The sequence below is a fragment of the Pollicipes pollicipes genome, unplaced genomic scaffold (genome assembly GCF_011947565.3).
Source record: "Pollicipes pollicipes isolate AB1234 unplaced genomic scaffold, Ppol_2.1 Scaffold_7261;HRSCAF=8764_pilon_pilon_pilon, whole genome shotgun sequence".
In the NCBI taxonomy this organism is placed as follows: Eukaryota; Metazoa; Arthropoda; class Thecostraca; order Pollicipedomorpha; family Pollicipedidae; genus Pollicipes; species Pollicipes pollicipes.
Window position 1 is genome coordinate 34,453,975 of NW_023597054.1, and position 71,370 is coordinate 34,525,344.

The 71,370-nt window shown below is 57.0% G+C and overlaps 1 non-coding gene and 1 pseudogene across 1 annotated transcript; one reads left to right on the forward strand and one right to left on the reverse strand.

Moving 5' to 3' along the window:
- Window positions 1–5,189: 5,189 nt before the first annotated feature.
- On the reverse strand, window positions 5,190–5,261 carry TRNAE-UUC (transfer RNA glutamic acid (anticodon UUC)). The gene has a single exon. It is a non-coding gene; the product is annotated as a tRNA-Glu (tRNA).
- A 27,880-nt stretch (window positions 5,262–33,141) lies between these two features.
- Window positions 33,142–59,683, forward strand: LOC119112754 (putative nuclear hormone receptor HR3; annotated as a pseudogene).
- The last annotated feature ends 11,687 nt before the right edge of the window (window positions 59,684–71,370 follow it).

Below are 71,370 nucleotides of genomic sequence, written 5' to 3' on the forward strand. Positions count from 1 at the left end.
TGACGCCGCGCGAAAATGGTAGATTCACTGGGGTTTTTGTTTCAGGTAAGGCCAGCTGTGCAGCGTTTAGGGGCATGCGGACGACTGATTGCTCCACAGGTGCGCCGCCTGGGTGAGTGGTGCGGGCGCGCCAAACTTCTCATTTCCGCTTGCGCTGCTTCCGCTCCTTCTCCGCCAGCTAGCCGTACAGACACGGCGGTGCTTCTCATCCACGTACCGTATTGCGGCCACGTCATCCTGGGAAGTCCCCTGTGACCCGAACGTCTTGAAATCGGGGCAAAGCGCGGTTGTAGCGAGATTTGTGGGCGATCTGTGTAGAATTCCCTAGCCCACGGCCCAGCAGCTAAGGTCACGGGGATGGTGGCCCAGGCTGCGGTGCCATCGGTTCATCGCACCGCCACCAGCTCGCTGGGCGGTGCGGTCGGTCGGATCCCGGTTCCGCCCCGATTTTTCCGTCGGGACCGGTCGGCGCCGCGACAGCCTGCGACAACGGGTCCGGGCGGCACGCCGCCTCTGAGGCCGACCGGCCGGCTGCTGCGGGGCGTGACCTCGCGCGTTTCCTCCGCCGCCGCCCGGGTCACCGTCCGCCGTCATCCAGCGGCCGCCGGTGGACGCTGCCCGCGGTTACGGCGGCCGGGTCGGCCGGAGAGCCGGCGGCTGGCGTGCGGTCGCCGGCCCGGTCAGTGAACTCGGCCCGGACGAACGCCACTCGACGCCCCGGCCCCGGAGCGACTCGAGGGGGGGGGGGGCGGCCGGCCAGGATCGCAGTAGTTTGGCTCTTGTCAGAGTCGGTAAACATCGGCGCCGTTCCGAAGAGGGCGTTTTTATTTGAATGCCAGAGTCGGAGGCGAAAGACATGTTTCTGAGCGTGTTGACAGGCGTGACATCTGTTTCCTTTATGGTAATGGATACCATCCTATTCCTTTGGGGAGGAAGAGGATAGATTATCACAAAACCTTTGTTATACTCGGGTGTAAGAGGAGGAGGTAGGCAAGAGGGGAAACAACCGCAATATGAGTGTGCCTCAGCCGTACCAGTAACGTCCTGTGTATTTTTGCATCCGCAGTGGCAGAAACGCATGCGCAGACGTGTAATGTAAGCTTGTCTTATCATATATACGGCTTATATACGGCTTGTGATGTACGTTTTGTAGGCATGCTCATTGCACATTCATGTCTGGCCACATGTGACGCCCATATATATATATATATATATATATATATATATATATATATATATATATATATATATATATTTCTATCTGTATATTATGATTTGTCACTGCAAACGTTACTGCCCGACCACGCTCTGTTACAGTGTCTGTACCGACTGGTCCATATACTTGTACCGTTTTTATATATTTTTGTCATTATTTGTCATTACATTTACACTTATCTGTACCTGTCTGGCAGGTACATTCAGAAAATGTTCTGAAAATTTAGGAGCCGTTGCGGAAAAAACCTCTAGGGGAACAAACCACGGCTTTAGGGCTACGACTCTGTTTATGTATATGTCCAAAATTTGGTTAGAACCGGTACAACATCTTTTCCAACCGCGGGACGAGTGAAGCGTTACAGAAACTTATGAACAGTTCATTTGGTGACGATAACACTATCCAGACTTGTGTTCGACTTGAGCTGAATCATGAATCGTCTCATGAGTCAATTGTTTTGGGGTGAGTCGTGAGCTGAGTTGGCTCATTAGGAAAAATACCGCTTTGATGCCTGCGCTGAATTACATGCTGCGTAAATTTCATGCCCTGAATCGTGAGCCGATCATTGCTAACAACATTACGTTAGAGAGCCATATGGCTGAAATGGAAGTGGTGACATGATGAAATAGCGCATAAGCGCATAGTGCATTTCCCTTGACAAATCAACAGTTAATTTCAGACTATTAAAATGAACAGCATGCAACATTAGTTTAAGCTTTTTGCAATGTCCGCACATGAAGTTTTATTGCGATTTCCAAGCGACAAAGACAGTGTTGTTGATCCTGAACCAAAGTATATATATATGTATATATATATATATATATATACATATATATATATATATATATGTACATATATCTATATTATATATATATATATATATAAAGCTAGAACTGAATCGGATCTTTAATTTTGCGGTCTGCGCGAAGTATAAGTCTTATGATTCAATACAAGCAATGAGTCTGAACTGAGCCGAATAAAAAAGTGGTGCGGCAATGAGCTGTGAGCTGAATCGGATCCCAAAATTTATCAGCCAGTCCTGGGCCTAGTAAAGGAAATGAATCGAACATAAGTCCGGCACTACCATCATATGTATGATGACAAAGCATCACAAGAAGGGTTTAAGTTTTGTAGAATAACCAGTTGTTTGGGATCCCAAGCAAATGAGGATTTTCAACGCATTGTGATGTTCACCTTTCAGATGTATTTTTAGCGGGCGAAGACAGGACAAGGGCTTAGTAAGATCCAAGGCATTGCTCCAAATAATGTGGCTTGAATAACGTACGTGAATCTGACCAATTGTGATTGCTTAAGACTGCCTTTGACTGCTACCAAAAATAATTTTTGCCAGATTGTTTTATAAAGGCAAATAGTTTGAGTGAGTAGTGGTTGAAGTGATCTGGCCTTGACGCCTGCGCAAGTTTCTTTCCTCGATATCTTTCTCTGTACGCCACAGCGAGAGAAATATCGGGGAGCAACTCGGAAATGCCAGAAAATGTGTGACATCTTCATCATTATTGCCAGCTCAGATCTGTGTTTTCCCATTACCTGTCTGGTTTTCGCTTTGCGACCTCTGGCCATCCTCGATGTCGCCATGTCCTTATGTTTGTAGCCTAGAGCACCGATGTTATTAAGGTATACAATGTAATCACTAAAATGATAAGGATGATACTAACTTGACTGTTTTAAGCCGTTTTTATAGGCTTTGGACAAGCCGCCAAATTTTGTGTGCAAAATGTAAATTTATGTTGCAAAACTCCATTTTAAAGTCGGTAAAATTGGTAAATTTGGTCCCAGATCGTGCGACAAATACACCATGTTTTTTAGGCCGCCAAAAATGCAACTTTTATTTATTTCAAGTTCTGAAAGTCGGCCAAAAAAACCGGAACTTTGCCTGTCATATGTGCTAAAAGCCCTGTGAACTTTTCCGTGTTTTGCGGACCTGTGGATTAAAAATGCTACCGTGTTGCATGCTTTTCAACGCTAGGGCATGAAATTGGTACTTTTGTATGGGTCCGGTAGATGGCCCTGCGCGCCACGGCCGGACCTGCATCAGCTAATTGCCACGTCATAGGCCGCCTCCTGGCGTAATGTTAAGTGAGTGCGGTACTGGAGAGCACGCGCCACCAGCCGTCATTGTCCGTCTGAGTGCGGACGCCCGGGGACCTGGGCCCCGGCGCGCGTCTCTGTATGCGAGAGCGTAACTCGTACAGACAGGAAATCGTTGAGCTATTGAACTGCGTGCGCTATGCCCTATCTGCAAGTCTTTAGCATGTTGCAAGCAAGCTGACCAACAAAGGGTCGGATTGGCAACCCAAGTGGTGCTTCGAAATGTTTATTTTAAACGGGCATGCCCCGGGTATACCAGGAGCTACGTCTGCCCTGGCTCGCATACACCCACACTTCGCACAAATCCGTGCGACTCATTTTATGTGCCAAAATCTGTGCAACGTTTGTTTAGGTTACGCGATATGATTCAATTAGCTGTTGTTCCGCGCTTTTATAAGGAATGAGAGAACTTAGTATCCCTCCCTGCTAATCGCTCCAATTTCCTACATCTCGCAACCCAAAGTCATGCAAAAGGCGGGTTCGTCCTTATTCATTATACGTACAAGCAGGTCACCTGCACCTTACTATTGCTATGTAGAACGCTTTTGCCTTCGGTGCGTCGTTTTCTTCTTTTCCGAACGGGTTACACTGGGCGATCTTGGGTCGCCCAACCCTCGAGTTTCAGTGTCAGTTCAATTTTCAGAGGTCACTCCACTTGTTGAACGTGCCGTGTATGCGTATGTAAAAGGCACGGCTCATATTTGCCTATCTTCGTAAGATGATGTGAGATTAATTGAAGGAAGTGCTCCACGTTTCTGTGGGGGTTTGAACTGAACTAGCCATATTGAAAATCATTCAGTGTAGTTCATAGTCCTGCCCTTCTTAAGACCTAAGCCCTCTAGATCCTGAGCTACACGCCCGCGAAGATGTGGAAACTAATTCGGGAAGATGATTTCAAGGTCACATTGGCATTCTGAGCGTCACAATAACGCCGTTTAGATCATGTCATTCTATAAGCCGTGCAAGGCCAAGAAAAATATAATGACCGAGTCGTTCATGTCTGACTTTCGTTCGAAATTGTGTTGCTGGAGCGGTCTTTCCCACTGAGAAATATGTCAATAGTTGTACGTGGCTTGTTTCATCATATATGATGCTTGCTTCGAAATCTTCAAATATGAAGCATTCCCTTTAACTTAATGAAACAAATTGACGCGCTTCTGGGAAACCAGAGGTACGGGGTTTCAATCCCCAGGTTGCCAGCCCTGCCTGCCAGGGTAAGAGGCAGGTGACGCCGTATAGCCGTAGCAGCTGAGTGCGTCGTAAAGCTGCAATGGCGACGAAACAAATTTACGGTGTATTTAAGCAATGTTCGGCGCGTTGAAGCCTGAAACTCTGTCGTTGAGTAAAAAAAGGCATGCAGTCCAAAAACTGTGTGACATGGCTGCCTCATGCGGCGAGGCAAGGCCTAGGTGGCCACCGTGTCTGCGGTACTGGAACATTATTGGTTGCTGTGTCCCCGCATAGCGCCTGGCCGATCGTTAACCAGCGCGGGTGGGAGGGTGATCTGTGTGGTGCGCGATGACAGCGCCCCTGGTGGCGGCCTTGTCGTCCTGTTCCTGACCGTCAAGAGGCCCCGCCTCTGTAAACGTCATGGGATACGCGAACACTTGGGTTTACAGATGTGGGGTGCCGATCACGTGTGTGCGATGCCTCTTGGCTTTTTTCCTCAGATCGTTCGATCGTTTTTTGCAATATTGAAGTATGTAGTGTGAAAGGATTCGTGAATGACAATTTAGCAATTTGTGCAGAAACAAAAGGTTGCATTGAAATCGAGTGAGGGGCTAAGGAGTGTAAGAAGGCCGTGCTTAGCGTTCAAGCTGTGTTTGGCGTCAGGTATCTTAATGCGCAAAAAGTGGACGAAAAACGTCTCCCATGCCGGGAATCGAACCCGGGCCTTCTGGGTGAAAGCCAGATATCCTAGCCACTAGACCACATGGGACTTGCGTGACGTGGCCGATTTTGTGAAATGGACTACACCACAGCGTACCTGCTCACTCTCATGACGTCACTGTCAAGGTAACTTTCACTTTTGCTGCGTATAGTGCTGGTACGGCGAGCGCGAGGCAGGGCGTATCTCTCCCGCATCGTTGTGCAGCAAACGAGACAACCCGTCTGTCCCTGTCCTAAAAAAGAGTCAATGACTGGGAGCGGGCGCCGCGCGCGAGGTTAGCCTGGCTCGAGGCCGCGCTGCCGGCCGGGCCGGTCGGCCCGCACTGGGTCGGCCCACTGCGCACCGCCACCGCTGCAGGCTTCTGAATGCACAAACGCCCGGTATGGATGTCTCGCCCGCATGGTGATTTTGAGCCCACAGGTGCCAGTGCGGAGCATTTTCAGATGCGCTCGCGAATAAGTAGGTAACGCGCTTCTGAATTGTACTAAGACCTCACATTTTTACATAAAACGATAGCGTACTAGAACGTTAAACTGCATAAACGCTGAGCGATTGGGAATAAAAGCATTGAAGCGTTTTTAACCATCACGTGAAAGTTGATGCATTTGGGCACAAGATGACAGCGTGACATGCAAGTGTGCTAGGTTGTATATTAGTTTCCTTTTACTTGGAGCGTACCAACCCGAAATTCTTGCGATAGTGAAGGAAATCATGAATGTACTATACACACAAAGATATTGAAGCTGCGAAAAGAGTCAGCGTAACGTGTTATAACCAGGCGAAATTTAGAAATGCTTACAGTATATTTACAGGTCCATGAGGCACAAAACAATGAAAATGTTGCCAATTTTGCAAATTTTTGTTCCGTTGACGGCGATGCAAGGTTTGGTCTAAGGTACGAGATGCTAGTACGTGCCACGAGGTGATAACGACCTCACATTGAAGTCATGCTTAAGTCAAAACTTTCCGGTGCTACTTCCCACAGTAGCGCCCCAGACACACAGATTCTGTTGAATGCCCAAACTTTTGGGCGAGCTTTTGAGCAATTTGCGAAATTGCATTATACTGTGTCGTGTCCGCTGGCACTTCCACGCGTTGTGGTGTCTGTTCGGGCTTTCGTCAAAATGACCTAAAGGTGAAAGGGGGTTTACATGATAGGGCTCTTCTTTCTTGGTGACCTGATGTGACCTGATCTAGTCCTATGGCATTAACGCCTGGAATAGACCTTGCGACCACACACGCCCCCATGATTTGCGTGCAGTTCAGGTGAACGTAGGTCCCAGTGTGGCTGTAATTGCCTGCCATCCCGTACCGCCACCAAACGAATAATTAAAAAAAAGGAACTGACGTACAATGACGCATTTCTAGGGAAAGAAGGTACCCACATTGAACTGCAGAAATGAATAATCGCACAATAATATTACTAACGCGTTCAACGCTCAAGATTGGTGGTGTCTGTCAGACTATGCCGTACCAGCCTACTTAGGAAGAAGAGAATTATCAGGTGGTAGGGAATGACGAACCAACGACCAACGGCCTGCCTGCCGACCGCTGCTGCCGCTTCTATGCGTGATGCCATGCGACCCCACGCGTGGCATGACGCAACTGTATCAAATGTTGTCGTTCGCAGAATTAAGATGTTACCAGCACTTGGACAAAACAGATGGCATCACCGCGCCTAGCGTGCGCTGTGTAATCATTTCACAGGTCTGAAAGGCGAAACATTGTGATACGATGCGCTCAGTTTAGTTGGTCGGCAGGTTTAATATTTTAAATTTAGCTGGCTTTGTGATTCAGGTAAATGTACGGTAAACAATGAAGATGGTTTATGCCGGAGTGGCTTGAAGCCTACGAATGCGGTAAATTTGCCGTCTGGCTCGCGTTGGTCGTTCGTTTTGAGCTGGTCGGCACTGGCTCTGTGACGTTATGCGGACAGTTTACTGGATGTCCAACATGGCTTGGATATGCTTTGTCCGTTTGAGTCTGTGTCACAGAAGTACGATATGCTTTAATGACCGGTTAGAAAATGAGTTAAATGCCTCCAACGAGGATGCGTCTCCTGTTTCACGGATTACCTTGCTTTTTCAGTCTTTGCTTTATGGCTCCAATATTTATGTAGTTCTGGCTTCATCAAGAGCCGTTTGGAAGGTTGGAACCATAATGTGAGTGTGGCCAATATAACAGTGCTTTTGGATATCGCTGTACGGCGACCTGAGTAAAAAGGCGCAAAAGTTGAAGAGTTTTCATCGTTTTATTTTTCTTTGAGCTAGAAAGCTACATGTTATTTGGGACTATTTTTCTGTAGAAATATTGAGTGCATTTGGAAAACGTTGTTGATGGCTCAATCCTTTTGGAGTAATCGCCATTACCAAAGCAGTTCCCTATAAATGTATACTAGACCAAGCAGAATACTTTTATTCAAACGGCGACTCTCGAACTACCAAGTCTCGAAAAATGGAAGTATATCACTTGTTATATTAAAACACTGCCATAACCGAAAAATGCCTCCGCCTCCCATAGAGGCCATTCTACGAACAAAACTTTAGAGCTGTTACAGCGTAAAGAGCGAGTTTGTGGGGAGCTCAGCAAACGAAAAGCGGCAGATAGGTTGTTTGAAAGACGCTTATTGAATCACCAACTGTTTTTTGGTAGTCTGATGTTCAATCCTACCATCACTGAAATTATCGCCCAAATTTCAGTATCGCTCAGCATGGAACATTTTCAACGCGCGCTCGCGACCCATCGAACATAAAGAATACTGGCCCACAGTGCAGAGTGCATTATACTGGCTACTCTCAGTTTAGTCAGCAGAAAAAATAGTTTACGGGCACGCACAATTTTTCCCATGCAGACTTCATTCGTATCCCGCTATTGCGTTGTTGATAGGAGGGTGCGCTCCCGTTAGCAGGAACGGTTTCATGCTTTTGGTGTCGGTTAAAATGTGCTGGTGCACATACATATCGTAATTATTTAAGTGTGAAGCTGTATGAGATTCGTCCCGGTGCATCGCGACTGTCATCGGCACCTCTTTCAGTTGAAGTGCTCTTAGAAGTATATCTTATAGGACTTTATTGTCTCTAAATGCGGGAAAGTCTCTAAGTATGATCGTTTTCTTTTTGGATTCTTGTATTTTTGTTGGGAAAATTGATGTGTTTTTTTCTGTACACGGAGCATCAGTTACTACGGACGAAAAAAAACGTGCTGACGCTACCCGGGTAAAAAACTCGAGACCATTCTATGGCCTGGTTAACGACCCACTAACTGTTTCCTCACCAGGCTAATGGTGTGTGATGCTGTCGCGGCGTCAGAAAATGTCACACTGTTAGTTGTCAAACGGTCTATTATGTGTGCGCAGGTGGCTTGTGGCGACCGCTGAACAAATGTTGATGCTTTGAATGGATATGTCTTTTGATGTTTGTTCTGAGTTCCTCACAAACGCCAAACCCTCTTTATTTCCGCTTTCTATGGGCATTACCGCATGCATTGGTGGAACAGCATTGCAGTAACATGGCATGGTGTGGTAAGCGGGCCTTTACTGCAGGGAATCAAGCGGAATGCTGAGCACATGGCAGCAGCGCGCAGTGGTAGCTACTGAAGTGGGTGTGGGTGGGTGTGGGTGTGGGTGTGGGTGTGGGTGTGGGTGTGGGTGTGGGTGTGGCGTGGTGGGTGTGGGTGTGGGTGTGGGTGTGGGTGTGGGTGTGGGTGTGGGTGTGGGTGTGGGTGTGGGTGTGGGTGTGGGTGTTGGGTGTGTGTGTGTGTGTGTGTGTGTGTGTGTGTGTGTGTGTGTGTGTGTGTGCGTGGCGTGCGTGCGTGCGTGCGTGCGTGCGTGCGTGTGTGTGTGTGCAAAACTGTGCCGCCTGCGGAGTGTTTTGTCACACATAAGCCTAATGAACATCAGGGAATTGCTCGTGAAATCAGGATTTCTTTGAAATCAACTAGACATGTGGTTTGTGCTTTCGGAGCTCTAACATGCGTTTTGTTCAGATCCCGGTCGGGGTTTAACAGGTCACCTCTTAACCACCTGGCTCTACCCGATTCCTTCTTGTTCTTAGCAGAGCTGCCTGAACCGACTCGACACCGCACCGTTTACAAACGTGCAGTCATGATGCCTTGCGCACGGTGACCAAGCCTTTGCCTAACTCTCCTGGCATATAAATAGTCCGCTCCTCGGTATTAAATGAATGCATGAAGCAATGCTCACCGAAACAGGTCTTTTGTTTCTTAAGGCTTTTGAACGATAAGAAAAGTTTGGTCCTTGAGCATTTTTCAGTACCATTCAGTACGGATTATCGGAGACTGTGGTACACGTGGTATTGGCTCCAGTTCACTGCGCTTTAGCGTGCGCTAAAGCCATGAAATAGATGCTTTGTCATCGCCAATACCATTGTCACGTCCCGGTCTCTCATGTCAGCCCCATGTGGAAGTCAGTGCAGAAATGTTGAAGCCATTGGCCGATAGCATAAGGATACCACAAAAAACAGTCTCTCACAAGTTTCTACGTGTTGACTTAATTGTCTGTGTAAAAATAGCTGTTCTATTTGTATGTCATTCCGGCCAAAGGAGTAGTCCAACGCCCATCGCAGCCGCGTAAGTTCGCTCGGGACACTGAAACAACTGAGGGAAAATATCGACCGACTCTATTGTCGACTCCTCCGAGTCGTCTGCTCCGACCGAACAGCCGATTCCAATACGCCAGATAAGCGCAGTGGCGCGTCGGCTGCCGTCGCGTTCACAGGGCGGCGGGCGGACTCAGCGCCGTCGGCGACGGACGGCGGTCATTGACCCCGTCCGGCCGGCGGTGATGATGTCACGCAGCCGGGCCGGGCGCCGGTGGCCAGGTCAGGGTGTGCACGGCAAGTGTCGCCGGTCGGTGACCCCGACCACACGACAGGGTGACCGCAGGGTCGGCCTGCACCGCCCCCGGGCCGCGTCAGCACGCTTTGGAACGTCGCCACGAGGAGGGGGGGGGGGGGGGGGGGGGAACGTCCGACAGTACACAGACAGAAACAGCATGTTTGTTAAGATAGCTCCCTGGTTCCTTGGACCCCGTACGCTTGAGCCAAACCGCTTGAATACGTACTAAGTGTGCTTGAAATGTTGTGCTGTCGTATGTATTTCAAAACATGACGTGAAACGAAAACGTATCCTTGCATCCTTGAATACGAAGACCTGTCTAGTGACTGTCACAGTCGACGGCCGTGCCGCTGAGACTGCGCTCGCGGGGGGGGGGGGGGCGTCGCACACCCCTGCCCTGCCGCGGCAGCGGTGCCGGCCAGGCCGCGTGGGGGCATCGATCGACCCCACCACCCACACGGGGACCCAGAAGCCTTTCATATGCGGCGGGGCGGCTTTGCGCCCGGGCTTACCCGCCTTTGGTTCAATCCGAGGTGGCGGAAAACGCGCATCGTAGGTCGCGTGGTGTTGCGCCGCCCGCTGACCCGGCCGGCACGTGCCGTGTCGTGACGTGCCGTGTGTTGCATGGCTTATTTTTGTTTGGAATGAATTATTCATTCGGGTAGCCCATTATATTTGGGTCAGCTGGGCCTGGGGGTAATATTGAGCGAGCATGCGAGCGAAGCCGCGCCGCCGGCTGTTTACCGCCAGCAGCCTGACCCCGATGATCCGGCGGCCCCTGGGGTCAGCCGGTGTGCCGCAGGAGGACGCGGCATCGCCGGCGCAGGTGTAGGCCTTGGGCCTCTGACAGGCAATGGCACCACGGCCTCGCAGCTGCCGGATGGCGGCGGTGCGGAGGGCGCGCCGCTGCCAGCGCGGAGGTCCAGCCGGTGTCTGCCCGGCCGCGAGAGGCTGACGCAAACTATGCGGTTTTGTCGGCGATGCAGGTCACAAGTAGGCAGGCTCGGCGCATATGTCAGCAGGACGTTTCCAAGAGCGCATTAGCAGCGTGATGTGGCCGACGTCAGCATGAGATGCCTGTTACTGGCGTGGCGTAGCGGCTTTCATACGTGCCGCTGTGCAGAGCCCTTTCGGAGATGATGAATGGAGGGGGACTGTTTTGATATGAATCGCCTCCCGGCCCCCTCTGGGCTCGTGGAGGGACTGTGTTGTCGCATGTCGCCATGCGACGCCGTGCTGAGCTGATGGGGGAAACTTCACATGCGCCACCGTCCAGTGCTTGGCGGAGCTGGTGCAGGGGGTGTTTGGACCCGGGCCACTGTCCGAAGCCGTCCTGGGCCGGTGAAGTAGCTACTTTGATTCGAGCCGTCATTCATGGCCGTGCCGGGCGGACGGAAGGGGTTTGTTTTGGTCCGCGTGACTGCCCACAGCCGTGCCGCCTGCGTGACCGTCTGCGTGCGCCGTTCACTTCGGTCCCGTTGCCGCTGTCCGGCGAGCCGGCGCGCCGGACTGCCGGCGCTGGCCGACCGCCGGACGGTGGCTCGTTAGCGCCCGGCCCGGCGCTAATAAGCGTTTTTTATGGCGCCGATCGGCGTGCGGCGCCAGGTCGATGACGGCCTGTGTCGGTCCGACGGCGGCTGGCACCGGCCCGCAGCGCCATCGACCGCGCCGCCGGCCCTCCTCCACGCGGAAGTGAAAGTGGTGACGTCACCGGCCGCGACGAACGCGGCGTGGTGGCGAATACGACGCGGCGACAAACGCGGCGCGCCTGCTCCTCACACGCATGCGCGCTCTCGCGAGCTGCGCGGATTCGACGGAGAGGGACTCGTCGCTCCGCCGAACACGTCATCTTTGTATGGCGACTGCTCAGAAAGTGGGACGCGGACGTTTTTGTCGGTGTTTTACTGCAAGTGTTTTTATCGGCAATCGTATGCGTCGAGGTTTTTGTGGGCTGACCGGTCGGCCGCGGAGAGGCGAGCGAGGGGACCGATGGGCGGCGCGTGGTTCCGCTGCTCCGAGAGATGCTTTCAGCTGGGATCGGTGCCCCGGCCATCTCCCGTTACACACGGTTTTGCGTTTATTTTATGGTTTTTAAGATGTTGTCCACGGACGGGTGGCCGGTACTACCCCATGCGTTAATCACAGCGGCGCAATACACCTTACGTTAATTACAGATGACATTAGATACGCCAACAGTCGAGTTGTGGCCTTTCTAGCCAAGAGGTGGACTCGGACATGAACAAGCAAGAGAAGGAGTAGTGCTGGCCCGCCAGGACTAGTGCTATGCGTATATTTCGGACATATCACAGTGCTGTAAGAACCACGCCGCCTGATCTCACGACTTGCATGCAGATAAACGCAAAATATTTAGACAAGTCAAAAATAATGGCTAAACTCGCTGCTAAAAACTGCGTGTGGTCGCAATCATTAGTTGCAAAAGATGTCATTTGGTCAAAAATGCATAGTGGTCTTACCTGACCGGAAACTACAAGTTCTGCATTTTTATATTTGTTACGTGTACGACTTAACATATTTGTGGCCTCACGGGCAATGCTCTTTTACAGCGTTTTAATGAAAAATTGTAACTTTGTACGGTTTTCTTTCATACAATGTTTATGTAAGAATATAATTAAGGTATACATGAAACGATGTGCAAATGCTATTTCATGACATTTGTCGCCGCAGACGTTATTTTAAAGTGAGGTGAATGCATAGGTAGATACTTATATTCTATATTTTCTGGTATCGGTAGTGGGGTGTTTTGAAAATACACAACACGGGCTTTGCTATTTTGACGTTGTCTAAAATATAAGAATAAAAATGCTCTCCATGTCCATTTTTCAGTGCGAAAAATGATTTCATAATCCAGCAAATGGCTGTCCACTTGACCAACATAAAATGAGAATGGAAACAAGAGAACAAATTGTAAGTTTACGGATTCATTTGTGTTCAGGGAAGACTAGTACTGTCTCTAGCACTCTGCATCCTCCCCATCCTCCCAGTGTGCATCTAAGATGTTGTTGAAATGTCAGGAGCACAGTGACGCGGGATTTCTTTAACGATTCTGTACGGTTTGCAGTCCTAGTGTCTGCTTATTGAGGACGAATGGGGGGGGGGGGGGGGGCGGGAGGCGTGGGTGTGGCACTTTATGGCTGTGTGTTATGGCATAGTCTGTTGTTCATTTTCCTTGGCAAAATGCAAAGTGCAGAAGTGGCCATGTACATCATTCAGAGGGTTTTATTGGTCTAGTTCCTCAACTACAGACATTCGATGATGCTCCATACGTGTGTAATGCTATCATTTGACGTGTATATACGACCACCGCAATGCTGAACACAAACACGACGCGCCATCAGGATTAAACGTCGCGATTTTGAGTACCCTGGACCACTGGCAATTTGAGCCAATATGGGGACGCCAACGCATCACGAGAAACATGATAAGGCAGATCAATGATACAGATGTAGTTAAAAGAGGATTGATAACTGAACACGACTAGGTTTCTGGCCAAGACGTTTGCAGTTTTGTTCCATTTAGTAATCGTGACAAAAACACGCAAAATCACCGAAGCAGTGTTATGTTATAGGGTCGTTCCAGAATTTTCCGCAGGGCTTAGAAGCGTTCTAACAGGCTTCTGCAGGCATCGCAACATTCCTGTGGGGAGAACAATTTGGCGATGACCTCAAGAATGCTTAATTTCTGGTCCGGGCATTATTCCCTTGCGGCTTATGGTTGATTACTGTTATTGATGCTGCCGATTTTGAGGGGGTCCTTGCTCATGATCTTTCGTTGCTGTTTGCTTATCGTAATCCCATGCAACAGGACAACAGTGTCGGCGGCCATAGAAGAGCTTTCATCGTTCTCTGCGTTCTTTTCTGCGTGGGTTCTTTGTTTGCACGGGCGGGGCTGTTTTTTAGCCAACATTGCCCGCAGCCATGATTGCGTCATCGATCTGCCCAGCGCAGCCGGCGGTCAATGCCCTACGGAGGTCACAGCTCCTGCCGCCACCGCGCAGCCGGAGCCAACCCGACCGGGCCGACCGGTCACTTCAGTGTGCCGTCCCTCGTCCCCGGCGCGCCGTCCTCAGGGACGCGCTGCGTGAATGCCCGCCATGATTGCCCTATGGAGAACTGCGTCAAAGCTGCAGAGAAGTAGGTCGTGGCTTGTTTTGCGACGGTTTTTGTCGGAGCGGTCCGCGAAAAAACGCTGCCAACGCCCGCGCGGCGCGCTGAGCAGCGGGTAAAAAGGTTCCGCATTGAGCGTGCTGGCGACCTTGCGATACACAGCCAGCCGGCTGTGCTGTGCGATCCTCGGAGTGATTTCCGCTCGAGTCATGCCGCCCTGTCGTAGTGCTGTACTGAGGCTCGCTGGGTCGGTTGTACCCAGGAGCGCTTCACCGCTTCACCGAGGGAATGGCTTGTGGATATCACGGGCAATGGCTTCCGGACCTGGGAAGGATCGAAAAGACTACCTAAGTGTTTTTATTAGCCGCGAAGCAGAAACTATTTTTTTGTTGTCGTATGTTGTTATACTTGCATTAGCTGATGACATTTTTGGATGCGCAACTGAAGGGACCGGAACATCGTATCCCATGAAATATTTTGTATCACCATTTACGTCTTCACTCATCATTACTTCTTCACAAGAATCGAAACAAGCGGATGTGCGGGCCAAGAGATCGTGCCACGATGAATTCTCTTCTTTCCTGCATCCAGATTATAAAACGCACATCACATTTCCATAGGACTCGTTTAAAGGCGCCAACTAAGCCATTTCACGTCGCAAGATAGCTCGCCACTCCATGTAGCGATGTCTGCATTGATCGCTGATTGGGCCGGCGGCCGTCCGGAGCTCCGAAATCTGGCAGCTCGCCGCCGTGTTGACCGCCCATGTATGCTCCATTTCCAGAGCCAACAGCGACCGGGGCCGCTGGGCCGGCCCTGGACTCTCGGCAGGGCGGTGCGTTTGTCGACGCCCGTTTCGTCTCCTCTCCCGAGTGCCGCAGCCGGACACGGTGGCCGCCGAGGCACGGATCGCTGTTTTCGCTGGACGGGTGCTGTTTTCGTCACTCGTTCCGGGGGACTGGCGCCGCTTGGCCGCGGCCGGTGGCGTCCCTCAGCTATTTTCAGAGGGGTCGGCGGGACCGTGTTTTGCGCGGGTGGCCGGCCACTGTCGCTGCCCGACCACGTCTCGGCCAATCTCCATGTAAATGCCCGGCACCGCGCGCCTGCAATTACGGCCGTAATGGGAGGAGCGCTGGCCGGCGACGGGGCGCCGAGGGTGCGCGGCGCCGCCAGCTCACCGAAACCTGGCCGCACAGGGCCGTACCGCACTGCGCCGCATAGAGCCTCACGCAGTCCGCACCTGCGCCGCACCGGGCCACACGAGGCCGCACAGGGCCGTACCTCACTGCGCCGCATAGAGCCTCCGCACCGCACTGCGCCGCACCGGGCCGCATAGGGCCGTACTGGGCCGTACCGCACTATGCCGCACAGAGCCCCCCGCTCCGCACCGGGCCGCACCAGACCGCACCGCGTTGCAGGGGGTCGCATCGGGCCGCATCGGGCCTCTCTAGACCGCACTGGACCGCACAAAAACGTACTGGACCGCGCCAGGGCCGCACCGGACACACCGGACCTCACCGTACACACCGGACCTCACCGTACACACCGGGTCGCTCCAAGCGCCTCGGATCGTGCCAGACGCACCAGGCCGCGCCGGGTCACAAAAGGGCCGCTCTGGACGCACATGGTCGCACCAGGGCGTACCGGACCGCACCAGGACCGCACCGAACACACCAGGATCGCACCAGGGCCGCACCGGGCCCCGCTGCCGACCTGCAGTCGAACGACCGGCACTCGCTCCCGGCCGGCGCCGCTGACCGCTGACGAAGGGAAGCGCGTGTGAAGTTACACCGTAGTGCTCAGCCATTGTCACAAGTGTACTCCGGTCGTTCGAAAATACTGCTTCAAGTGTGTTCACTTTAGTACATCTTGACGCTGCGAATCCACGACTAACGTTGCATCCACTCAGCTGTCAGGAACGCCTGGATGAAATGCAGGAGAAAGTGAACACACCTACCTTGCACGGTAGGGTAAAGTCCTTCATAAAAGAATTACAGTCCAATCCCCAAACATTTCATGCGCTCCTATCCAGTCAGGAATCTTCCTGGGGAAGGGGTATTACAGTTGTCAGTCACGATCATCTTCCTGCAATCCTTTCTCAACCTCAACAGACACGATTGAATGAAAAGTTGTGCAGTTGTGAGTCTTTTCTGAGACAGGAGAGATGACGGTTCATGATGCAGCGAATGGCTGATGTTCGCGTGTTCTTTTACGTGTTACGACGCCATAGAAAACGTTGCGTTGTAGTGGCCTCACAGCGTCTCAATGCCTGCCTTGTGTTCCCAGAATAAGCCTCTGGCTGACAGAAGCCAAATATCTGCGTATCAGCTTCGGGCTGTTTCCGAACGCCCTAAAGTTGGTACGAATTTACGTCATTTTGTGGTGCCGAGTTTATATTAAAATCTGAACCAGTCGTCGCCTCGTCACTTATTGGTTGCCCGGAAGGATGTGAGGATATGGTTTTTGAACAACAATAATAAACAAACCGGACTGTCAATTGTGTCCACCCCGAATGAGATTATTGGGTCGAAGATGTGCTCCAGTGATAAGGCCATGATAACTATATGCTCGCGCATGCTCGGACACTTATGTAGTCTTAAACAAAGGTACGAAAATGTGCAAAGAGAAATGTTGACGTCAAAGGGAAAATACAATACGGGCTTGATTGTGAAGACCGGAGTAACTTGCATTGCAGTCCGCAACTCGATCCAATTTGTAAAACTGGATCTGCGTATCCGTATCCATCCGTGTCTATTCGTAAAAGTTGCATATATGTAGTTATGTATTGCACGTATTTGTGACGATTTCACGCCAAATCCAACAGTGCTAACAGTTAATGATAACTTACCAGGACGTCCTGGCTGTCGTTATCCTGGTCTAGGAATATTGTAAGACATTACTTGACAGTCAGCCGTCGTCGAGTAGTTTTCCGAAGTGACTATTTCAGTTCGTTCATTCAACGCCATTAATTTTGTCAACGCCGTCCTCCAGTTCCATTTGATGCTGAGCTCTTTCATGGCTGGGTGAAAAGTGTTGGCGTTCCTTGGAGTCATTTCACTTGTTCCAATCAGCTGGCGTCTGTGGCGCCGGGCCGGGGTCGTTCCCCCGACGCGCCGAGTTCGGGCGACGCGGGCGGCCGAGGGGAGGGGGCGACCTGACGACGGCTGGTGCTTGCCCACGTGCCCTCCGGGCGCTCTCAAGTAGGCCACCGCCATCGACGAGCCGGCGGCCGCACGCTCCGCAATCAATGTGGGGGTAAATAATGGAGTGGAGCTCCTCGCCACCGTGCCCGGTGACCCAGGCCGGTCGGGGCCAGCCACCGGCCTTGGATGCGAACCACAACGGTTGCCGCTCCAGCGTGGCCAAAAGAGGCTTGTTCCTACGGCGCCGCAACAAGCCTTGCCTGGCGCAGGACCTGGGGGATGTGACTCCAGGGCGGATGGAGGCGTCGGCGGTCCCGGACCGGCCGGCGGTCGCGGGAGGGGGGGGGGGGGGGGCGGACTGGGCTTGGGACGGCGGGCGTGCCCGGTCCACACGGACACGCTGCCCCCGTCCGTGGCGATCCGCCGCTGCCCGGTCCGGCGGACTGCTCTGAATCGCTGGTGGCGTGATCACCGCGAGACGGAGGCCGGCCGCATCGCCACTGTGTTCAGCTGATTAATGCAGCGGGTATCCGTGTCGCAGTGGGAATTCCCAGCCAAAGCTGGCTGCGTGTCTGTCTTTGGCGTGCGCTGGAAAACCGTTCCCGGCATTAAAACGAGCCATCATGTTTGAATGGCCCTCCGCTCTGGTAAGCTAGAGACGATCGCCATCGTTGACCACGAGATTACTGACATGACGAGCGTTAATATTGCAAAACCAAATAACTGGCATTGCATGCAATATCTGCGAAATCCGTTAAACAGATTTGTCTCATTTTACTGTCTGACCCATCGCGTATGTTGTCGCCACCGCAGCATATGTCATCCTTGCGTGGCTCACGTGCACCCATGGCATAGAAGTATGCATGTGTCGAGCGATGTTCTCGTGCACAGCACGGGATCAGAACCTGGCCTTTGAAATCATCGTGAGAACCTGCCCGTTATCCCATTGCGTGCGGTTGGACCTTGACGACCCGTCTGGCGGCCCGACGGGACAGACGGGACCGGCGCACCTTGAGTGGCATGCCTGGCTTCGAAATGACGAGGCTGGTAATCCACCCGGCGCGGCCATGCAAAATGACCCTTTAGGTGTTGATGCGCTCGCCGCCCCCGCCCCGCCCAGGCAGCGGTCTGGTAAACCGGCCGTGTCTGACATGTTGCAAGCGGCCTACGCGTTCGCACGGCCCGACCGGCAACCCAACAGGAGCTCGAGTGTATGCCGAGAAACCGGCCTTCGTTTCCTTGGTCTCGCCGCCAGGCCTGGGTCTGGTCTGAGTCGCTTGGTAACAGTACAATGGCTAGTTCAGCCAGTTAGCGGTGGCTGTGGTGATACTCACCTTAAACGTCCCAGTTATAGACACCTTTTACGCGATCCGGCTTTCGTTCATCCCTTTGTTTTGCGTCGTGATTTTGATGCGCTATGCTCCGGGGAATGGCTTTCAGCGATCACTGTGTGGTCCAATTATGCTCGTCGTTCTATGCTTGCGCCTTTTAGTGACGCCAGGACAATTGTGACATATGCAAAATCATCCCTTGCATGGCCTTGCCGACAAAGTTTCGCTGTATTTACCGTAGTTGCTTACCACTTGTCACAATTGAAGCATATGTTACCTTCCACTTGAGCTGATCGTAAGGGACAGAATTCAGAATGGAGAGAGTGAGAGAAAGAGAAGGCGTGAATACGTCACGCGTCTTTAACTCACCTGCGTATGTTGTACGTGTCCGTTGTTTTGCAGAATAGATTAGCTGCCGTGCCGCGAAATCGAGCACGTGCCTTCCTCCCCAGAGCGACGTGATATCCATATCACCTCGCGATGCGATAACAGCTACCCTCCGCATTAAAACTTTGCCACGGTCCCTTCTAAGTTTAGCTCACCCTATGATGTGTGAGTTTCCAGTCTGAACTAGATAACAGGCGGTCATTGAACTCTCGTAAACAGCATGGCTGTTAAAATAAATTGGGGAGTGCTTTATCATCCAGTTGAACTATATATGACCACTCAACTTTTGATATGTTGTATGAGCGGAAGAGTGCCAAAAATTCGGTGCTGAAGTGGATGTCAGCTGCGATTAGCCAACGGCACGCGTATAACGAACTTCATGGTAGGAAATACTTTACTCGCAACCCAACGTTTTCGCTGCGTGAGAGTCCCGTTCCAGCAAGTTAATGTTGTATCCATCATCCACTGTTCTCGCTGTTTTAGAGTCCTGTTCAAACTATGATTACGTCCGCTAGGCTGGAAACCAAACTTACGTAGCCAACTGTCGCGCGAAAAGTGTGAATTCGATGCCGATTTTTTTCGTAAAGAAACGGCAGACTTTTAATGTAAACTCAGTAGCGACTTATACGCATAGCCATCACCTATATGCCTGTGCATCACTGTTGCATACTGTCCGAGCCTAGTGTCAAAAAACCGCCTTATAGTCTACACTTTCCACTTCAGTTATTTCTAATAACGCCCAAATAGTGACTTTTATTACTTTTTCGTAAAGGAAAGTGTAAATTCACATCGCGACTAGCACACGCGGCCGTGATCCATGTGCCTATACACGATTGTTGTTTGCATGCCTCCACGCTTAGCGGTGTGAAGAGAACCACACTCCAGTTGGCGCTTTCCATTTCATTCGCGATGAAATGAACGTGCTTGTGCTGACAACAACCCTTCATAGCGATAGCTTTGCCGGCATGACCCGCGAAGTTCTGCCTCGATGACGGAGGACCGACAGTTTTGTTCAGCTGTGAAAGCGCATTACAGCTCGGTGACTAATACCGAGGGGCGTTTTACTTTCCGTTCGAGGGCCCGAGCAGCGGCGGCAATACACAGTGATGGCTGCCTCGGGCGGGCATGCTCGGCTAGAACAGTTCCACCTGTCGAAGCCCGATCACCTGTGGCGGCGCCCCCGGCACCGAGGGGGACGGGGGAGGGGGTGAGGGGCGCGTGCCCGCGGGCGGTGCGCCGGCCGGCCTCCCCCGCAGCCGGCGAATGGACCGGCCGCGGAGAGACGGAGGCCGGCGGCGGCCGCTCGCCAGTCGACGACTGCGCGCCGCCCGCGCCGCCAACGGTGTCAGTCGAAACGAGCCCGCCGCCGACCCGCGCCCGCCGCCCGCCCATGGAGTAGCCGAAGCGCCTGCATGGCTTATCGGCGAGCGTGCGCGCCCGCGCCCCGCCGTCGCCGATGTCGTGACATGGCGCCGACGTGCGAGGATAACACATAGCCGCCTGGCCGTGCCGTGATGGTGCCGCGTCCCGGCCGCCCGTAGGAGGCCGCGCCGTGATCTCGTACAGTGGAGGCGGCCGCTCGCGGCGCGCCGCGAGCCCAGCCGAGCGGCTGGCGGGCCAGACTGGAGCGGCCTGGGCCGAGTGGGACCCGACCGAGGCCGATATGTATTCGGGCATGACCTGGAGCCACGTGAGCAACCCAGAGGTGTCGCAGCCCAACCATGCGACCGGATCTATCAAAGGTCAGTTGTCTGGAGGCGCCGGCTCTCCGGATCGACACGGTCCTGACGTTCGGTGCCCGGCTAGGCACCTGCTCCAGTTGGCTCCCACTGGTCAGAGGCGCGTCGTTTGCTCGTGACGACCGCGCGGCTAGACGTCAAGGCCGTCTGCAGAAATGTATAAGTAATTGCTCGCTATATAGAAGACCATATATATGACGGTTTGATGTGTTACAGTCACGCAATCTCGACACGCTGGGCTTCATATTTTTTTGTACGATGATGAAATGAAAAATTTGATGGGCACTTAAAGCCACAAGTATTTGCTCTCCGTTGGGCTGGTCATGCGAAATGTGGGGCAGCCGGCCTGGAACAGGTTATGAAATCAGCCACCGCGGCCGCCTGCTTCGTCCGGAGTAGGCTGTTCCGTTGTACACCAGTGAGTTACGGGAAAACAACACCGCTTGCGACTGCAAGGTCTTTCCAGCACATGAGCATAACACACCGAATGGAGACGCATTCGATTGCCGGAAGATGCTTACTTTGTGTTAGCCGTGCACCATGGAGGCGTTGTTAGTGCTTGCCTGGCGGGCGTAAGTAGCCGAAACGGCTGCTAACCGTGGGTGGATACTTTTCTAACGAAGATCGGTGCGTCCGATTCTGGTACTTGGCCCTCATTTCACGACTTATGGGGGCAAAGAAACGGGCGATTGTCCTCGCTGAGTGGTGGGCTGTGCCGTTTTCTATCGGTGTCGATGCTCAGGCTGGTTCATGCGATGATGGCGAAATGCCTGCTCGTGCAAAGCGAGTGTTTGAAATGGATTGCTCTTGTCGGCTCTTGATGCACCCGCCTGCTGTTTGGTTGGGTGTCGCGGGGTCCGCCAGCCACGGGATCGTGTCAGGAGCAGGTGGACCGTGGTGCCGTTTCTCCTGCGTTTCTTTCGTGAGCAATCACTATCTCCGCGAGCCGTCGAGAGGCGTGATGGGCCGACAGGCCTTATTTAGTGCCAGGCGCGCCGTACCTGAAGGCTTGCTTCGTCATTTTATAGCGCGATACATTGTGTAATGCGGTGATGCTTGTTACTAAATTTAGCGGTAGCAGCTATAAACTTAAAAATTGTTAATCGGAAGGGGCCGACATTATATATATATATATATATATATATATATATATATATATATATATATATATACATTTAATATTTGAATAATTAAATTTAGTAATTTTTAATTTTAAATTTTTTAACAAGCATCTAGTAAGCGCTAAATTTAGTAACAAGCATCACTGCATACTGCATATATTTACTGCATGCTGCATATATATATATATATATATATATATATATATATATATAAACCGATATAATCTATATATGTATATATATATCGGTTTTGCTCTTCTTTGAGCCAACCCTCAGTCACGTGAGCGCCCGAGAAATTCCGGGCTGACCGAGAAAGCATGCTCCGAAATGTTTTGTCACCATGTCCGGATTATTATTTATTGCGTGCTCAAGGCTTCTGCCACTGACCATCTTAATTGCTATGATGGTGAAAAGTGATGTTTGCAACTTTGTTGGTTATAAGTAATTGCCATAATTTTGAATAATAAAGTTCGCCTTCCGTGTCATAAGTTTGTGGCGAGCCCGACGGATTCGTGCTTTTTATGACGTCATGGCTGTTCACTGCATTTTTGACATCATGGTGCGTACCATTTGGCGCATTAATTGATAACAGCAATGAACGCTACTTTGCTGGCGTATAACGTGGTACACAATTTATCCATTGCTCAGTATTTCCGATGGTGAAATATTTCCTTTCGATAGCAAGAGTAAGCCTTTAAGCCCCCCACGCAAGTACCCTGTTTCCTTACTATCTTTTTTTCATAATTGGTATGAAGGTATCATTTTCAAGAAGCACCTTTGCACCCTAACAAGTCTAAAAAAAAATGCAATTTTGCTAGCGCGCACACTCCGGTGTAACGCTGTGAACTAAATACCCATCATGCGAATGCCATTTCTACGTGCTTGCCCCCATGGTTTCTATGCTAAAGTAAGATTTGCGGAATTACGCAGGGTAAAGCGAAAACTGTTCTCCAAGATAAGAATGTAAAATGAATTTCTCACGCCGAAACATTTCACGTATGTTACTGGGAAACGCGGTAGGCCCATTCCTCAGCAAAGGACCGGCGAACAAGACCTGATGCTGAGATGATTATTCCCCATGGTTTGATGACCACTGGAATGGGTCAGCTCCCGCCTTTGCGGCCGACAGCGACGAATGAGGCAGGGAAGGATCACCTTAAGCAAGTGCTCGGCTGGTACTGTTGTCAGGCAGGATAAGCCTGCCGGTGGCCCGCAAAGCCCGTGCGTGCCGGCGACGGGCAGCGACTGTTTGCGTGCATAATTAATCGGCCGCCGTTCGTGGACGCACATGCACGGGCGAATTGATCGAACGGCGGCCGGCCGGGCACGCCGCCGGCCGCGCCGTGCCTTCCGTGTGCGCGTGCCGGGCGTCCGCGCCCCCCGCGCGGTCTGCCAAGAGGCGCCGTCGAAATAGGCAGCCGGCGCGGCGTCGACGGACGTCGGAGCCGACGGGCCGCGGCCGACGACCTCGCCGGCGGGGCGATGACCGACGAGCCTCCGACCGACGCCGACTCGGCGGCGGCCGGGGTCGGCTGGGCGGTGCTGGCGGCCGGGCGATGGCGTGCAGGCCAGAGCGATGCCAGCCGCATGGATGGGTGGGTGTTGTGGTTTGGAACGAACGGTTCATAGTGTATAGCAGTCGGCACTACAGCAGGGTGGGTGTATGCGTCACCCAATACAGTTAGCATTGGTTTGGCCTGCGCTGGTGAGGGCAGATAAAAAGCGCATATACAACCTCTTATTCAAGTAGTCATATTATTGTCCTTGTCTCTCATTGTCATCAGTTCAGACAAGTATCTCGGAACTGACCAGACAGTATTGATGTGCCAGCCCTTGGTCCCCACGTACCAGGAGTGCTATGCTGGAGCGACAGTGAGCCCCGCGCGGGACCATTGTGCCCTGGACTAGCGTACGCCCTGTCGGGGGGGGGGGGGGCGGCAAGCTTGGCTGGCTGTTCACGGCGGGATGTGCGCGCCGCATCCCTTCTCTTCAAACAGGGCTCGCTCTGTCGTGATTGGCTGCTGGCGGGTGGGCTGGAACGCCTTTTACCCGGATGCTGGGCCTGGTGTCGCCAGTGAGCCCGATGTAGTACCACTGCTACGGATGTATGACAGTGTGTTTTATGGCGCCGATTGGAGCTCTAGACTTCCCATGCGTGCTGTGAGGTCTCCCTAGAGACCCACTGTGGACTAAACCGCCAGACCCGCCGTGGACGTGGACACCAGGCCCGCTGTGGACCTGGACAACAGACCCTCTTTGAGACCAGTCAACCAGCCTGGATGTTGGCATGGACCAGCAGCCCCTCTGTGGGCGCGCTGACTGCGATACCCCGCTCCATACTGCCGCTCTATCAGTCTCCGTCAATACGCGTGACGTAAGCCGCGATTGAACAAAAACTCCGCCGAAAGGGCGACTTTCATTTTCATCATCCATCATGCCGGCCCTGGTGGGCTCGCGATAGGCGCGATTCCTCTACGTCGGCGGCAGGCTGGCGCGCCAGGAGCGGGCAGGGCAGGGGAGGGGGCCGTAGAGTCCGCACCCCGGGGCGGTGCTCAATTGAAGTGCATTTGCCAAATCTGGGTCAGCTGGCGGCGGCCGCTGCACCCGCGGCGACTAATGGACCCCCGGCCGGGCCGGATGCGGCTGCCCATGCCGGCCGCGGACCCACCCGCGCGCCGGCCCGGTCCGGTCCGGTCCGGTCCGGTCCTGGCGCCTCGGGGCCTCCCCGGCCGTCTGCGCTCTGCGGCTCGGTCGGCAGCGGGCGCGCCGATTGCTCAACCGTGCGCCGCGGAGCCGCCGCCGCCACGCCGCTGACGGCAGAGGCGGGGCCGGCCGGCCGCCAGCCGTCAGCCGGTCACGTGACCGGCCCACGCCGGCCGCGGCGGTTGCGACGGCCGCGTCACGTGATGCGGCGCGGCCCGCTTTACGCCGCCAGGCAAGCAGATCAGATGCGTCCGGATAAAGGCGTACTGGGGCGTTAAACGTGGGTCAGGAGTGAAAGGCTGTTTACCTCGGCCACTCCCCTGCCTGTTTCAACAGCGAAACGGTCTGGTCTGGGTAGGCATTATCAGTGAGGTTAACTTTTATGTGTACAGCAATCAGTAAATTATCTTGCATGCTCGTTAAGACTAAACGTAACGGAACATGCAAGCAAAGTTATGTTGAAGTGAATTAAGTTAGGTCGGTTTAATAAAGCAAGATGATTGGTTGGAAAACGTCACCTAAATTGTGATGATTGTCGCCCATGTCTGTATCATTCAACACAGACATGGTTTCATACAAGTGGCTGTAAGCTGATGCTAGCAAACCAACCTGCCGTTTGTCTCCTACTAGCACTTTGACCGCAAGTGTTGCCACTTGCGTGACTGAGGAGAGGTGGCACTTGACGGGGCCATATCTCGGCTCCCATGGAGAAGAACTTTACTTCTCCAACTTCGCCACAGTCGATTTTTTCTCCCAATAATAGTCAGGAACGTTACGTCTTAAGATATCTGTTTCGATAAAAACGCAACGTGAATTCCAAGTGTCTCCCAAATGCTGATTTATCCCCCGGTTTCCGAGACATGACTACACGCCCGGCAAGCATGCACCCGGGTCGTTCTCCGTGGCGCCGCGCAGCAGGGCTACAGAAAGAGAAAGTGCCGGCGCCGGGCGCCCTGTTCTACAGCGGCCCGCTGCGGCCGGCCATGTATGGGTGACAGGGTTCGGTGCTGCTGGCGGCCCGGCTGGCGGGCGGGCCGGGTCCGACGGACACGCGTCACCGCGGTCAGCAGCCGTTCCTGCTGCGTCCTCTGCTCAGGCCAGACGGCCGGCCCCCAGTCACGGCACACAGCCAAGCTTGTGTTGCCTTGCTGCGTCCTCCTTGCAGGCCAGACAACCGGCCCTCAGTCACGACACACACAGCCAGGCTTGTGCTGCCCTGCTGCGTCCTCCGCTCAGGCCAGACCCAGTCACGGCACACAGCCAGGCTTGTGCTGCCCTGCTGCGTCCTCCGCTCAGGCCAGACGGCCGGCCCCAGTCGCGGCACACAAACAGGCTTGTGCTGCCCTGCTGCGTCCTCCGCTCAGTCCAGATGGCCGGCCCCAGTCACGGCACACAGCCAGGCTTGTGCTGCCCTGCTGCGCCCTCCGTACAGGCCAGACGGCCGGTCCCAGTCACGGCACACAACCAGGCTTGTGCTGCCCTGCTGCGTCCTCCGTACAGGCCAGACAGCCGGCCCCAGTCATGACACACAGCCAGGCTTGTGCTGCCCTGCTGCATCCTCCGTACAAGCCAGACAGCCGGCCTCAGTCACGGCACACAGCCAGCCTTGCGCTGCCCGCTGCATCCTCCGTACAGGCCAGACAGCCGGCCTCAGTCACGGCACACAGCCAGCCTTGCGCTGCCCGCTGCATCCTCCGTACAGGCCAGACAACCGGCCTCAGTCATGACACACAGCCAGTCTTGTGCTGGACGGAGTCAGAAGCGACGCTGGAAGGAACCGAATTCTGGATGAGTCACTGCTGAATCGATTCGTTAAAATATCTTGCAAGTCTGAGTAAGAGTCAAATCACCGGTGAGTCGATTTAAAAGGAAATGTAAGCTGTGGGATATACGCGTGGCTGGCCAAGCGGGCCACCAATGGACACGTGAGCCAAATGCAACACAGCTCTGTATAACTGCGCTGATTTCGAAAATACGTTTCCTATTTAGGTATTTATGAAGCAGATGTAACTGGCCTTCTCCTAGGCTGTTTTCGCTGGAAGCGACATCGTCGGAATCGATCCCAGAATTGAGGTATGAGGTTATCTGGAGCCAAAGTCGTAATGGATCACATTCATTGTGAGTCCAGAGTCCGAGTCTATCCGCTGAGGCGGCGCCAGGCCCAAGTCCGCTGGCAAGTGCTCCCATCCTGGTCTGGCACGCGCTGAGCAACGGCGGCCGGTCGGAACGCCTGTGAGGAGCCCCCTTTTATTGGCTGACCCTGTGAGTGCTGCGGCACCCTCGGTCTCGTGTGAACCGTAGAGTCCAGCCGAGTCAGCACAACACGGGAGTCCATTCCAGTCCAGTCCGAGTCCAGCCGAGCACTGCCGCGTCGGTTGGACTCGGACCTCTCGGTGATGACGATATCGTATATGCTCTTGTGTGAGATGAACTTCACGCTACTTTGAGGGGGGCGCCGGTAGTGTAGTGGTTAACGTGTCTGCGTTAACCGGTGCACATCTGGCAAACCAGAGGTACGGGGTTCGATTCCCCGCGGCGCTCGCCCTTCCTGCCAGCGTGAGAGGCAGGCGATGCCATATAGCCTCAGCAGCTGAGTGCGTCGTAAAGCCCCAATGACACACACACACACACACACACACACACACACACACACACACACACACACACACACACACACACACACACACACACACACACACACACACACACACACACACACACACACACACACACACACACACACACACACACACACACACTCACTACTTTGAGGAACAAAGTTGCACATCTTAGTTTACATAGGTGCTTTTGACAAATAGTTGCTTGATGAAGGCAAAGCACAAAGATTGCTTAACGTGTCTAAAAATTGACGGAATCAGGACCGCACCGACCCCGATGACATTCGCTATCCTAAGTCTGCAGCCATGCCACCTCTCATCCTTGGCAGACTGCTAAGCACGGCCTTTCGTCTGTGGCGCGCTCGGCCGAGGCCAGCGGCGACCGACTCAAGGTAACCCTGCCGACTCCCGCGCGCGCACCGCAGTCGGACTGACTCGAAACCGCAGCGTCATTGCCATGAGAGCGGTTTTGCGAAACGTGCATTAACGCGCCGCGTGTGCGCGCGGCTGTGACGGCCGCCCTTGATCCTGCGCCGCCCGGTCCCTTCGGCCCTCGTAGGGACGTCCCGATGTCGCGCCTGCCCGGCTGCTCCTGCCCCTGACGCCGTCCTGGCGCTTCCCCTGACGTCGGCGTCCCTCCCGCACTCCCACGCGGGTGTGCCCGCACGTCTCCTCCCCCACGTCCTCAGCGCGCGAGACGTGACGTCTCCCGTCACTTCCTTATCGCCTGTCTACAAAAGCCCATCTCCTCTCCCGAGCAACCGGTCGCCTGTGTTGGCGCTATCCCGTGTTGGCAGCTCCCGTTCGTCGGCCCGCGGGCTGGCCGGCCTGTTCCGTTTCCCGCGCGTCAGCGGTGCGGCCGCGTCGGCGCCCTGCTCCGGCGCCCACGGGGCACCCGTGCTGACTGCAGCGCCGCCGTCCGCCCACCGGGTCGGCCCGCATACTGGGAACGGCTCGGAGCCGCGCAGTGAAGGGATGCTGACTGGGCCCAGTATCCAATCACGTGCCGCCTGTGACGCAACCTCGCGCCGTGAAAGTGGGTCATAGTGTGCATTCACTAAAGACACGGCGCTGCGCATACTAAAACGCCGACCGGTTAGAAAAAATGGACAAAAAGCGCATTCCTTGTTTTTGTTTGCGTCTTTTGATGTGTTTTGCAGCTGGTTCTTAATGCTTTTAATCGACAAAGATGCTGGTGGAACTGCTCGGCAGGATCCTCAGAAGACTTGCGAAACAAATGACACGGCTGCATCTGGCAGAGCCATGACGTCATTTGACGCGGTGTGTGCCGTGGATTAGCGGGCAGCGCGATTTACTCCCGGCGAGACACCTGCTTGTACCGAAGGTTACTAGCCACTATTTTTGCGAACCTCAGCCTTTGCCTTAGACCCTCCAAATGCTGTGTAAGAGTGGGAAAGGACGTGCCAGGAGGCGGATCCTTAGTTTCGATACGGCGCTGCTGACAATTGAACATTTAGCGCAGTTTCGTGATTCTATTTCTGGCAGCAGTCCTGACCCACTATGTGCCGTGTTCCCTGGAAGCGGGTGTTGACTGACGCGAGGGGACAGCCGCCTGCTGGAACGCATGGCGCTCGGGGGCAAAGTACAGAAGTAACGGTCCGCCCTCCACTATTCGCCGCGGAATGCAGATGGCGCGTCGGGAGTGGGGCCCACGCGCTCCAAACCATTGCGCTCGCTGCAGCCGTGAGGGGCACGGACGCGGGGCGCACGAGGGGCGGCGTGGAGGGCGCTGCGCCGTGGAGCGACCAACTGCCCGCTGCGTGTTACACACATGAGACAGCAGATGGGGAGAAGGAGCGGCCTTCCTCCGGATGCGTAGCTGCCGCGCCTTGTCAACGCGTGGCACGCTGCAGTCCGTGCTTTATTTTGACGTGGCTGGACAACCGGTCACCATACACGTCTTCGGTGGCACCGCCATGCGGCGCCGAGCGAGTGGGACTCGGACGCTCACTGCCCGGCGCTGCGCGTTCGGGTCTCGCCTGCGGCGGCCAGCCCAGCCAAGGGGACGCCAGTGCCAGACGCACCGTAATTGTCGCCAATGCGCGGCCGTGGCCGACTGTGATCAATGGCCTGGTAACTGTAGTGGGCCGGAGCGGCTGCGTGACGCGGCGGCGGCGGCGCTGCTGGGGCCTCGGCTGCGACAGTGCTGCCGCCGCTGGCCCGGCGGACCAGGGCTGTGCTCATGGCCGGGGCCGGCGCCGCGTCAGGCCGGAGGCTGGCTGCGCGACGGCCACTGAGCGGCAGATAAACATACACAGCCGCCGACACGACGCGCCAGATGAGCGCTGTGTGGCCGTCACGTTCTGTCGAGGCGACAACAGCTGGAGCAGCGCCGGATGGAAACAACATGATGCGGTGCCGCGCCGCGGGCTTACGACCTGATATTGGACATTTTGTTGCGGGCGAGTAACTGAGTGCGTGATTTGGCGCCTCGCTGAATATTACGGGGCGTAGTTTGCTAGCACGAACTGAATTACCGAAGTTAGCTCATCGGATGCCTGGAGCGTGTCGAGATTGCGTGCCGGAGGGAGCAACGTTTCGTGTTTACTGTTAAAACGGTCGTAATTGCCCTCATATGCCGTTTGTATGTGTTTCTTACGCGACTGCATTTTGTTGTTTCGTCAGTTTGAGTTCAGATTTTTTGTTTAATCTGCTTGTTTTTCTGCACATGTCGTTTGTTTGAATTGAGCGTCTTTTTATTTAGTTATCTGTTTCTTTTCTAGTTGATTGTTTGATGCCGCAAACCCTGCAGCAAGTTCATCACCCCAAAAGTTAGTTTGATACGTTTTCCTTTCCCTTTGCTTTTGCCTTCACTTTTCTATTGGTCATTAGCGCCTTTTTCTCTGGGTTCTTTCGCATGCGGGTTTGGGAGTACTATCACGGTGGTGGATGACTTATTCTGTGGATGTGGTAAATTATAATTGCGTGTGCTTGAAATGTTTGTCCCTCGGAACCGGCACACTGACCGTATATCCGCCAGTCAGCCTATCCGGACGATCTTATTCTATCCTATTCTAGCCTATCCTGTGTGTTCGATTTCACATAATTGTCCGGAATCGGATGGTGTTTTAACTTAAGTGATTTGCACCGCTGTACTTTGGTCTGTAGCGGGCGGCGGCCTGCTGAGATGCCTTCTGCGGTGCTGAGGTCGTCAGGACCACCCCCCGCCCTGTACTCACCCCCGTCCCCGGGCACTGCTCTGCCCCTGCCCGGTACTGCTCCGCGCCCCCGTCCTGCCGCCGTGCCGGTCCTGGCCAGTCCTGCCCGGCCGTGTCCTGGGCCGTCTTCTCGCCTGCTCGCTCGCCAGTGTGCCGGGCGCGGGACGTGCGCTCCGTCCCACCTGTTTACCTGGCGTCTCCCGCGTCCCTCCCATTTCGGCGCTGGACCGCGCCGCCGTCTCATTTCCCCTTCCGTGTTTTTTGCGTGCCCACCCCGCTGGGTCGGGGCGGGTGGTGAGAGGACGCCCGGCAGAGGGGCCGGCCCGACAGAGGCAGCCCCGGATCCCCCTCCCCGCCCCTCCACTGCCCGGTGCCAGGTGACAGGCAAGACTATGTATTCTGGATGCCGGCAGGGGGGTGTCCCGGCCCGTATTCACAGGTCGTCGCCAGGAACGTTTGGGACACGACCGCGTCAAATATTCACATGCTTACACGTACATGACCTGTCCGCGGTAAAACTGACTGTGTTGGAGCCCAGCGACGTCAGTGCGTTTTCCATAACGCCACTGCCTTTTTCACTGGTCAAGCACGCCGTTGGGGGCAGCTCCAAAGTCACATGACCTGGCCAGCCGTTTCTGAGGCTTCTCCAGACGAATGAGCTCTTGTTCGTCGGGTTCATGACCCGCCGTTGACCCTGCGGCGGTCGGTGGCCCCGGCAGCGTGTGGTCCCAGTCGACGCCGGCGCGGACCTGCGGTGGTGCCAGTTGAGCAGTTTCCTGGGGTAGGTGTGTTCGATTGTTGAAGGTGTGCATCTCTATTATTATGGTTCGTAAGGACGGTGTCGAGGCGTCAGGAGCTTGAGCTCCTGTTAATCATATGAAGCGCAGGTAAGTTGAAACTGGCTGACATCATGCGTCAGATACACAACAGCTAACGGTTGTGACAATGGTGTAACCCGATTTGATATTCACCTTATCTTAGAAGATTGTGGGGTTCGACGACGGCAAGATGGGACAACAGGAAGACCGCCATATGCCCCTGCACGTTCCAGAACAGAGGAGGGCAAGACCTGCCCAACCTGCGTCTGCCTGCCGGGAACTGGTGTGGGCATCAAGCATAAAATGAACCCGACTCGGTCCACTTTGGGTTCTACCCGAGAGTCTACATCGCCGCATTTCTGTCTTGAGATAACTGAATATCTTGATCCCCGTCGATGACGTTGAGCGGTTGGCCGGAAGTTGGCCGCTGCTCAGTTCAGGGTAATAAATGCGGTGGCGTGGAGTGGCGTCCCGTTGCCGTGCTCCCCAGCTGTAGTCTGAGGCCGTTCATCGCGGACCGTCGGAGCTCGCGCCAGTAGCTCCGCAGTATGAGGCGACTCGACCTTTGACCTCAGGCCAATGCTCCTCTGGGCGGACAGCCTACCCAGTTGTTGTTGGGCGGACTGGCGGGATCGCCCGAGACAGGTGGTCTCCCAGCTGTCTGGTTTGTAAATCCCGGCTGGGTGTTCTCTAGAGGCGTTCAGCCGGTCTGCGCGCCACGTCACCCTGCGCTTCAGACCATCGCACTGGCCCGGACCGGCCAGCCCCAGACCACCGCACCCGCCCGGACCGGCCGGCCGAAGGCACGCCGCAGGCTACTCCGAGGCTTGGGGCGGGATTTGTGATAACCCGTCTGACGCGGGATCACCATACATTCCCTGACACTCGGCGGGTGCGGATGCTGCACTTCGGTGGATGACCTGCGATGACCTGCGTGGCACATCTGATCACCCAACAGCACAATGGCGCCGGTCCGGTCTTCTGAAGTCTGTCTGAAGGTAGCTCCGGCTGCCATGCGGTTGGGATCCAGTCGAGCTCTTCCTTGCGATGCCATCGCTTATGAGGCCGAGGTGTCCAACGTGTGTATGTCTCTTCCAACCTCGTTCAGAGAGTCTGAAGTCCATCCAAGTTCATGTCCTACTGTGACGCAGTAGGCCTTCAGGTTCGTTATTAAAGATTCAGTTGACTCGGTAACGTACCCAGGGGTATCCGGCATTGTGCGGCCACAACCAGACGCGCACTATTGATCTGTTCGGCCTGACAACGTCGCCGCTATGAGTCATTCCCACGGCATCGTGTTCTACGACATCAGCCCGGCCCGCCTGCTCGTCACGCATGCTCTTTGTCAGCGCCGTTCCGCCCGGCGGCCCTGCGCTGCGCAGTTATCGGTAGCCCCGGCTGCGGCGCGCGCGCCGACCTCGGGTGGTCCGAACACGTCGGGCGCAGCTGCCGCCGCCGCCGGGCCCGGACGCCTCCGGCGGCGAGGGGTGGCCGCCCCCGGCCGCCTCGCACCTGTCGTCGCGCCCCGGCGCGCCCGCAGGCGACGCGGCGTCGAGTCCCGTTGGGCCGGCCGAACCGTTAGCCGGCCGGATCCGGGAGCCGGCGGCTTCTTGCGGCCGGCGGCGCCGCGGTCACCTCTGCAGACCTTGCCCCGACCAGGCCCGCCGGGCATCGGCCGCCGGCTGCGCTGATTGGCGCAGCGCCGTGATGCAATCGTTTGTTGACCCCGTTTGGATTTCAAGAAGGTGAATAACGCGCGGCGGCGGCCGCCGCCATCGGAACGAGGAAGCGCCGCCTACGTCACGGCCAGCGTAGCGGCTCGGCTCGGCGGGGCGGGCGGCGGCGGTGGCGGCGCGCGCCAGTGCAGTGCGGCAGGCAGCGCGTGCGGCTGGCGGTTCGGTGTCTCCCGCGTCGTGACCGAGTCTCGCCATGCACTCGGTGGGTCAGCCAGTGGCGCAGGACGAGATGGACGAGCTGCTGCTCGAGCTCGGGCTGGCCGCCCAGCAGGTGGCGCAGCTGAAACAGGGCGAGGCGCAGCTCGAGATGGCCGACCTCGAGCCGGCCAGCTCGGCGGCCGACGCTGCGCCGCTGGTCGTCGACCGGCGGTCTCCGGAGCCTGGCGCTGACGCGGCGCCGGTGCCTCGCGCGGTACCCCGCGCCGGGGCCGTGCAGGTGCGAGTCTCTCCGGCGTGCTCCACGGTCCCCCGAGAGGGTGCGCGGCCGTCCAAGTCCAAGGAGAAGAAGAGCCCCGCGGTCCGTGTCCAGTATAACAGAGGTACGTGTCATGTGTGGTGGCGGTGGAGGAAGTCAGGCGTCCGCTTAACAGGATGTCGTGCCCTGAATCTGGGCTCTGCGTTCATGACGCCTGGGACAGTTCCGAGACTCGGAATTCCACTCGGAGGTCTTTGATGTCACGCCGCGGAGGAAGTCGTGTGTCAGCGTCTGCGATAGCCCTGCCTCTCCTGTCTGCGTGGTTGGAGCGGCGATTGCGCTTCCTCAAAGTCGCTCGCGCAAGTGCCAGAGACATCCATCGGGTCTGCTACATTCGTCGGCCATTAGATGCGCCTGATGCGTACCGTCCTGTGAGATCGGGAGCCGCCATCACTTCCTTGGCCGCGTCGCGTTACACTACCGCGCGTCGTCCGGCGCCGAGTGGTCGTCGCTTAACGGCAGCGCCAGCGTCCGTCGTCGCTTTGATCCCGTCCGGTGTAACGGTTCGACGCGGTGTCCGTTGTCGGGCTGCGCTGCCCGGCCCGCTCCGTCTCGCCGGCGGCCACGGCGCTTACGCCCGGCTTCACGCGCGGCGGCCTCCAGCCACGGCCGCGCCCAACGGTCCCGTCGCCAGCCGAAATGCGCCGGGCCGTACCGTTAACGACGTAATGGGATGCGCGGCAACAAATCCCTCTAAGCTCCGTGTAAAACGATGCTCACCGTCAGTGTAAAGCAAATGAGATGCAGCCGGGCACGGTGGCAAAAAAACGCGCCACCATGCATCTGTCACTCAAATGCGAACGCTCCCAGCGGCCTAAGGGTCGTGCCCCGCGATTTCCTGTCCGCGAACGTGTCGGTCGTCAACCCCGCGGCGCGGCGCTGCACGGTGTCTGCCGGTCAGGTGTCGTCGACCTCCGTATCGGAGGTGGTCGGTGTTATGAGTCACCTGCAGGCCTGGCACCGGTCGAAATCAGCCGTTCCGAGCTTTTTTTGCTCGGTGCGCCGCGTTGTTCCGGCTTTGCGCCCGGAGGACCGGCAGAGCAGGTTGCGTAGGCCACGGCGCCCGTTTTTTCCGGGTTGATGGTTTGCTCTGCGGCGTGGTCCGCTGTCTGGCCGGTCAGCTCCCGGTGCTTGACATCCGCACCTGCCTTAGCTTTCATCTCCTGCTCCGCGCTCCATCTCTCTATCACGGACACCTTTTATGAGTCCCTTGGCTCCACCACTCTTGCGCCGTCACACACCACCTCACCTCACCTCATGCCATCACACCACCACCTCACACATCCCCTGTTCCCTCCGTACCACTTCTACAACACAGCAATACAACCTCCAAGCCGTCGCAGTTACCCATGCACGCCGCCTGTCCGCCGGCGCCAGTCCTCTCCCCCTCGGCTCGGCACCTCTGGCGGTGTCGGCGGCCGCCGCCGGCCGCGCGCCCCCCTCCAGCTGACTCATTCAGCGGAGCGGCGAGGTCGACTTTACTACGCTACTACGGCAGAGGGGGTCAATGCGATTTCAAGGTCGCCCGGCGCACGGCCGACCGTCAAGGTCAGCCGAGTTAAAAACAAACGGCTCACGGCGTCCGGGCGGCCGCGCGCCGGGCAGCCCCACACGTAACCCGCCGGTCCGCGGCCGGCGGGGTGCCCCCGCACGGCGGCCGCCGGCGCGGGGCGCGCACGTGCGGTACGTTTGTTTCGCGCGGCCGTCGGATGAACGCCGGATTTGTGCGAGGGAGCCGGCGACCGTGTGTGGAAAGTCGTATTAGGAGCGTTGTTTTGTCTTTTCTGAAGCTTCTTCGCGAGCGCGTCGCTCGGGATGCCGACACGCGAGCGCCAGACCCGGAATGTTCCAAGGCGCGCTGGAACGTTGCCGAACACGGGAGATGTCCCGCCTATGATGGCTGACCGTCCCGGATCCACAGCGCCGCGCCGGCCGGCCCACGCGGAGGCCGCCGCCGCTCCCGCGACCCGGCGCATAATCAATTGCGCCGGAAGCGGACCTGACCCCGGCCCGGTGTTGTGCAACCTGGCCGCGCAGGCTCAGTCATGTCCGGCCGAACACGGATGACGCCTCGCCCGCGGACCGGCTGGCGCGCCGGCGGCGGCCCGGGCCCGCGGCAGTCGGGCCGAACCGTTAGGCGACGCGCTGCAGCGGGCCTAACCACCCGCGGCAGAGAGGGCATTTCCGCCAGCGACGAGGGGCCGGCGTGTCCCGGTCGTGTGAACCGGCTTCTCGGAAGGGCCGTCGTGCCGTCACGGTGAAAGTGTGCGTCATGGCAGGCCGGTGGGTGGCTGCTTGGGCTACCCTTCGGGAGACTTCCACGTACGAACGGAGTCGTCATGACGACCAGCCTGGGCGAGCGCGCCGGCGCTACCGCTGCGCTCGGTCGGCGGTTTCCCGTTACGACCCGTTGGCTGGTTGCGTAATGAGCTATAATGGCTGCGACACCAGAGCTCGCCGAATCCCTTTCGTCAGCGCAGTGCCTTCATCAGCGGGCATTCTCTGATGGGCCGGATGACGCCCGGTCAGCAGTGTCATCCGCCATCAGTGAGTCTCCTCCGGCGTACGGATGGGGTCTCCTCCATCGGCCTCCTCCGGCTGACAGGCGGGGTCTCCTTCATCGGTCTCCTTCGGCGGACAGGTCGGGTCTCATCCATCGGTCTCCTTCGACGGACAGGTCGGGTCTCCTTCATGGGTCTCCTTCGGCGGACAGGTCGGGTCTCCTCCATCGGTCTCCTTCGACGGACAGGTCGGGTCTCCTCCAGCTGGTCTCCTCCGGCAGACAGGTCGGGTTTCTTCCAGCCGGCCCTCTCCATCGGTCTCCTCCGGCCCGCATGGTCTCTCTGAGTCTGGTTCCCGTCGGCCGAGCCGTCTCCGCCAGTCCAGCTCGCCAGACCGCCGCCGGGGTCTGGTCCGGGGTCTGGTCTGACGTCTGGTAAGGTGGCCGGGGCGCCGCGCGGCCGTCCGTGCCGACCACCAGGAATGTCCGAGGCGCCGCGTGACCCCATACCTGCAGGCCGTTCTGGCGGCTCGGCCGGCGCCGCCGCCGCGCGCTACGACCGTCACGGCCGGCCGTTACGACCCACCGGCGATGATGACATCACGTACGACCGGGGTAATCCCATCGGGCGCCGACGGCGGCGCGCCCGGGCCCCGGCTCCGGCGCGCCTCGATGGAGGCCCGGCCCGGCTCGATGGAGGCCCAGCCCGGCGTGGGTGAGGTCAGCCATGGCAGCGTGACCCGGCGCGGTCCGGCCTGTGGACAGCCTGTCTGGCGTGGCCCAGCCTGAGGACAGGCTGCCTTGCGCGGCCCGGCCTGAAGACAGGCTGTTTGGCGCGGCTCAGTCTGCAGGCCCGGCCGCCCACGCCTGCCGTGACGGCTACGAACTGAGCGTTGGAGCGGCCGTCTAGTTTCAACATACGGAGCCGCGCAAGGCGCTGAGCCGGAACTGAATGGTCTAGTGGGGGAGGTGCTCCGTCATGCAGTTGTCGGGATGAGACTGCCTCTGAATGTTCTCTAGTGGGTGAGTTGACCCATCAGGCCGTTGTCGGGATGGATCTGCTTCTACTCAAGGTCTGTGGACACCTTTTAACTGCTGACTGGCAATCAACACTGGACATTTATCATTTGATGATTAGCGGATGTTCACGAATGGGATCCAGGGAAATGGAAATCACTTTGAAATGAATGACATCTCGTGCAAACACGCTGCCAGGCCGTTATCGCCATTCATCGGCGCTGGCTTATTGATCGTGACCAAAGGTCACGCACCGCTCGCCCTCCGCACTCACCACCCAGCAGCTAGTCGACCGCCGCTGCTGCCTGTCTGGACACCATCCGCCGCTGTTGTGTGCGGTTGCCTGCCGTGGTGTCTTCCACCCCGTCCTGCCAAGTGCCGAGGCGTCTGAGCGGCGAGCAGACAGGACGCTCCACTTCCCGGTGGCCGCCGTCCATCTATTTCTGCCGCCGCCCGGCGCTGGACGGCCTCCAGTACCGCGCCGCCGCGGCCGGGGCGTGCTCGGACCGTTTTTATCCGGCCTCTCCAGGCCGTTTTTGTGACCGCTCTGCACTAATCGAGGAGGCGCCGGCGGCGGCGGCGGAGGTCGCCCGGCGGCGCTCTGTTGCCGGGCGGGAGCTGGCGCGCAGGGCGGCGCGTGAGGAGCGGCGCCGGATCGTAGCCCTGTCGGACCGTTGGCGAGCGTGCCGCTGCTGTAGGCGCAGCTGACAGACACCGGGGAGATGAAGTTGGCTAGGGGCTGTGGCGGCTCGTAAAGTCGCTATCCTGAAGCAATAGTGAGGTCCTGGACGCTATTACTCACCGACCAACCAAAGCCTGCGGACCGCGGTCTTGTCTGTCTCCACTTGCCGCCCCATCCCTCCCGGTCCTCAAAGCACGTAGATTATCTTTCCAGATGTCTTACATGGCTCGATGCACTTTTCAAGATGTGGTTGACCGGCCACCCTGCAGTTCCAATGGTCCATGCAGCCTGGCACTAAACCCCGCTACATGTGTAATTGCAGAATACTAACAGCCTGTGGTAGTGGCCGCCGAGTAACTACGGTGTCGGTTAATTTCGTGCTGAACCCTACTCGTGTCAGCGGAGTTCGTTATCTTGATGCATTGCTGTACTTGACCCGCATTCATGAGTAATGTTTAGAGTATTGCGTTCTGCTGCCAAGATAAACATCTTAAGAGATCATTACAGAGGCATGTGGCAACGCCTTGGCGCTCGTAAAGTGAGATAACATTTGCGTTGTGCGGTGTTCATTCAAGCCTGGTAAACAGTCAACAGCCGGTTTCTCTCATTAGCCTTCAACATTCGATTTCAACGCTCACGCCATCGCCCAGCGGCCTGTGCTGACGCTCCGTTCTGTGCTCTCTTTTCCAGCGCAAATTGAGATTATACCGTGCAAAGTGTGCGGGGACAAGTCATCCGGCGTGCACTATGGCGTGATCACGTGCGAAGGCTGCAAGGGCTTCTTCCGCCGCTCGCAGTCAGGCATAGTGAACTACCAGTGTCCGCGACAGAAGAACTGCGTCGTCGACAGGATCAACCGCAACCGCTGCCAGTACTGCCGGCTGCAGAAGTGCCTGGCCCTGGGCATGTCTCGTGACGGTGAGTGAGGCCGGGCCGGACGACACGTGCGCCACCATCCTCGCCGGCACCGTCGTGTCGAGGGGCGACGTGACTCGCGACTCCCTGGGGCGTCCGCAAGCCGCGAGCGGCCGTCGGGAACGGCTGGTCGTTAGGAGGACGCGGAGGCGGCGAAGGCCAGAATGTTGATCACGATCGGTGATCTGATGCACCGTTCCCGAACTGCAGCTCAGCTGACGCTGGTGGTGTGGGTCGATGCCGCAGTGGTCTGTGTCGGCCCCGGCTCTCAGAGCCAGCAGGGCGCCACCGCGTCACTGGTCAGCCCCGTCGCAAGCGGTGTTGGCCGGCGATCGTGGCGGCGGCCAGGCAGCCGGCTTGACGCCGACCACAGCGTCGAATTAGCCGATAACGCGCCGAAGGCCGCCCTCCGCCATAATAGGCGTCATCTCGGGGCTATGGGTGTCGCAACGGCACTCGTTCCCGGGCGGCGGCCGGCCACTTTCCACGAGCCAAGGCCGCCGATTCGGGCCCGGCCGCCGACAGATTACAAGTGCTGCCGGCGCACGTGCCCCGCCGGGCGCAGAGGCACGGCACATGGCACAGCGGGCCGTCAGCCGCGCCGGCCGCCGTGTCAGGCCGTCCGCACTGACCCGAGCGGTGTGGACGGCTCCCCAGCTCGTTAGCTCTCCAGCTGCGATTCCGGAACACGTCCTTCGGCCTGACGGCGTATTCATTTTTGACCGCTCACTCCCTGCGACTTATGCAGAACCCTTCGCTCGGCACGTCTGTCAGCTGCTGCAGCTTGCGCCGCATGCCGTTTGCAGTCGCCGATAGCAGCTAAGCTTGTACGCGGGTAAATGGGGCCGGTAGGTTAGGCACATACCCACAAATACAAACACACACACATACACACGTGTGCACGACGGATGACACAGCATGGGACGACGATATGGAGCGGGGTGGCGCACACCACACGGTGATACCGCCTGGGGGCGCGCTATTTGCGCTCGGCCGCCAGCGGTGGGGCCCGAGCTGTCGAGGCGCGTGCCTCCTGCGAGCGTGGCGGACTAAAACACACGGGCAGCGGCCTACTTCTGGCTGTTTACATTATCATTTGGACTGGGTGCCGCGTCGTTGTCGCCGGCGGCCGTCGTCGGCGGGGCGAGGTTGTCCCCCTGTGACGTCACGTGGGCGTCCGGAGACCGGTGACCGAGCGGGCGAAGCTGTCGCGACGCTGGCGAATGCCTGCTTCATGGTCACGTAGGCTCGCCCTGGTTTCTGAAGGCACCATCGCGTTTGTATGCGAGATTACGTGGACACTTGACAAACGGCTCATCGTGCATTGCGGACGACCTCGATGCATTTGGTGCGTGGCACGCACGCGTCGAACCTGCCTAAGCACGCCATTCATTGTGCACATACGACTCTGTGGATGGCAAAAAGGCAGGCAGCAGGATGTGGCAGCATTGGGCCGGTCGCGTCAGCTAGGTCTGTTCACTCCGGCGTCCTCCGCCCAGGCATGAGAGGGAGGCGCGACCTTTCGCTCCAGATGTGACGGGCGATCGTTGCCGCTTATTGCCTTTATCTTAATTCAGCTGGCTCACTCTGGAGTCCAGTGGCGATAATGGTGGACTGGCGCTGCCAAAATAACGCGCTCAGCGCCACCGGACGTGTGGGGAGGGGCCGTGAGGGGGAGACCTGAAGCGCGCCAGTCCTCGCCCCCTCCTCGCTACGGCCGATATTACGCCCGCGGCCCTTCGGTCGCCCCCGCCCCTAACCGCCTCCCCTCCGCTGTCGGTTCGCTCCTATTTACGGACGCGCCTGCCTTGCAATCCAGGTCGCCAGCTAGGTGCATTCGCAGCGACCCTGACGACAAAGAATGTATGTCGTCGACGTCATGCATGACATCATACACAAGTCGCTTTGCGCGCCCACGACCGACCAAGGGTGATGTCAAATGCTTCATTTGTTTCAGATAGCGTAAGTCGCAGTTTCCATTGTTTGGAGCACACATAGCACATGCAAACGAAAATGTTGTGTGTTTGCATGTGTTGTTATTGTCTCCAGTCTCCAGTATGACGGTTGCGGAGACGTAAACAGAAAACGTGTCGCGCAGTGGCTACGCCAGGAAAAGATTCTACGCGACGTCATATATTGACAATGTTCTTGGTGCGCTACGAATACACTCCTAGGCCTGTCCAGAAACAAAATGCATCACTTGCAGCTGAAAAAATGCTTTGATTGCGGCGTTTCAAACCGGACAGCGTAAAATTGCCTGCCCTAAAAATATATCTGTTTGGCGGACTGGAGACGGCGGGACGGTCGGTGTTTGGACGGGCGGGGCACGACGGGTGCCTGTCGACTGGTAAAGGTGGCGGCAGCTGGCGAGGGCTAGGGCCGCCGGTCGATGGCAGTCGGCCCTGAGAGGCCACTTGGGCCGCCGCGCCTGGGATCATGGCCGCCGCCCCGAGCGCCCTGGTCATCAACTGTAGCCAGCTGTTGCGGACCAAGACCGCTCAGGCGTCGAATAGCGCGGTGCTGCCACCGATCTGTCCGTGCTCATTACACCGTCAGCGTGTCTGCGATAATGTTGCCTCGTGGGCCGTCAAGCACGTCCGTGGCTTCCACCCTAGCACGACGCTGCGGCTTTCCGCCGCCGGGTGCCAAATGTCAGCAGCACGCCATATGACACGTGTGTAGCCGACGGCAGCATGGGCGGGCGGCAACAGTGTTGGGCAGCCAGGTCCGTTCCGAGAACCGCTCCCCCGCTCGTCCGTCCGCGTAACGGTGTCAGTGCTGCCACCTGTCGGCCGTCACGGTCCCTACTCCCGCCGGCTGGGCTTCTTCACCAACGGACGTGCCTACAGAGCGGAGCTTCACGCTCCGATGCGTGGCTGGCAGCGCGCCAACTAGGCTGCATGGCCGTATCTGTCGTCGACTTCAAATTAGCGGAGCCTCGGAAGTTATACTGGCTTCTGGGAGTTGGTTGCTCACGCATAGTTTGGCGAGAATGATTTTGCCATTTTTAGCTCGCTAACTAACAGGATACGTTTTTCATTTCGTGATATATATATATATATATATATATATTTACACATTTATTTTTGGCAGCCCTGAACCATGTGAACTAGTGTGAGCTCAGTTCCCCATGTGAGAATGCCATGTACCGGCCATGGCGCCATGGATCTGTCGTTGCCCTCGCTTCTCCTTTGCTTTTGGGAGGTAAATACAAATGTCAGCTTAAGTCGCGGCGACCAATTTGCCACAGCTTAAAATTGAATTGGCATCATAAAAATGAATGTGAAGTATAATAATTAGTCCTTAGTAAATAACAAAGCCAAAAAGTCTAAAATAGGTAACCGAACAAGATATTTCTATTCTCAGCTTCTTCAGGACTAAAAAGCGGACGTCGGCAGATAAACAGCGTTTTTGAAAAATTGGTCGCACGTTTGGGATGGATATCGTTATTGACGCTCTTTGTTGGCCATTTTGCTCCAAAATGAACAAAAGCTGCATACTATGCTTCACTCTTTATTTTGGATTGGTTCGTTACACGTCGTATGTCAGGTAATTACTCATTCATGTATCCACCAGACACTACGACCTGCACGTTGAAGCTAGGCTGAGACATTCCCCACGGGACTCCGCTGGCGCTCAGCTGCCCTCCCCTCGCCGTGCGCCATACGGTGGCGGGCGGCGCCGTGCCGGCCTGCGCACGCACGTGCGTCGCGGCGCCGGTGGAGGAAGGCCACCGCTCGTCGGCCGGCCTCGGGGCGCCAAGGTCCCGGCGGCGGCCGGCGGCGCGCGCGCGTGCCTCGGGCGCCCCGCTGACCTTGCCAGGTGGCGCGCTGCGATCGGCGGCGGCCGGCGCGGCGTATCCCTGGGCAGCGGCCTTCGGACGGCGCTTCCTGCCCGGCGTGGGGCGGGCCGGCCGGCCGGCTGTCGCCCCCGCCGCTCGCCTGCCGCGCTTCTTCCGCGCAGGCGGATGGCGCGTGCCCGGAGAGGACGGTCTCCGATCCCGCCCCCGCTCCCACCCCCGTCACAGCCGCTCCCTGGCCGGGCAGGGTGTGACGCACTGACTTGTTCACGGGGACTCGGGGGCCCAGGCTCCCACAGGCGTCGCGTGCAGACGGAGCACCATCAGACCGCAAAGCGCGGATTGGCATGCATAGCGGATAACGTAACGAAATTATCATGTGGGAATCAGTTTGTGGGGACCGGTCGAACACGGACTAACAGCTGCCGTCCAAACCCTGCTGGCGTGGAATTCCCTAAGCCGCTGCCCCGTGAAATGCGATCGATGGTGTGCGGTGACGTGCTAACATTGATGTGGGCCCAAGCCGGCACACGGTACTTCTGTGAAACACCTTTATAGTGGTCTGGTCGTATTGGAGAGCTAAGTATCATCGCTGGATGCTGACGGGTAATGGGCGCGATGCCTGGAGGTGGCAGTGGTGCGTGTGGTGGCCGCTGCCTGGAGGTGGCAGTAGTGTGTGTGGTGGCCGATGCCTGGAGGTGGCAGCAGTGTGTGTGTGGTGGCCGATGCCTGGAGAGGTGGCAGTAGTGTGTGCGGTGACCGCTGCTGGCGCGCCCAGACCCACGCTCTGCCTCCGCGCTCAGACCAGGCAGCGGCCGGCCTCTGCTCGACAAGGGCACGCGGCGCATTCGGCCGACTGGGTCACCGTGGACTCGCATGGGGTGAATCCGGGTACGGATGGGCCGCGTCACAGGAAGGCGCACGTGGCGTGGACTGTGTGAGACGGACTGGCGGTCGGATCACGGTGGGCTGGTGGATGACGGACTCCGAGCTGCTTCCGTCCTCTTCCTTCCGTCCTCCTCTCATTCCGGTGCAATTGAGTGTGTCGTATAGCGCACAGCACACGCTTGCTTCTATCCACGCTGAAAGCCTGGACACAACCCCGTCCGAACGCTCGTTCGACTAGAGGTTGTGTACAGAGCCGGCGCGTTGGCCATGGCGTCGATAATGCACGCGGCCCGTCTCACTTTCGATGACACACATGACCTGTCGCACCATGCTCAGTGTCTGTGACCGACATGGCCTGCGTAAGCATACACGTGGTCTTTGTCGTTGTCAGTGGTCTTGATAACGCACCACGTTGTCTTGGCACCGCCTCCGACCGGCGTCGCGGTCTTGATAGCGCACTCGGTCCGTGTCATCGTCTTGATAACAGACCCGGTCCGTGCCGGTACCCACACGGCTGCTGTCGCCACCCACGCGCTAACGGGCCGACCACTTTAGCGCGCAAACAAAAAGCTATCCATCTGTGGCGCTGGCCGGCCGCGCCGCCGCGACGGCCGGCGTAAACAATGGAAAGTAGGCCGTCCGCGCGCAATGCCCAGCTCGCATGCGGGCGATACGTCGGCACCAGCGGCAGCCGGGCCCGCACGCCGGCTGTACCCCGGTCAAGGGGCACGAGTGGGTGGCCCTGCTCGGCCGGTTTCCCGACTCGGTCCCAGGTCCCGGTCCCTGGTCCGGGTCTCGGTTCATGTCCAGGTCCATGTTCAGATCCAGGTCTAGGTCCCGGTCCCGGTCCCGGTCCAGGTACAGGCCTAGGCCCAGGCCCAGACCCAGGTCCAGGTCCAGGTCCAGGTCCAGGTCCAGGTCCCGGTCCCGGTTCCGGTCCCGGTCCCAGTCCCGGTCCCAGTCCCTTGACGTGAGCAGGCGGTCCTGTCGTTCCTCGTCCCGGTCCCGTCCCAAGTTGCAGCTCCAGTTCCAGGCCCGCACGCACAGCGCGGGCGCCTGCCACGGAGCTGGCGTGGGTATGACTGTCGTGGTTTCTGAAGAAGCCGGTCGGTCGGCGCCAGCGTGGAGCCGTCGATGACGACCGTGCGTGAATACGACGTGTTGACAAGAGTCGAACAGGGTCGCACGGGCTTTGTATGGTGACACGCCGTGGCTGCGGCCGTGGGCTTACGAAATATGGCATGCTAAGACGTGCCTGGTGTGTGGGGTCCCTTTATGGTGGGATGTGATGCTATTTGGGCTCATAGGCGCTTCGACAGCTCTGGTCATGTTGTGCCCATGCCAGGCTGGCGGGATGTGATGTGCACTGTGTGTGTGTAGCCTCAGGTATGATGGTGTGGTGGTATGATGACGGCCGTCGGTGTGACTGCCGTATGATGACGGCTGTCACACTGCTGGGTGGGATGCGGTGTCTGACCCGGCTGCGGTCTGTTGACCCGGCAGATGGTTGGCAGCCGCCGCCGCTCTACCCCCGCTGCCGTTGTTGCCATTTGGCTGCGGCTCGCTTTGTTTCACCCATAAATAGTTGGGCTCATGTGCATGACGTCAGTGGCTCGATGGTGAGCGCCAGAAGTGGGTTAACGAGTCTGGTGCGCGCGGTGCGAGCCCAGCCCTTCCGGCGCCGCCGCCGGACCGTCCGGGGGCGCCAGTGACGTCGCATCACGGCCGCATCGGCGAGCGCCGCCGGGCATGGTGCGTAACATCACCTCCGGCTCGGCTAGACGTGTGAGGCGAGAGACGCCCGGAGACGCGTCTCGTACGTGACGTGCAGGGCGGGCCGGTGTCCGTCCTGCAGGCGCATGTGGAAACGGCGGAGGCAGATACACGAGACCGACCAACAGGCGATTTGTGAGCGGCGGTTGAAGCGAATCCAAAAAACAACGTTCGTGGCGTGAGATCCAGGCCGTCGTTTCGCCTATCGCCAAGGCCGGTCTTGCCGAACTGCCGTATTTCATCGCGGGTGAGTCACGGGCTGTGACGTCACGCCAGTTTGGCGCTGCATCCTGCGGCATCACTTTCACTGCCGCCGGCCCTCGGCCCGGCTCAGTCGGCGCTGACATTGCGTGCGCAGCTGCCCTGCAGCTGTGGGACCGCCATCGGCCAACATGGAGACCAACTTTGGGGCCGCCGGGGGCCGGATAGGTGCGGTGGCGGCGTGGGTAGGATCCTCGCTGCGAAAATTTCGCCAGTGGGGCCGAGTGCTGCGCGTTGTTTATGTCCGCTGTTCAACAAATGTGGACATTGTTTTGCTCCGGCGAATGTGGCTGTTATGCAGCTAAGCATGGAACTGCTGCGGCCAATATTGTAGCGATCCATCACGCCTCGGACGGAGTGGAAGAACGGAACAGTAGCAATCAACAGCCAGCGAAGACGGACGGCCATGGATATGCAGCGCTTCGAGGATTACGCCTACGCCTTGGAGTAAATAACACACTGTAAGCACACTGTAGCACACTGCGGCTTGCTGTTCGTCCCGAGAGAGGCTTCGCTCATGCAATTGCTGTCAGTACATGAGATTCATGAGGTCCGAACGCAGCGCGGTCGGTGACGTTCCCGCTGACCTCCACGGTTTTCGGGCGATATGTGGCGAGCGTCGGTGACCTCCGTGTTTTTTACGCGATATGCGACGCAGTCGGTGACGTTCCTGGTGACCCCCACGGTTTTCGGGCAATGTGCGGCGCGCGGCGGTGACCTCCGTGGTCTTTGGGCGATACGCGACGCGGTTGGTGACGTTCCCGGTGACCTTCGCGGTCTTCGGGCGATATGCGGCACGCGGCGCCCCTCTGCAGGCCGTGCTTGGAACGCTTTAGGGGCCGGGCCCTGCTGGCTGCCGTGATTTTCCGCTGCGGGGGCCTCGCTTCGAGTTCAGCTCACGTCCGGGGCGGGCGGGTCAGAGCGAATCTGCGGCGAGCGCGGCCGCCGGCCCGGGGCTGACCACGGTCGGCGGGCGTCGGGCGGAGACGGCTGTGATGCTCAGGGTGGTCGTGCCGCAACCAACAGCAATGCGCGTGTGGCCGTTAGCTGCTGAATATCAGACAGCCCTTTCGGGTATTTCCTCGAAGGCTTGCTGGAGTCGTGCTCGATGTTGAACAAATATCCAGAAAGTTCTCCGGACAGCATTTTCCGTGACGTGGATAAACTCGGTCCGTTTGCTGCAGCGCTGGCCTGCAGGGTTTGTCGCCACTGTTTTCGTTCCCTCGCACCTGGCTATCAGCGATCATCGGAGCTGATACGGCCCGCTCCGTGCCGCCCGGTGTTTCCGCGGAGCGCACCGGTGACCGGGCCGGCTTTCGGAGTTCAACGACCGCCGCCGCCGCCGGACGGGCTGGATGTGCAGCACGCGCGTGCAGGGCCCAGCTCAGCACGTCTTGGACGGGATTCCGAACGGACGGCGTCACACGAACGCCAGAACGGAGCGTTGGCCTCACGGGGGGCTAATCCCGCCGTCGTCCCCAGCCCTGCTCCCGCCGTCATCCCCAGCCCCGCTCCCGCCGCGCGACACCTCCTGAACCCTCCGGCTCGGGGTCAGTAGTCGAAGCGTAGGTGTGATCCGGCGAGGAAAATCGGCCCGTTGCCAAGCCAAACGCAGCTGTCGGGCGACGGGCGCGTCGGGCCGAGTTTTGTCGCGTCGCAGGCTAACGGACTCAACAGATGGATGGAGCCGCTGGGCTGCTGCAGCCGCGGTCGGGCCGCGAGCCTGCCAGCCTCCTCCCCGGAGGTGGCGCTGACTGAGAGTCGGGTGGTTTTGTGATGGTCCCTGTCACGACAGAAAAGTGGCGCAGTTAGTCAGGTCGTGGTGGTGGCCCTTTTGTAACGAAAGGTGACTGGACTGGCTGTACATTGTGAGATGATTTTTGCGTCGTGTGTTCACGATGTAATGCTTAGAGCAACGTCCGTACCCATTTCAGAAGAAGGCATACATGCATAACCAGCTTCCTTTGTATCAAGGGAGCGGTGCATATTATTTCGTAGTTTCAGACGAACATGAATTTCACGGTCCAGTGTTTTGCGTTTACGCCACCTTCTCCTGTGTTTGCTCAAGCAGTTGCTGCCCCTAGTCTCAGTCGCACATGTCGGATGGCAAAGTTGTCTGCGCATCCAGCCTGCGCAGGGAATCGAATGAACTCTGCGGCTGAAGAGGACGAACGGAGGGGGGGGGGGGGCGACGTGCGGCGCGGCCGTCGCAGATTACCGAGGCGGAACTTGCACAAAGTGCGGGGTGGGGTAGGGTATTTGTGTGCAGGGCGCAGAGCATTGAAGTCTTGGGTTCCTTGCAGAATGCCAGAGTCCGACGTGTAATGGAGCCCTGGACACAAGCGATGCTTTCCGCTGGGGCTGCAAAAGAGCTCGCACAGCACGCACAGAGGCGTGGCTTTTCGTTTGCATGATGGCTCGAGCGGAGACGCAGCGTCCTGTGGGCGCAGCACCCCCCGGTGGCGCCGGGCGGTCGGTCGGTCGGCCCGGAGCGGTGGTGGGGCCGGATCGGCGGCCCCGGAGACGCCAGGAGGAGCCGCCGCCGCCGTCCCGCCTGGCCGCGTCGCCGCCCGGACCGCCGCCGCCGCTGGCGATCTTGATGACCCGGACGGCCGGACCCGCCGCTGGCAGGCGGCCAGACTGGGCCGCGGACCGTGCCGCCAGCAGACGTTGTCGGGCGCCGGCGCCACCACGTCTTCGGGCACCGCCCGGTGCTGGGAGGTGTCGTCGGGTCTGACGACCCGCTGAAGTTAGTCGGGCGGGCCGCTGAACGACCCGCTTTTTCAAGAGTATAGGCAGGGTTTTAGGGACTTCGGCAAAGACCAGGTTTTGCTCCAGGTGATAGCTGTGCGACGGGATTGTGTCCACGAGTTGTAGAGGTAAAATTATTTACAAAACACGTGTGGCACCAGGAGACCGATTTTCAAAATAGGTACAGCAGGAATAGGCATTGCCAGGGATGCTTTGTTGTGCGATATCAGCGGCTTAACATCCGACTCTGACTCCTCGTCGCACGGAAGATCGCAAAGTAACTACTCCAGTTGAAGCGCCCCGAAACTCAAATATCATCGGACGGAAAACACCGTGCGTATCCTCTGTGCTGCCCCTTTGCCCAGGCGACAACGATTCAGCAGCTTGTTGCGTCTCCGACTGCGCCGGCTGCAGAGCGCTGCAGTTCGGCCAGACGGACTGGCGTCCGCGTGCTGCCGGCTCATGACCCGCCAGCCGGGCCGCTTCCGGGAGCGTGCGTCTGGCCACCGGTTTGTACTCGACAGGGGCAAGGGGGGGGGGGGGGGGCTGCGTTGGCCCCGGCTCAAGTGTCCGCCGGCGCTGGCGTATTATTGGACCGGCGTCCCGTGTCCGAGCAAGGTCGTTGCCCCTGCGCGTCGGATTGACCGGCGGTCCAGGGGTGTGCGACCAACCTGTTCCAAAGAGCACAGGCGTCGGACGCTGGCGGTGCCTTTCGGCCGTGGCCCCCCTGCACCCTCGAATTGGCGCCGCGACCGTGCCTGCCGTGGCGGCTGCTAACCGTGCCTTGTGTCGTTTTTCGAGACTGCGCCAGAGAGCTGGTTGTCGCTTCTTTGTTTTCCGGTGTATGGAGAGCGATTTGCCGCGCTAGCCTGGTGCCGTTACGCCGGGGTTAAAAACCCGTTACGCGTCGCGTTCCGACCGGTTGCCGCACGGACAGCTCCTGCCATCTGTGGGTGGTGGAACGCACTACCACTCGCCGCGCTGCGCACTGGGTCACTGGGCCCGTGACGTCACGGGCTTCAGTCGTGGTGACGTCACCAACCTCAAGCGGCGGCAGGTGGCCGGCGGCGGCGGACTGGGCCAGTGTCTCACCGGTGCGCCATCTGGTGCACCTGCCGCGGTATCCCAGCGGTCCCGGTCCCGGTCCCGGTCCCGGTCCCGGTCCCGGTTCCGGTTCCGGTTCCGGTTCCGGTTTCGGTCTCGGTCCCGGCTGGACGATTTGTCCCCCAGCGCAGGTCGCGGGTCGTAGGGTGCGCCGCTGACCCAGATGATGCGGGCGCTGGATTATCGAACCAACCTATTTGGAGGACTTCGTCGGCGATGGATTTACACCGCCAGCCTACATGTCCCAGAAACAATAAAGGCGATTATGGAGTGTTGTTGGTTCAGCAGCGTGCAATCGGGATCACCATTCAGACATAGATTTCTCTGATTGAGCCATAGACACGACAACCTCTTTTACATGAACTCTGTCTGGCCAGCGCTTGTAAGCCTGACATCACACGGAGTGTGTTTTTCTCGACATCCGTGCCATTACCGCGCCCCATTCCGCTATTCCCCCCCCCCCCCCCCCCCCACCAGCGGCCTCACCTGACCCGCCGTTGCCCACCGGCAGCCGTCAAGTTCGGCCGCATGTCCAAGAAGCAGCGGGAGAAGGTGGAGGACGAGGTGCGCTTCTACCGCGGTAAGATGGTGTTGGCGGCTGAGGGCTCGTCGCCCGACTCGTCCGTCTACCCGGACGGCCACCAGATGCCGTCGTCGTCGCAGGACCCCATCGGAGCGTACAGCAACTATCAACCGTGAGACGGACGCTTCCGATGCTTTCTTGGCGGTGGTGGTTTTCGTTTTTTAAGTGCTCCACAATTTGTTTATGCCAGCGTGTTTTAGGAACGTCGGTGCATCAAGTCCGTAAGATGAAATGGTTACAATGTTTTCATGTGGCTTGACTCATTCTGTCTGTGGGACATCCGGCAAACCGCTTGCGGGAAAATTATTCATAATGGTGTAGCTGCTGCCTATAAAAGTAGACATTCGTCGTGCTTTGTGTGTCGTCCCGCTTAACACGCTGCTCGGCTTCCAGTGGTGGCTTTCGTTTTAAGTGCTTAGCGATTTATCGATGTCATCGTGTTTTTTAGGGGGGGGGGGGGGAGGGTTTTGGGGTTTGGGGCTCTGGTGCATCAAATCCGTAAGAAAGCACTGGATGCAATGTTTTGATGTGGCTTGGCTTATATAGCCCGGCATATAGAAAGTATATAGAGTACCGGCAAACCGCCTACTGGAAAGGGATTCAAAATGGCCGCGAATGCTCGCCGGCAGAAGATAACGTCATGCATGGTGTATGTCGGCTGACGCTTGGCGGCACGGTCGTGGTGGCGTCGGCCGGTGTTGCGCCGTGTGTCGGGGTGAGCGTGCCGCGTGTCGGCGTGAGCGCGCCGCGTGTCGGCGTGAGCGCGCCGCGCCGACAGTCCGCTGACAGTCGTTCGTGCGCGCCCGGCGCCAGGTACACGGGCCCCAGCGAGCTGTCGGGCCAGTACCAGCCCAGCGGCTACCCGTCGCCGTTCCCGTTCTCGATGGACGACGGCGTCGACTCGACCACGCCCTCCTGGCAGTCGCCGATCGAGGCCATGTCGAGCAGCCAGCAGCTGCCCGGCGCCGGCCTCATAGGCGCATTCGCCGGCTCAGGTACGGCGCGCGGCGGCTGGTGACGGCGGAGCCCCCCCCCCCCCTTCCCCCTCCCGTGCGGATCGGGCGACCCCTCCGGCCGCTGCCGAAGCCGACTGCGACGTTGTGAGATGGGAATCGTGGTGCGTACTCTTCTATGTCTGTCCTGTCTAACTGTGATGCATGCGAGTTGGTGAGGGGACATTTTTATGTTTCAAATAAGAAGGTGATGGCGACCTTTCAAATCCAACGCTTCATCTTGAGATATTTCACTGTATATAGTAAGCTCCTATTCAAGTTAAAGCTTCAGTAAGTTTACATTCAAGCGGAGTGGTTTGCCCTGCTCCGAATAACAATGTCATGCTAGACGCATGTGACATAAAGATCCACAAAACAGCTTCATGGCCTGATCTTCATCCACTTCTTGTGTCACAATAGCCTGCCCAGCAAGCTCTTCATTAAAGCTATCGCCTCTCGCCACCCTCGGCTAGTCGCAGTGGCCGATGGTGCCTTCGCATGCTGTCTGATTTCTAGCGCATCTGCCCTTTACCAGGCCGGACTCAGGCACAACAGCAGCAGCAGCAGCAGCAGCAGCAGCAGCAGCAGCATCAACAACAACAGCAGCAGCAACAGCAACAGCAGCAGCATCAGCTACACCAACAGCAGCAACAGCAGCAGCAGCAGCAGCAGCAGCAGCAGCAGCAGCAGGCTCTATGTCAGCAGCAAGGTCCATCGCTGCAGCCGCCTGAAGCACAGATCCCGCGAGTTCATAGAATAACAGACTCAATGATCAAGGAGGAGATGGAGGGCGGAGGCAGCGGTGGCGGCAGCTGTCTCAGTCCACTGGGCAGCTATACCGCCGTGGACAGCACTGACGAGCGGCAGCGGAACGCCTGCTCCACCCCCACTCCCAGCCTCCCCCCGACCGACCGGCCGCCCGGTACGTCTGGCCAGCGCCGCGGCAGGCTCAGCCACGGCGCCCATTTCTCGGCCGACCGCGCCCACTGGCGTCGGGTTGCACCGTACACTAGCCAGATTGAGCGATTTGTGAGCGCTCTTGGTCATGCCCGTCCTATTTGGCGAGTGGCCCCGCCCGGTCTCGCAGTGTGATAACATCGGCCCGCGGTAGTAACCCATTGAGGTGGGCGGTCTGCCAGCTCCCCGCTTGCCGTTTTGTGCAATCGAGCCGGAGAGGCGGTCCTGACACGGCTACTTATGCCGCCGCCCCCACCCCCACCCCCCACCCACCCGCCAGTGACTCCACCGAAATCTTCTGTTCGCCTGCTGTCGGTGATGGGTTTGACAGTCCTTGGCACTGTTTATGGAATATGATAGAAAGGTTCTTCTCTCACTGTCGTGTCTTTCTTAGCACTTTCCAAACAAACTTTTCCACTGGAGGCTCCCATTGCTTCGAGCGGCGAAGGGGCCGCCTTTTGCCACCTCTGTCCCCCTGTCGGCTTGCACTGTCCGGCCCCACCGTTCATGGCGCCCGTCTCGTCCGCCGCGTTCTGCGCCGCCCGGTAAGCGATGACGTGGGGCGCGTCTCTGTGTGTGAGTGTTCGGTCAGTAGCTTCGTCTGACTCACGCCCTGGGATGAGTTCGGCCAGCAGTGTCGTCGGCGGCCGAACCGTGACGCACCTCCGTCGACAGATCCGTCCCGCCTTTCGTACCTGCTGGCCGAGACGGTGACCGAAGCGCACAGGAAAACGCTGCTCTTCTCGAGCGAGTACATCCAGGACATGCTCAGGAAGCCCCAGGATCTCATTAAACTCTCCTACTTCAGTAAACTGGTGAGTCGCGGCGCCGTTGTCGGTGGCGGAGAAGGCGGGGATCGCCAGGTCGGCGCCGTTGTCGGTGGCGGGGAAGGCGGGGATCGCCAGGTCGGCGCCGTTGTCGGTTGCGGGGAAAGCGGGGATCGCCAGGTCGGCGCCGTTGTCGGTGGCGGGGAAGGCGGGGATCGCCAGGTCGGCGCCGTTGTCGGTGGCGGGGAAGGCGGGGATCACCAAAGCGGCGCCGTTGTCGGTGGCGGGGAAGGAAGGGATCGCCAGGTCGATGGTTGGATAGAAGGCTCGACCAACCGGAACGAAGTGATTTTGGATGATGGTGATGGATGATTGTGTAGGGCTGCAAAACTCTTCCGAATATTTGCGACAACGCTGTTGATATAAAGAAGGCTGATTGAGCGGTAGAACCGGCTGAATGCATCTAAAGTCTGATGAGTGAAAGAGCAAGCGAGAGGCATGCCGGCGATCCATGTGGCCTACGTCGTCCGCATGTGATCCACGTGGCGTACGTCGTCCGCATGTGATCCACGTGGCGTACGTCGTCCGCATGTGATCCACGTGGCGTACGTCGTCCGCGTGTGATCGAGTGGCATGCGTGCGCGAGGACCTCGTGCCGTGCTGCCGTGAGGTGTGGAACCAGGCGCCAGCCGGGTTGTGACGCTGTGATCGGTTGCAGAGTCACGAGGACCTGATGATGGACGCTGCCCAGAAGGTCACCTCCCAAATCCAGAACATCATCGAGTTCGCGAAAGCGCTGCCGGGCTTCATGGACTACCCGGAGACGGACAAGATCACCCTCTTGAAAGCAGGTTCGCGTCCCTCTGGGAAGTAGCGCACGGGCAGGGTCCGTTCCGTGAAGTGATAGGGCTTATTGTGCTACCTTATTGCCACGTATGCCACCCATTCGATACGGTGTCACTGTCCCTTCCCTGTAGTATTTGCCTGAACGCGGTGTACCTCAGGGTACATCTTGCCTTCTTCGACTTACATTAGTGACCCATGACCGTCCTCGTGTGGTGTGAGCGCTGAGGCGTGAGGCATGAATAGCGAATGCATCCTCCGTCACAGCTCTGAGCAAAAATCAGCATAGACGTGCCCAACTTCATTACTTAGTGCATCAACCTCTATTCATCACTAGGCGTTGGAATCGTCACTCCATATGGTGTCGAGCTTTAACCACACAGTGTATCCACACTGGCATCGAAATACTGAATGGCCTCGTGAGAGGGCTGTAGCCTCGGCTCTGGTTCGCACCAACGCCCGACTGCGGCGGCCCCCAGCCCCCACCGCTGCGTGCCGCGGCGCGTGATCTATGGGCTCCGTCGTGGAGAGCCGACCACCTCGGCCGCCGTCGCTGCCCCCGAAAAATGGCGCTGCGTGGTGACGAATGACTGGACTCCGATCGCTGCCGATCAGACGTCGCGGCAATCAGCGCCGCTGACAGTTTGGGGACGAGCTATTTTATTATGACGAAGTTATGATCGCTGAATGGAGCTCATCCGTTGTGATGTCGGATGAGATGTTTTATTGCGCTTGTGTTGAGAGCGCAGTTGTGTTAACGTGCTTTAGGCGCTGGGAAAGAGTCATAGCGTGAAAGATATGCGGGGATAGAAAATGTATTATTTTCTCAAAATTGGAAACTGACTGACAATATGAACTGACGTGCACATCACAGCGAAGTGTGCCCTGGATTACGAAGCCCACCGGCGTGTCCGATAGGCCCTGTGTCTAGCAGGCTGGCGCGCCTCTGACCGCGCGTGCTGCGCTTTCAGGCGCGTTCGAGCTGACTGTGCTGCGGATGTCGCGGGTACTTCGACCCGGCCCAGTCGGTCGTGCTGTACGGCGACACGGTGATGCGGATGGACTTCTTCCTGTCGGGCGACACGATGGAGATGAAGCTGGTGACGGAGGTGTTCGAGTTGGCGCGCGCGCTGGCCGAGCTGAAGCTGACGGAGACGGAGCTGGCGCTGTTCTCCGCCTTCTGCCTGGTCTCGCCAGGTGGGGTCCGCTCGCTGCGCTGCCCGTCCTCCCTCCCTCCCTTCGAAGTCTGCCGGACGACGCGCCGACTGCTGCTGGCACCCAGCGTCCTGTCGGCCCGTTTTAGCCGTGGCATGCATCTGGGGACGCTTTTGCGTTGGAAAATGTGTGCCATTTCAGTCATGCCGACGCACACCATTGAACTATGACTTGTTACATGAGCATGCGGGTCGGACCTACTGTGCACAGGGTTGCACGTCGACCATCCCTGCCCCGTTCTGTGAGGTTGTGACGTACAGGTATGTCGGGGAGACATTGACCGAGTAAATTTGCTCCATTCGAATAGCTTGTTTAGTACGACAACGTCAGTGAAGCGCCCTGGCGCTTCCACTGGCTGATAAATGTTTACCACGGCGTCGAGTCGTGTCCGCTGACTGTGTCCGTTGGTCGTTTGTGTCCGCTGTTCTTGTCCGCTGACCGTGTCTTCTGACTGTGTCCGTTGTTTGTTTCTGTCCACTGTTCGTGTCCGCTGACTGTGTCCGTTGTTCGTTTATGTCCGCTGTTCTTGTCCGCCGACTGTGTCCGCTGTTCGTGTCCGCTGACCGTGTCCACCGTCCGCCAGATCGGCCCGGCCTGTCCTGCCTGGACAGCGTGCAGCACCTGAATCAGGAGCTGCTGAAGGCGCTTCGCATCATGCTGGAGCGCTCGCACCCGACGCCGGTCAAGGGCGATGTGTCTGCCTACCAGCTGCTGGTGTCGAAGGTCCCCAGTCTCAGGTGCGCCGGTTGGCAGGTCACGAGCGCAGACGTGGGACACCGCCGCCAACGCTGACAGGAAACTGGCTGTGTAATGGGGAAGCGGCGTGAGGCGAGCTTTTGCTTCTGCAGTTGGCTGTCCCGTTGGTTTTCTGGTCATTTGAGGTACGCTGCAGATGCTGATGAATATCACGCAAGTTAATGAATGGGCGTCGGTGCACGCTGGTTGTTTCCATATGTTGGCTGCCAGATTGCAGGTGCCGCCTGGTCACCCGTTCATGATGTGCTCGATCGTTCTAGGGAGATTTCGTCCACCTACTTTGAAGTGATCGCAAACTTCAAGCGGCTGGCGCCTCACCTGGAGTTTCCGGCCCTTCACAAAGAGCTGTTCTCAGTCGTCAGCTGAACGAAAGGTAGCCGACGCGCTCGGTGCCGGCCGCGTGCCGGCCGCTGGCGCTCTGTCCCCGGTGACGGTCTGACCGCCGCCAGCTCAGGCGCCCGCCCCACACCACGGGCCTCCATAATGCTGCCTTCCCTGGACCAGCGCTCTGGCGGCGGGGCCGGGGGCCGCCCGCCCGCCGGCTGGCTGCCGCGGTGGCTGGCACCGACATCTACCTGCATGATTGCAATCAACTCAGGCTTTCTCATGGTGTTGGAACTAAGGTACGGGGCTGCATAATAGAGCAGCGGGGCGGCGCCGCGTCCGGTCCGCGGGGCAGGACGGGCGGACGAGACCCGCCGCAGTCGGGCCCAGGCCTGGCTTATTTTCCACGCGCTGTGGCGGACGTGAGCGTACGTGCGTGTACAGAGTGAGTAGCGTAGTGCAGAGGCCTCCAGTGTCGCGCTGTCGCGCGCCAGGGTGGGTGGCTTGAGCCTGTCCCCATCCCCCTACCCCTCCCCACCTCTGTCGGGTATGGGCTGGTCCGGTCGGTCGGTGAGGTCCCACCTGTCAGAGGTGTGTCGGTCGGTCCGATCGGTCGGTGAGGCCCCACCTGCCAGAGGTGTGTCGGCTGGGCCGGTCGGTCGGCGAGGCCCCACCTGTCAGAGGTGTGTCGGTCGGTCCGGTCGGTCGGTGAGGCCCCACCTGTCAGAGGCGTGTCGGCTGGGCCGGTCGGCCGGTGAGGCCCTCACCTGTCTGAGGTGTGTCGGCTGGGCCGGTCGGTCGGTGAGGCCCCACCTGTCAGAGGTGTGTCGGCTGGGCCGGTCGGTCGGTGAGGCCCCACCTGTCAAGAGGTGTGTCGGCTGTATTCGGTGCGGTGCGGAAAGAAGTGGACGGCTGTCGGTGTTGTAATAGGGCTCGGTAAGAAGCTTTTATTGACAATGGGATGGGTTTAAGACTGGTTCTAGGCGAATTAATCTAGAACCGCCTTGTGAGTAAATACTGTGTGATGCTGATTTGTGCCCTGCGAACGGTTCTAGTTGACTGCAATCAATAACGCGTCATGGCTACCTGTCGCTTTTTACGGTAAATGAACAGCAGCATATTGTGTTTCATTGCTGGCTTGATCAATTTCATGGCATAATCCGTGGAAAGATCGCGTTTGATACTGAATATGCCGACACGACCGCTTTCGGTCGTCGGACGCGCATAGCATGAGTCTTTAGTCTGAGGTGACAATGAATTTCTACTTCCTGCCTTGTGCAGGATCTTAGAGCATGTATTCAAATTTTGGCACCTCCAAGCTATATCCACACCTGTGTCATCGCCGAGGTACTCGCTCGACATGTAGGTGTCTGAACGCTGTAAATATTCGTTTGCGAGGTTTGTGAGCCGTGTTCGATCACGCCTGTGTCGGTGAGCGATGGCGGGGCGCGGTCTCCGGGCGGCCGGGCGGCGCGAGCGGCGGGCCGAGCAGCGCCCTCCGAACACTGCCGGCCGCCGGCGCCACCCACACAAGCTGTGCGACTCGAATGTGATACTGGTGTGACCTGCTGGTGTTTGTCACTGCACTGACCTGGGCAGGAGTTTAGTAGTTATTTAACTTTGAAAATAGTACAAAATTTGGCCCGGGCTTAGCGCTAGCGCGGCGGACTGGCTCTGTCGGTGGCTGAATATGCGCGTGCGTGCGTACGGGGCGCTGATGAGCACGAACGTCCGGCGTTGGTGTGTGCTGGGTCATACCATCAATAACGATTGTCCATGTGCGACCATGAGACAGCGTTGGCGTGCGGTGCGCATGAGCGCGCTAAAATAAGACTACCGATTGTTGGTGCTTTGCGATCGAAGCTGTTCTGTTGGTGGTGTGTTTGGATGCGTGTGTGCGTGTGCCTTATTTGCGCCGGCCGGGCGCCCTTCTGTGTGGCTCGGGGCGGGCGCGGCCGGACCTGCAGCCGCGCCTGTCTGTCAGCCGCAGCTGGGTGGGGAACGGCACGCCCACCAGCCAGTGCCGCCCCTCAGGTCAGGTCAGGTCAGGTCAGGGCGGCTCAGAGCTGGGTCCCGCCGTCTGGTAAGGCAGGTCGGGTTGGCGTCGGCCCCGGTCGCTTCAGCTTCTTCTCGGTGAGCTGAGCTCCGCGACATCGCTAGGTCAGGAGGTTCTCTAAATCCGTTGTTAATATTGGTGTCGTGCGGATGCTGCCCGTTTGTGACGATTGTGCGGCCCGGTTAGTTTTTTACCGTTACGTGCAATGTTTATGCGTTTTGTATATGAGTTGTCCGATGTGCGATAGTACAGCGTACAAGGTCGAATAAAATAGGATTGTACTTTACTAAACCGCTTCTTTCCTTCGAGGTGATGGGTGCACGGCTGTCCCCGTCTTCACCGCTCCCCGCTGGTGGTGGCTCACTCGCTCTCCCTCTGTCCCGTGGCGTCCGGCGGGCGCGCCCCAGCGCCTCCCGGACCGTCACGGCTCGCACGACTAACACCGGTCGGTGGCGCCGCCGGTCTGGCCCCGCCCCGGCCGCCGCGTCACCGGCCGCGCACAAACACCACCGCACGCCCCCCGGCGCCGCTCAGGCCCGCTGCCCGCCCCGCGTGAGTATCGCCCCCGGCGTCGGAAGGCCTGGACGAACGCCCCGCGGGGTGTCAGCGCTGACGTAGTGCGCACCGCCAGCCTGCGTCGCGATGCGGGCGACGGCACCTGTCAAAAATGAGTTTCGTTCCCTTTCTCGTGGCATATGCTTTCCGAAGTTGTGTGCGCTTTTCGCAGTGGACACCGTCGATGCCCATGGCAAACGGCGATTTGAGAATGTCCATCCTCAGCTGTGTTGAAGGGGCGACTGGCCTGCGCGTTATGAACATGGCTGTCGCGGGCAGCGGGAGAGTGATCGCCTTGGGCACTGCGGTGCGACTGTCGCCGGTTCCGTGGACAGCACTGTCGCAGTGACCTCGGCCGCCGCGGGCGCCGTGACCTGGCCGTCGTGAGCTGCGCACGCCGCGGCTGACCGCCTGGTGCCACGCCCGGCTGAATGGCGTCCGACCGTTTCAGTGTGCGGCTGCACTGTGCGGCTGTGTTTCAGTGTGCGGCTGTGTTTCAGTGTGCGGCTGCACCGGCGCCGTAGGAACGCGAAACCCACCGGTGGCTCGACGCCGCCGCCGCCACGCTTAAACCCGGCGATCGCCGGCTCCTCGGTGAAACAGGGGCCTATGCGAGGATCTGACGGCCTCCAGAGGGCCCCGAAGGCCCCGGCAGCCGACGCGGGCTCTGCAGTCCCGGGCGGGTGGAGGCCGCTCGCGCCTCTGGCGGCGATTAGACGGACTATTTATTGACGTGTGTGTGTGTTGTACATTTATACATAAAAGTAGTACGCTGTACGCTGGTGTCGGGTGGTCCGTGTTGTGCGCGCGTGCCGCGAGGGACGGCGACTCGTTCTGTTTGTTGGCGCCCGTCACCCTGCGAGGGCTCGTGCCTCTGTACAGAGACGGGGGCAAGCCGTACTTCCGCACCCTGGCGGCAGGAGCCGCAATCACTGTTGACGAAGACGTGGCGTCGATGCGTGCGCATAATGTCACAAACAAGTTACCTTTAGTGACTGAGCTGTAAAAATACCGGTACATCTGTCATTGTTATTGTTAAAAGTACAAATTGTTTAGCCATGCTATCAAATGGCATGGCCGCCCTGCCGTTCCCGGCCGCTCCGAAATGGGGCTAAAAATTACATTGAAAGCTGTCCCGTGCGACGATTGTAAACGGTTTTGCCTCGCGTGTCCTGAGCTGCGTGTGCTGGGTGTTGTCACATGGTATGGAATGTGCAGGTGTATCATTGTCTACATTTGTAAGCTGTGTCATGTCGGCATGAACGTTCGAGTCTTGCGCCTTGTTCGTCATTCTCATATCGCTTCATGTTCCGGGCGCTCGTGGTAGGCTGCTCGCACGCAGAGGACAATGCCAGATGTCTCGTTTTATGGTATGACTACCGAGCTGTCTCCCGTCGCAGCAAGCGTAGCAGCATTTCTTAAAAGAATCGGTATTTTGTAAGCGCTACATTTGACAAGCTTTTGTGCGAAGTAACAGATGAATGAATATACGGATCACAAAATATGTTTCAGTGATGTGGGCAGTGTCATGCTACCAGCGAATAGAGGAAAGGTATGAAACAAAGGTACGAGTATTTGACGAAGCCATACATCTCTGAGACGCTTTCTTAGGCACCACAAATATTGAATGAGCAAATTACGTTGACCTAAGGTCAGGAATGAAGGTCAGACCAAGGTCACAACCTACCTGATTTATTACTCGAGGGCTTTTTCTATGGGATGGTTTGTGGTGCTCATTTCGAATTTATTGACGGCAGGAACCGCATCATACATCTTCCATTGACTTCTTAGAGATCAGAAAAGGTCATTGACCTAAGATACCCTGGGTCGAAATTTGGTTTTAGGAACATGCTGCCTAGCGTAATCTTTGTTGCTTATTCAAATGCAGAACTCAGAGCAGTCTTTTATGATTTTCGTCACCATGACCTTTGAAAGGTCAAACAAGGTCACTGACCTCAAATGGCTTTTGACCTTTTGCTTAGAAAGAGTTGCCTAGGTTCTGGGGGCACTTTGGGGACCAACCTGGAAATCGACTTTGTTTAACCTTTTTGACCTGAAGGTCATGACCTAGGAAGCTCAAACTTTGACCTAAGTAAGTTCACATACAGGTCAAAATACTATGTAAATGTTGTGTCTAGCTTTCTTAGTTCTCGAGATCTCATGGGGGTTAAATTCACCCCCCACCCGAGCGAAGGGCCGGCCACCCGGACGCGTGTTACATTTTAAAGACACTACCGGCATGGGCGGCGACGTGTGGAACCCGACAGCCGTAATTTGGTAACGGGGTCAGCAATAGCCGAGTGGGTACGTGCGGTGTCCAGTTAAAACAATTGAGGCACGAGAGCAACCCAACATCGATCGTGATTTCCCGCCAGGTACCGTACCCATTAGCGTTTTTGGAGTCAGTCTGTAATGAGTAGGTTCTGTCGATGGGCTGGGACTCGTTCGTAACTAATATACAGGTGCCTTAGGAGCATGAAAGTTAGGTCGATTTTTCTTCACAAAACTAGAGACAACTTTCCGATGCTTTCTTCATTTCCTTTGCTTTCCATTTATTTCAGCGCCGCTTCTTGGTGAGGTTCAGACAAATTTTCGCTTTCTGAAAGTTGGCTGCTGTGTGGAGTCTGCGCAAAACAACACGATAGTCATGAATAACATGCGCACTGTTCTCTTCATTTCAAAGTTATTTTTTTCATTTCCATGCGCAACAGACGCACCATGGGACAGGACGGAGTTGCGAGTGCAGGTAGCGGCGCCGACGAACACTTGTTCTAGAAGGCCTTCCGCTCGATGTTTGAACTTTCCTAAGGACGCTAGATTAAACAGCACAAGTATTGCCATGCTAAAATATAAGAAATCTGCCATGAACGTTTGAGTAGTCTTCTGACATTTGCCCTTGAATTCGGTATTGAATGTCGATTTCGGCAGGCCAAGAGTTACAATAGGACGGACGCTAGCTTATGCACTTAAAGTGCTGCTGATTGCTGAAGTGTCCGTAAGTCTAATGCTGATTTCTGAAGTGTTTTTCATTCCAACGCTAATTGACCGAATGCCGTTTAGTCAAACGCTTATGCATCGGAATATTGTTAACAGGTTGTATGCAGGGACTCTTTCTTAAAGTGGTACTGGCTGTCAAGGCTTAAAATGCTACAGGTATCTTTCGTTTGAGTTTGCTACTCATATTCGTTTCGATAAACGCATGTAGCCGAAATATGAATGCATCTGTCAGTTATTTCTTCCGATTATTCTGCGATGAATTTGGCCAGCGGTGCTGTCTTATCTATAAAAATAATGTTCCATGCCCAATTGTTAACACTGAATGCAATAAAGGCGACGATTTTGGGCTCGCGTGCCTGTTTGGTTCCTGACTTCACACGAAGTATTACTAGTTGACCTGATGGAATCAAAGCTGATATTATTGCTTTCCTCAGGTCTATCAGGTCTACGTCTATTTAGTTGCAATTTTTTGCCTTGTTGCTGTCCCACTTTGGGGTCAAATAGCGCGGGTGATCCTCTTCATTCCGTTCTGTTTAAGCGTTGTTTAAAATATCAGTGGCCGTCCATAAGCAATTCCATGCATATAACTTTTTTTAATGGACAGAAACAAATATGCATCCCTCTAACATCATTCCGGGCTCCATGGTTCCTTCATGTCCTTGCCAGCATTGGTTAAGCTCCCACAAGGGCCAGTAAATGCAGAACGTACTTTATGGGGTGCCCCTTATGGCCTACAGGTGTTATCACGTAATATCAATTTAACCTGTTTTTTCATATTTTTACAAAACGAATTCGGCTCTCTGACCATTTGACGCAGTTGCATGTGTTTAAATGTCGCTCGTCTATTTCTCGTTTCGACAAAAAGGCAGCGGTTAACACACGCCCGGGTGACCCTTCGGTCGGGTGGGGGTCGATTTGACCAGATCTAGAGACACCAATTCACAGGGTGTGTTGACCTGTATTTGAACTCACTTAGGTCAAAGTTTGAGGTTCCTAGGTCATAGCCTTCGGGTCAAATAAGGTCAAGCAAGGTCAAATTCCAGGTTGGTCTCCAAAGGGCCCTAGAACCTAGATAACTGTTTTAAGCAAAAGTTCACATGCTCGTTTAGGGTCAGTGACCTTGTTTGACACCTTTAATGTCATGGTGACGAAAATCATAAAAGACTGCCTTGAGTTTTGCATTTGAACAAGCGACAAGGATTACACTAGGCAGTATACTCTTAAAACAGATTGTTGACCTGGTTCATTTTAGGTCAGTGGCCTGTTCTGATCCTTAAGAAATTCATGGAAGGTGTACAATGTGGTGCCTGTTTTCAATATATTCGAAACGTGCACCAGAAACCAGCCCATACAGCAAGTCCTAGCGCAAACAAAACAGGCTGGTTTTGACCTTGGTCTGACCTTCTTTTCTGACCCCAGGCATTCTGACATATGTTTAGTACGCACTTTGTCTTTTAGCTGTCTTTATCATGGCAAAAACATGGCGGAAAAGGCAATCCGGTTTTCAGGTTAGGCAAAAAAGCATTCGACTGAGCACCATTCGGAAATGTCTTTCGAACCGAGTTCCACGCCATTTGACCATAGGTTTTATATTCCACGTTGACCCTGAAAGGTCAGAACTGTAAGGTGTCCGCTGGTTTGATTTGGCTCGAATTAGAACCTTGTCAGCCATCCGTAATCATCTCAGGGTTATGTGATGAAGGAAAATAGGTAGTAGTTGGCGAGGCTGCAGGTACCGCGGAGTTCTCCGCCGAGAACTGTAACTGACCCTTGGTTTGATTTTGAAGGCTGATATTGTAAAACAGAATCAGATCCAGTGCTATCGTGCCGAATTTAACCATATAAGACGTTCATATATCTTGTTCACGCATGTTCGCATATGACATTTACATGTGGAGTTAATACAGACGATCACATACAAGCTGAATTCGGACTTGTCGCCAAATGAATCCCTTAATAAATTGCTGGTTTCCCGCACTTACCAGTGGCGCTCTCGCCCTGCTTTCAGTTCTGGCGCCACTGATTGCACCTGCATTGAATTCTCAGTAACCGGCACTACGATTCTTGGTTTGTTGTGCCGTTGTGTTTTCCTGAAATCCTTAAATGCAGGCATGCAAGGGGCCGCATGAAAGGATCTACACCTTATGCAGTGCGAAAAATATGGTTGCAGTTAATAAAAAGGGTTAATATATAACTTGCTACGTCCGAATAGAAGTTATCTTCCAAACGAATTGAATGGACTTGATGCGTTTCAACTGCATTGCAGCCAGGGGTGTAATTTTTTGTAAATGATTGAAGGGGCGGTCCGAAGGTCGGGCAACCTACCCCTCCCCCCCCATTTTTTCTCACCGGATTTAGCCCATCAGATAAAAGCAGTCTATGTTTTTAATCTTTGTATAATTTACAAGTCTTTAATTTCAGCAGTATAGAAGTCATGCCGGGTTGGATCCAGGGAGCAGGCGCTGGATGCACGCATCTCTTCTGATCAGCACATGAAGACACCCCTTTAGAGGCCACCTTAGGGCACCGATGGCGTTCTTCTATGGCGATCATGGGAGGTGGCACGCATTGTGGTTGTGGGGTACGGGGACGGGGTTAGCCATGAAGGACTTAGGTCATCCCCATATTCCAGAGCTTTTCACTTTTACCTCACAAATCACTGCGTGTCTTATGGCGCTAGGTATGTGAAATTTATTGCGTCGTTTATCCGCTCAGTTGTTACGATTTATATCTTGTGGTGGGAGCAGCCATGACTTTTGTTGTGAGAGTGGTACGAGACACCACCACGCAGAAAGATAAAATAAGATAATCTTTGCGTTATGATCTTCTTTTCACCGAGTTTTTTAGCATTTCAGCCACAGCCGAAAGCATTGGGGGGGGGGGGGGCAAGCCAACATTGGGGGAGGCCCAACTCAACATTAGGGGGCCAGGGCCCTCACAAAAGAATGCAAATGGACATCCGTGATTGCAGCACTAAACTGATGACGTCACAGCACGTCGCGGTCCGTCGTCGCCCGCGTCCACGTGGCTTGGTGACATAATATAGGCCATTGCGTGGCAGGTAAAGACTGGCATACAAGCTAACACACTATCCCAACATAATGAGATGGAGCCTTGGCTCATGCGCGCTAGATGCCAAGTACATCAGCACTGAGGTCAATATGATGCGCGCATGGAAAATGACAAGGGAAAATGACAAGAAAATGACAAAATGTAACTGACCCTTGGTTTGACTTTGAAGGCTGATATTGTAAAACAGAATCAGATCCAGTGCCATCGTGCCGAATTTAAACATATAAGACGTTCATATATCTTGTTCACGCATGTTCGCATATGACATTTACACATGGAGTTAATACAGACGATCACACACAAGCTGAATTCGGACTTGTCGCCGAATGAATCCCTCAATAAATCGCTAGTTTCCCGCACTTACCAGTGGCGCTCTCGCCCTGCTTTTAGTTCTGGCGCCACCGATTGCACCTGCATTGAATTCTGACAGATACAGCATTATGAGTCGAGTGAGCACAGACTGAGATTCGAGCTCATGGCTGTGAAAGGAAGAATAGACCACAGTCTCATGGCATTTGCAAATAAGGTCTGAAGCACGACCTGCCTCATGTGTCCTGTTTTCGGTGTAATTTAATGTATCAGAATACTTTTGATTATTGTTTTTTGAATTGTAGGTGTGATGTTTGCCATGTGGTCCCTATACTTGGAACCTGGGTACCCTACCAGAAACAATGCTAACATGACAACCCTAGTTTTGATATCTGGAATTTGGAAAGTTGTCAATGTGGCACTAATTAAGTTTTCAGTGCCTGCATGCAGATGCCTGGCGGTACATATAACACAATATAATAGAATTCTGACTTTTTGTTGCTGAAAGCTGCATGCACCTGCGCTCCGCGGTTGCCGATATTTTAGCTTCCAGAAAGCATAACGACATAGCCGGTTCAGGCCTGGCCGGACCGTCGAATTAAAGATGTTCTCCTAGGTTGACTAAGGCTCAATCGTTTTGTGTCCTCACTCGTTACAAGTGAAATGCATACATGGCTCGCCCACCGTGTCTGGTATCGTTTACTTTGCCATCAAGTTTGTACCAATTTGTATGAAATGCAGTTCACTAGTCGTCAGGTTGTGGTTAAAGTTCTCAAAATATCATCAATATATGTATATTTTACGATATTTCACGGTCATGAGCAACGAATACATTCAAAAACGTATAGCAACATTTTTACGCACAAACCTCATGATATAAATGGCACCACATATCATTATGTACATACAAGGCCCGGTGTGTCGGCTGCGGATGGACGCAAGGTAAATGGTAGTCGGCCATGGAGGCACATCACCGCATGGCGGTGCCGTCACCATGCGGGCCCGCTGCCGACCCATCAGCGGGTGGGACGGCCAGTTGCCGGCTCTGCGCTGCTACTACCGCTGCAGCTGGCTGATGCCGCGCATCTCTATTACATGAAATTTACCCGTAGACAGATAAGGAACGTGATGTTTGGCTTCGCTCGCGCCTCCGATGGCATCATCAACCAATCCAATTAGCTATAAGTAGGACTTTGTTACATCTCGCCCCGCTCGCTCGCCGGCAGAAACCCCACGCCTGCCTTCCCGCCCCCTCCCCCCTCCCCCCTCTCTGTGTGTCTGTCTCTGTTTCGCTCGAGCTCACTCCCCAGTCTCTGCTGGCGACCTGCTGGCCCCCCCGCCGCGGTTGGCGGCGCGCCTCTTCCAGCGGCGGCGGCGGCTCTAGATGAGCTGGGCGTCCTCCTCGCTGGAACTGCGTGCGATCGCCTGGTACCGGTCGGCCGCCAGCAGGTCCGACTCGTCGTCGCTGACCTCGTACCAGGGCCGGTCATCCCGGCGGCGGCGCAGCTTCTTGTCGACACCCTGCGGCGACGGAGGCGGCGCCGGTCACGGCCAGTCGCTGCGCCGGTTGCATAGTGGCGCACTCACCACAGCACACTCACACAGCAAAACAGCCACACGATGGTACAGTTGCATCGACGCACAGTCGCATCGCGGTGCAGTCGTATGGTGGCACAGTTGTACAGTGGAACAGTCCCACAGTAGTGCGGTCACACCGCGGCACAGTCACACGGCGATTCAGTCACACCGCCGCGCAGTCACATCGTCGCACAGTCAGGCTGATGCGCAGTCGCACAGTAGCACAGTCATACAGTGGCACCGCCTCACAGCGCCACAGCCATGTCCCCGCAGTCACACCACTCCACATTCACACCGCTGCACAGGCACACCACCCCACATTCACACCGCCTCACATTCACACCACTATACAGTCACAACACCGCACAGTCACACCACCGCACAGTCACACCACTGCACATTCACACCACTCCGCATTCACACCACCTCACATTCACACCACTATACAGTCACAACGCCGCAGTCACACCACCGCGCAGTCACACCACCCCACATTCACACCACCGCACATTCACACCACCGCACATTCACACCGCCACAGAGTCACACCACCGCACAGTCACCCCAGCGCACAGTCACGCCGTCGCACAGTCACACCACGGTTTGATGACACAGGCACAGTTACACAGGAGCATGGCCGCACAACGGCACAGCGCCAGTCACTGCGGTAGTGTTCGTCGATCGACGCCAGCCACACAGCAGCACGAGTACATGGCGGTATGGTGGCACCGTCAACCAGCAGCACAGTACACGCGCAGTAAAGCAGTGGCCCAGTTAATGAAGGCGGTGGCACAGTGGGATAGCGGCGCAGTAGTATGACGATGCGTCCTGAACTGGCGTGAGTTTAGATCACACGCGGTGCCATGGGTCAGGTTACATGTGCCAGCAACGGTCACTTCGGCTACCCACCCTCCGTTATGAGCGAGCGCGCTGAATCCTCAACTAAGTGGCCATTTCACTGCATGTGACGTATGCAGCGGCATGTGAGGCCGCATGTGACGTGTTTGACCGCATGTGTGACTGCATGTAAATATATGAATGTGTGTCACGAAAATCTAGACCGAACAAATAAAAGTTATTTGGTGCGATAGCGAGGATCATTATTCACATAGATAAGACAGTAGTAATGGCCTTATTGTTTGGAGAAAGACCAGGAGAATGGAGACATAGTTGAGTTGATATTTCGGCAACATGCCTTTAGCGAAACAATAGCAGAAGCTATCGTTTCGGTAAAGGCAAATATCAACCCAACCATATTTGGATTTTCCTAGCTTTTCTCCGAGGAATGATACTATTACTATTGTCTTAGCTATGCAAACAAATCACATTTCACGTCCCATGTGAGTGCAAAAGGCTCTGCTCACACATGATGCGCTACAGCTGCAGGAATCTCCGTATTCACAAACACTGACAAAAAGGTCCGCACAAGATAAATGGAGTTTTTGAACACAGTAGTAAATATATCATACTTGTACAGTTTGGTTACACGCACTAGCGTAAAAAGCTCTAATTGCACCCGGTGATAAAGCTTCTAAGCGAGAGCATTAGTCGCACAACAGCACAGAATAGACGCACGATCGTCAGTGACACGATCGACAAGTGACCTGACGCAGCGACACCGTTACTTGGCGAAACAATCAACGACACGAGTCCCGGTCACACATAGTGCAGTCGTTGGTCAGTTCCCGACACACCGAGGTACCGGGTCCGGGGTCCGGCCCTACGCAGGTTCAAGTCCTAGACGCCCAGTCACACGCATGCGCAGAATCGGTGTCCATGTGCGTTTCAGTGGGCAACTTTATGGCAGTGAGCTGGTCACACAGGAATAGATCGTCATGGATGTACACAGAGGCAAATCCTCGCAGCTATACTGCGCAACAGTCATACAGATGCCACAGATGTCACCAGTCGCACATGCGGTCCGCCACACACGGTAGCACCCCATCCAGGTGAGGTGCACAGACACACCATCCCGGTCACTCAGCGGCACACGAAGCAGGCCAGACACAAAAGCACGTGGTCACCGCCATACAGAGTGGGAAAGAAGCGAACGAGAGGGCCCAGCCTCACAGCTGCGGGGAGGGGAGTGCCCGCGTCCCACTCACCCGCTTGAGCTTGGGCGCGGCCGGCTCGGCGGGCGGCGCCACGCGAGCGGCCGTCTCCTCGGGCGCGGCCGCGGCTGTCTCCTCGGCCTCGGCCGCCAGCTTCTGCACCGACTCGGCGCGCAGCTCCTCGATCTTGTCCAGCTGGTTCAGGTGACGCGTCGACTCGGTCTTGGAGACGTCCGACGCGTGCGAGGGCGGCGACAGCGCCGACTCAGTCTTGCTGGCCTCGCTGGGCGCCGGGCTGTGGCGGCCTGCGGCGCCTCCCTCGGGAGGCGGCAGCAGCTCAGACGCCAGCGCGCCGGCCCCTGCCAGTGCGAAGCCCTTGTACGGTGGGAAGGTGGAGGCGGACGAGTCGGGTCGGCTGGCGGACGAGGCCGGCCGCGGCACCTCGTCCGCTGGCGGCTCGGCCGGTGTGGGCTCGGCCGCCGACGGCAGCCGGCGCGGCAGCGTGCGCGGCTTGGCACCCAGCCTCGGCTTGGCGGGCGGCGCCGGTTTGGAGTCGGCCAGGCGGTCGGCGGCGGCGGCGGCCAGGCCGGGCGGCGGTGATCGTGGGTCGCTGCCGGCTGCCGCCGCCGCCGCCGCCTCCTTGTGCGGCGACTCGGGGCGGTTCGTTGGAGTCGCTCTCTCGCTTGGACGCCACGGAAGCGCGCTTGGACCGGTGCTCGGCGTCGGAGGCCTCCGACAGCGAAGCGCCTTCGCCGTGCGACACCAGCGAGAGCCGCTTCTTCTCCTCCAGCGAGGAGGCCTCCGAGGCGCTGAGGTCCTGCGACGAGACGGACACGTCGCGCCCTTCCTGCTGGTACATCTCGCGAAACTCCTCGACACTGATCTCCTGGCCGGCTCGCCACGGCCGCTCCTTCTTGCGGCTGTTCCAGCGCGTGCGCATGGCGAACTTTTGCAGGAAGCCGCGCCGTTTGCCGCCTGACGCGGCGGCGTCGGGCGCCGGGGCGCGTCCGCCCTCGAGCTCGAACAGCACGCGGTCCGGCTCCTCAGCGGCTGTCTCTTCCTGTCCGGGAACCGCCACGGGCTCGGCCGGCTCGGGACGGGCCGTCGGAGACGCCTCCTCCGCTCTGTCCAACGTGTGCCGTGTGCCCTGCAGGATGTCTGGCTCCGAGAGCACTAGGCTAGCCAGACTAGCACCACCGTCCGATCGTCGGCCGTCGGCCGTCGCGTGCGCTCGCCTCACTCCGTCACCGTACGCGCTACACTTGGCCGCCTCACTCGCCACTCTCGACCGGTGCGGTTTGCCAGTCCGAAGTCCTAAAAAATCACTGTCGTCCTCATTAGGGGTGCTCCTGCGCGCGCGCACCTGGTCGAGCTGCTTAGCCGTGTCACCAGCCGCCGGCTCCTGGCGTCGCTCACGCGAGCGCGACGAGTCCCGGGAGCGCGCCTGCCGCGCGCGCCGCTGCGCCTCGATCTCGCGCTGCACCAGGTCCACCGTGCTGCCGGCCTCGCTGCCGGTCGGCTCAATCACCTCGAGCACCGATGCCGAGCCTGAGTCGGACACGAGTGCCAGACCGCGCAGCTGTCGCCGAAGCTCGTCCTGCGCGCCGTCCGGCGCGCCGCCGCCGCGCGCGGCCGCGCTGCGAACGTCGAGTTGTGCACCTCGTCACCGCCGCCATCGAGCGCGCCGTCGCTGAAGTCCAGACTCTTGCTAAGGTCTAGGTTGCGCGAGAGGCCGCCGGCAGAGGAGGCGGCTGGGCGCGCCACCGCCCGTCACGCTCACACTCAGTCGCTCCATCTTGTCGACGCTCTGGCCGCGCCGCTCCCCGCACCGGCCGGGCGGCACGCGCACGGCCGCCGCCGCGGGCCCGACGCCTGCCGGCCGTAGAGGGTCCGTCGTCTCGTGCTCGCTGAGGAAGCCGGCGTCGAGCGGTTGGCCGCGCGCGGCGCGCCGCCGCCCGTTGAGGCGCGCACCCGCGCCACACGCGTCACTGCCCTCCAGCGACTTGGCGCCGTAGATCTCGCTGGCCGCCGGCTCCTGCCGCTGCGGTGAGATCTGCTGGTACAACTCCGAGTCGACCAGGGAGTTCTCGGACGACGACAGCGCCCGCGAGTCCAGGTAGCGCGTCTGCGCCGACTGCGCGCGCAGGTCCCCGATCTTGTTCCTGTGGGCATTTTGAAGGGGTCAAGACTTTGGCTACCATGCTGAAGGCGGGAGCGAACGTGGGAAAGTGCACTGTTTACTTCTTAAGTAGACCATTGTTATATTATTATTATTATTGTAGACCATCTTAAGTTATGACATTCAGACGTCGCCAATACATTAAACCGTCTGCTCTGTTCAGAGCTTATCGGATGTCATTCGGCCAACGGCAGTCGATAGCACCACATGGGGAATAGACATCAAGTAGCTGGGGTCTGACACCACAGCAACATGCCAGACCTGCCTTCACCGCTGTCTGAGCTAACAACCCGCCTTCCGGGTCTGAGAGAGGCAGGCAGGCGGACCCACCTGACGATCTCCTGCGCGCTCGTCATGCTGCTGACGTTGTCCTTGCGCGAGGCGCGCAGTCGCTTCCAGGCCTGCTCGGCCACCAGCAGCCGGTGCTGGGTGTCGGCCAACGGTGCGGAGAACCAGGCGCGCTGGCAGTGTTGCCATCGCACGTGCAGCGTGTTGGCCAGTTCAGACGCCTCGTCCAGCTGCTCGGGCGGCTCGTCGGCCGGCTCCTGCAGCCGCCGGCGCAGCTGCCGGTTCTCGGCCGACAGCTGCTGCAGCTGGCCCAGCAGCCGGTCGTGCAGCTCCAGCGTGCTCTCGTGCAGTCGGCTCAGGTCCTTGCACATGTCCTCGCGCTCGCGCAGCAGCTTGCGAGAGACGGAGAGCACCTCCCTGTACGGAGAGACGCCGGGCTCAGACGGGTGGTGTTCCACGGGGGCGAGAGCACAGGGTCCGCTGGCCAGGACGGACTGTGGTGTGCCGCTTGTCGAAGCTGTTTTGGAATAGCAGGCGACAAAAGACGGCGCGAATGACAGAGGCAGCGCTCGACGCTATTTGAAATACTGTACGAGTATTTGAGGCAACAGCCGAAGCTAGTGGAACAGGCTTTGACGCGGCGATGGACATTACGAAATAATAGCGCGGCCCTAACTCGAACCCACAGTGAAACGGTGAACCACATCACATAGAAAG